Here is a 72,089-nt window from a genome sequence, read left to right as displayed (position 1 = left end):
CACGTGCAGAATTTCTCAGACACGGTTTATGGAAACCGGACGAAAACAGGAGCTTTGCTGGCCTGCAGCACAGATCAGAGCAGCAGCTGAAGAGTCACAGAGAAGTGGAAAACAGGCAGAAGGTGAACTTCATGATCCCTTAACTAACCTGAGATAATGAGGGGATTGGACTATTTCAGACGGATCCAGCTGTTTAGGATTCCCTTTGCTTCTGACACCACAACAGTTTAGGATGGATTTATAATAGAAGTCAATGGAGCAGAATGTTCTGGAGTTAGAATGGTGACATCAGCCAATAGAGAGAAATGTTCCAAACCATCACGTCACTATCCTGCTTTGGATCCACAGAAAACTGTCTGGATCAGCATGACACTCCCACCGCCATGCATGACAGTGTTAGAGTCTCTTTCCACAGAGTCCCTCGTGTCTCATCAGAACATCAGTGGTGGATCAACCAGATGTTCCTCTGTGTTCTTATTCCTTCATCCGTGAACTCTCTCATGGATCCAGGTTTGTCCCGTTCTGACAGTTGGATCATGACCTTTGACCTGAACCCAGTCCAGCGAGGTCTGACCTTCTTTCCATCTTCTTTCGCTTCCTCCAGGGTGAGTCCTCCTCGTGTTCTTGGACTCATTTTGGTCGCTGGTTCCTGTGAAGGTTCTCCTCTGTTCTGCAGGAGCGTCAAAGTCGGAGACTTTGGTTCAGTTCTTGTGATTGTTTGGACGCAGCACGAGTCTGTTTTATCAGAATGGTTTAAGAACAAAGTTTGTTGGTCAGTTTTCAGTCTTTGTGTAACATTTTTCTGTGAGTCAGAATCCAAACAGTTGATAAACGATGTAGAAAGAAAATCAAACGCTGCGGTGAGGCGTGTGGTGGATCTAAAAAGTCTTTTCTTCCTCGCCGCTGCCACTTTGAGTATTCCTTAAGAAGGAAGCTTGTTGTTGTGGGACTCTGAGGACCCGACTCGCTCAGATCACACGCTCCCCCCTCAGTTTCATATCAACTCAGGAATGCCAGTTCTGCAGCCAAACTCCCGTCCAGATGGCTGCTGATCCGGAGCCTCGGAGGACAGCGGCTTTGTTGGTCTCTGCCACGGAGAAGCCTTCCGCGTGTCTGTGAGCTTTAGCAAACCTTCCTTAATTGTTGGACATTAATCAGGAAACCTTCGTCACGCCGCAGGTCTGGAGCTCGCCGAGGCTTTCTGGACACACATCAGCAAAAACATCTAGGGAGCCGCAGAGGAAACCCAAACAAAGTTTGACCCATGAATGGAAAGAAGCATCAGGGACCTCATCCGTCTCAGGGTGTTGCCATGGCAACAGCACAAAGGTCCGATCAGGCTTCAGAGTTGCGACGTGAAGTCAGTCAACTTCTAAACGGTGGACGTGATAATAAAGAGCATGGTCTTGTTTGGGAGACGCAGACGGTCCCTTCACTCAGATTAACCCTCAAAGCTCTGCTCTCCGTCCAGCCTTTTCCATCACAGCGCCCCCTTCAGCCCGATGCTCTGAAGTGTCTCTTGGAACTGGCCTGTTCCTAAATGCACATTCATCTGGTGGGAATGGGCGGGGCTAAAGTAAACGCTGATTGGTCAGAAAACTTACTCTGAAGTAAAAACATAAATGTGGCCTGGTGGTGAACAGCTGATCCGGAACAATTTAAAGGAGAACGGACAGGATTATTTTAGAACTCAGCTGTTTCCCATGAAGGTAGGGGGCGTGTACCAATTTCAATTTCAATTTATTTGTTTAGAGGATAAGCCCCTTGAGATGTGTCATCTCGTTTTCAAGGGGGTCCTCAAAATACAACAAAACAAGCAAATAAATAAATAACCGACAGATACAGCTGAGTTTTACATATATCAAAACAAGACAAAAAGAACTTAAAATTTACAAGACAACAAACAGGCACACACCCACACACACACACACAAACATAGGCATTTAATGCACCTACTAGTAATTAATAATTAATTTAAGGTAAGGAAATAAAATAATAAATAAAAGGCAGAAAAGAAATCAAATTAAATCAAAAACAGTTACATGAGTGTTGAAGATGAACTAAACAGGCATTTTTAAATGCAAAGAATGAGGTTAAAGAGCGAATGGATGGAGGAAGATTGTTCCAGTCGGAGGGAGCCTTATAATTAAATGAATATTTTCCAATTTGTTTTTTAACTCTTGGAACAGCAAAAAAAATTTGATCTGCATGACGTAAATTATAAGAAGACTGAAAAGGAGTTAAATATTGTTTGAGATAGTCTGGATAGCTAAGGTTAATACATTTGAAAATGAACAATAGCCAGTGAAATTGACGTCGAGAGGATAGGGGAAGCCAGGACAGTTGCTGAAACATAAGACAGTGGTGAGTTCTAAATGGACAACGAAGAATAAACCGACACAAACTGTTATAAATAACGTTCAGTGGTCGGAGGTTAGTGAGAGTAGTGTTTTGATAAATGATGTCACCATAATCTAAAGTCGGGATAATCAGTTGTGAGATGATTTTCTTCCTGACTGAGAGAATAAAACAATTGATTGATAGATAAAGTAGTTTTAAACGATACGAAATTTTGTGGACAATGGACTGTATATGAGCACTAAAAGAGAGAGAGGAGTCAAGCCACAAACCAAGATATTTGAATTTTTCTGCTACTGAAATAATTGACATGTCCAGGTAAGTTAAATGTATTTCACTTGCAGCTACAGGACATAGTCTTTTTTGAAACAACATAAAATAGGATTTAGATTTGTTGAGTAGAAGTTTATTGGATTGTAACCACAATTGAACAGAATTAAAATCATGTTGAATTGAATTCTGAATGTCAACAATGTTGGATTTAGAGGACTACCAGCAGTGTGTGTTTCTGTGTTGTGATTGGTGGATGTCTTTCCAGTGAGGTCAGTATCTTGGTTGAAGCCAGTTCTTTCCAGTTTAACCCTTGAACACCGGAGATGTCGCCAGCGACACCTCAGCGTGAATCAGCTTACTGACCCAGAGAGGAGCAGCTGTTCCCATGACCTTTGCACCCATGTGCATCACATTCCGAGCACGGTAAACTCATCAGTGTGTAGGCGGGGTGTGCCCGTCGTCTGCAGCGCTGGTTTCAGTCTGAGGCGCTCAGATCATTTCATTTGGACTGAGTAAAGCTGAGGAACCTCCAGTGGTTGGATGATCATCATCAGTCACCTTTACACCCCTGAAACATTCAGTACGTCTCACTCTTCCTCTGCAGGTTTTATAAACACTAACAGTCATGATTACAGTTGTGAGGCAGTAATCCTGTTAGTAACAGATCACCTTTGACAAAGAAGTACATGTGTAGTGGATTACAGCGTGGCGTCACCCCAGCAGTCGGGTTTCCTGCTGGTGTTTGGAGCGAATGCAGAACCAAAGCTTTTCTGCAGAAGCTGCTCCTGCAGCTGGAATTAGGAGGAAACATCAAGTGTTTTGTTCCTGCTTTGAAGTGAGCGTGCACGAGCATCAGCGACGCTCGTCTCTGTGCAGATCTGTGTCGAGCCCAAGGCAGCACAAACAATCAAAGACGACCAGCAGGCGTGAAGGAGATCCAGGAAGCTCGTCAGCCGTCACCCTTTTGTCAAACACGGAGCCGGAGGAGCTTTCAGTGAGGTCAGACTTCCTGATGCTGTAATTAGCTCTGCTTTCCCGCTCCTTTAGTGAACTTGCCAACATGAGGCGGTTGAGCTTTGAGAACCCTGAGGTCGGCGCCGATCAGCTGATACGGAGACGGGGGGGCGTATCCTTTGATCTTGGAAGCAGTGGAAAGGCAGCTTTGAGATGATCTGACATGGAAATCAGGGAAGTCCTCCCAGCTCAGTTCAACACTTTCACACAGTTACATCATGAGGAAGAGGCGCCATTTAAACCGGTGAGAACGCTGCGTGGACACGCATGAGGAACACCCTTCTTCAAAAGAAAGCCCCCACCTCTTTTTGAGGGGGCTTGTTTTTGAAGTGAGTAAATCTGCAGAAAACATCTTGTTCCTAACTGTGGAGCTTTTATGATTTTAGCTCAGATTTAGGATAAAAGAAAAGGAAAACTGAGAAGCTCATTTCTTTGGTAAATAATTACGCCCTGCTTCAGGACTGACAGGCTGGAGCTGCCTTCAGCTGGTGCGTCTTCCTGAAAGATTCATGACGCTCTGCTGGACCGCCGCTCGATGCAGCGGCCCGTGGTGAGACAAACACGAGACCTCGCTGCAGGTGAAGCTCCGCCCGCTTCAGCTGCTCCTCAAACGACACGTCAGAAACCGACCCTCCACTTGGAGCACAGACGACGCCACGAGGAGATGACGGTGATGAAGATGAAGGAGGTGCAGGCAGCTCCCAGTGTGGGTCAGGAGGAGGAGGTGTGGCCAGAGAGGAGCGGGTCGGAACCGCTAAACGGTCACGTTGGTTTTTACCATCAAAACTCCTAAAATGAGACTTTTCAAAGCAAAATCCCAAAAATGTCTGTTCTCAGTTCACTTAACTGTGGTTTTGATCCAACTTTCCTCAGTTCTGGATTAACAGAAGATAATCTGAAGGATTATTCTTTATTGATGAGGTAGAGAGACTCCAAGAGATCCGGCCACCGAAGGAAAACCCTCCACAGGGAGAGGCGGGCCGGCGAGGACCACGATGGAGGAGGAGCCATAGACTGTATCAGACCTGGACGGAGAGAGAGTGATGTCATCCATTCAAAATGGTTTATCCCGGCTCCAACTGAATGAAGTCAATTCAGTCGCCATTTATTGCCATACAGATAAGATACGCAGCGATTGGTCCGAGCTGGTCTGCGTCATCGTTTCTATAGCAACCACTCTCACCAACCAGGAGCTTGCTGGAAGGCCACACCCCTATCACTTGAAAACAGGCTAAATGAAATCTGTCAATCAAATGCTTTGAATGTTGGATGTGGGGACCAGCAGGCTCCACCTACTTTTATTGAGGCATCTGATTGGTCAGTTTGACTTGAATGTCTACAGAATAAAATATGACAATTAAAATGTATTATCAAGATGTTAAAGAAGGTTTCAGGTCCAGAACGGATCTTCTGACCAATAGAATGACTGAGGAACAGCCTCTTATTTCTCTACAGATGTCACTTCCTGTTTGGAACGCCAGGGGGGAGGGGCCACTCAGTCAATCTCTCTTTTACAGTGAATGGTAGGACTTGTCAGAACATCAAACCTGTTGGACTGAATGACTTGGTGTGAACAGGATCAAGAGCAGAATTACGGCCCTTCTGATTGGTTGAAGCTTTATCTGATGAAGAAAACAGAACCATTCCGGTTAGAGTGGTTCTTCAGCCTGGCTTGAACCCCCTCCTCTTGTTCGTGGGGGTGTTGGGCTGTCAGCATGAATCTGTGGAGTGACAGCTTTCATTTGCTGCCCCCCATCACTGTGGTAAACGTGCTTTTAGGGGACGTTCACGGGAGCTCTGACCAGCCTCCTGGGTGGATTCTGCAGGTAGTCCAGCAGGTTTCCCTCATAAATCCTCCGTCCTGCTGCAGGGAAATAACACCTGTCACGCCAGAGGCGGCGGAGGATCACTAATGGGCTGCTGCTAAAGATTTGCGGCATGGGCGATCTGTCAAATAACCAAAATAATACACGAGGGCTGTGGTGGGGGGAGATGTATGGCTGTGCGAGCGCGACCAACATCTCATAAATAACCCATTTCCATTTTCAACAGAAGTGATGAACTCTGTGTGCTCACCTGTTTGATGACCATCAGCTTCTCATGACGAAGAGTCGCTGCTTCACACACGGCCGGCGTCCCCCGACCGCCAGGCTGCAGCGTGATTTAGGACAGACTTCATGGGGGCGGAGTCTGTTCTAAGAGCACTTTGTAATAAAGTTTTACTCCACAGGACAACGTCGCTGTCACACCGACACGTTTGAGGACAGAAACTCAGGGAGAGAGACGTCACACGCCGTTTGGTTTCTAAGAAGCCAACTCCTTTCTCAGGAAACGCTTCTCCATTTACGTTTCAGCAAACGTCTGCTTCTAAACATATTCATGTTACTTTCCTGTTTGAATCTGTTTTCACTACAGATTCACTCCAAAGTCAGTCAGATTGAGGTTTGAAGGAGGATTGAGAATTTTCCCTTCACGAGTTCCTGTTTCTACCAAACTGGCTGGACTGCTGAGTGGGCTCTTTCTTCAGACTCCGCCCCTCTGCGGCCTGCTGACCCGTTTGGAGCCTCTCTAATTGGACCTGGTTAATTACCTGTGGGGTCCCTGTCGTCCTCGTGGATCTCTGGAACAGACCTGGCGCTTGGAGCAGCTCCTGATTGGACCACGGGCTTCTGTCATCCCACCTCACGATCCATCTGCCCCCACCTGAATGGCAAGGAGGGATTTCTGGGGCGGTCACACCTTCAGGGGCTTTGGTTAGTTTTCAGATTTCTTCCTCAGAGGCTCACGGCGCTGGAACTTCTGTTGGAGCTAATTACATGACAGAAGAGCCTTTTTTCTGAGGAGCAGAAACTCCTCATCAGTGAAATCCTGCTGTTGTCACATGACTGCACCTCCTCCAGTCAGCTCTTCTGACAGAACGAGGGACTCGAACCACAGACCTGACTGGCCTTTTTAGGACGGTCTCCACCATGAGTCCCACAATTCTCCATCAAAAACGGAACCGTAAGCTCCAGCATTGAACCAGATGGTAGAGAAAGTGAACGGCTGCATCTGTGCTGCAGATGTGGAAAGAGTCAAACAATGGTGCTAAATGTAAAGAGTTAGTATTTACTATTTCATCACTACAGCAGGCTGGCCCCAGTGACCTGTTCAGGGAGTCGCAGGATAGGCTCCAGCAGCCCCGTGACCCCAGAAGAGACCGGATGGATGTTGACAGCAGGTTTAGTGACTCAAAGTGTCTTACTTTCGACAACCAAACGACAACCAAAGATTTTACCTTTGGTTGTCGTTTTGTGAAACACAAGTATGTGGAACTGAAACAAAACCGTGACCCAAAAGTCCAGATTTGAACTGAACTTTTCCTGAAGAACTAAAGCAAAAACATCTGACAGTTTGCTTTTGCTGTGCTCATCATGGCAGAAACAGAAGAACTCTTCAGAGGTGACACTGGAACGATGTGTTTGGAAAACTCCCTTCAGGGTTTCTGTGAGCAGAACAGAAGGAGTCCAGACGAACAGAAGGAGTCCAGACCTCACCAGCAGCGATGCAGGCGGATCTTCTCTCACACCGGATGCTGAGGATCCACCTTCAAGAGGGTCAAGTCCATCACAGGGTGGAGCTGAAAACTGAAGTCCTGAATGAGAAGTGGAGGGCTTTCGTGTGAGCTGTTGCTGGTTTGGATCCGCCTGAATCCTCCTGCGGCGCTATGTCTGCAGCTTCTGGAAGATGGAGTTCATTACAGGCAAAGTGGTGGAGGCGTCTGCAAAGCTGAGCTGCTGGGCTGCTTATCTGAGAGGTGTGAACAGGTATTTACTCCAGCTGGGAGAGGCTACCTTTCTAACGCCGGATTAGCGGCGGGGCTCTGTCAGCGCGCCGCCTCCGGGGAGCGCCGTCAGCCTGTCAGCGGTGTTAATGCCGGTGGAGACGGGCTGATCAAACGGAGGCCGGTGGGTCCTGCTGAGCTTCTCCACAATTATCCACAGTCTGAAGATCCTGAAGCGTTTCTGCTTCATCAGGGCTTCAGGTGCAGAAGAAGAAATGTCTGTTTGCAGCAGAACTGACTTACGTAGAAACAAACACCTTTGGAATGATATCTTCTGATTTTCTGTGAATCCTATCCTTCATGGGATTTGGGTGGCGTTTTCATCGTATGTCCGTTACTTCATCCTCTAAAACCGTTTTGGAAGAACAGAGTGATGAAACCAGACTATAGACGAGGTCCAGACCAGCGAGGTCCGGACCCCTGGACCTTAGCTGAACAAGGAAACCAGACGGAGACCTCAGGCACAGGAACCAAGACCTCTGGGGGTGGAGCCTGTCAGCGTCTGGTGGATGCGATCCACACAACCCACTGAAATTTGAGTATTTTTACTGTAATTGCCAAAGCAAATCAGTCCCAAGTATCAACGATCGGCCTGACATGGGTCATGGGTTCCCAGCCTTCCAAATGTGTGGCCATCGCAGAAAAAAAGACCATTGAAAAGCAGAGACGTACGAAAACATGGACAGACCCCACAAACCCCACAGACGCGTTCTTCCTGCAGGTTCTGAGGAAACGTTTGGACCGCGTTCCTCCTGCAGGAACGCGGTCCAAACGTTTCCTCAGAACCTGCAGGAGGAACGCGGTCCAAACGTTTCATCAGAACCTGCAGGAGGAACGCGGTCCAAACGTTTCCTCAGAACCCTACCTGCTGCGAGGATGGACACGTTGGAACTATTTCTGGCATGTCTCGGGTCGACCGGGCCGCTCCGGTCCTGGCTCTGCAGATATGAATTACAGCCATTGAATTATAAAGAAGCCCATGTTTCTTTCAGACAGTCCTCCTCCCCTCCAACACAATTAAAATGACGACTTTGAAATAGTAACCAGACTCTCTTCCTGTTTAATTTGCTCGTTTTTCCTGAGGTCTGGCGTCCGCTGGACGCCGTCCGTCCGTTTACGGCGGAAGACTGCGGTGAAAAACGAGCGGCGTGATCAGTGCGAGGGAAGAATGAGGCCGCAGAGTTCAGCGCTGCTTAATTAGTCTAGTGTATGTGTAATTATTCCTGCATTTTTAAAGCCTCTCAAGGCGCCGCCGCTCCCCTCCCTCCTTCATTTTTAAAGATCTGGCTCAAGGATGTCCTGCAGTTACGAATCAATCCGGCATTAGGCGCAGAGACTTCCATGTAATTACATCTTTGTGTTTTTTCTCCTCCTTCACCGAGGCATACGTGTGGATTTAAAGCCGGGCCATTTTTAGATCCCAACACTCGTCATTGTCCTGGTCTGTGGAAGCAGCAGATCCGCTCCGAGACGCCGCCAAGTTCTTCACATTTAAAAGTTTCTTCTTCTGCAGAGGAAGATCAGCTGAAGAGCGTCAGTTTGGAGGTTCCTCCCCTTTAGCAGCTCCTTTCTAAACGTCCAAACTCAGGAGTTTGATGTTTGACACAATCTCAGGAAAATGGTCAGGGTTTCTATCTTCTTGTTTCCTTCATTTGTCCTCTTTGGTTTCGTTTAACCTTCATCTGGTCTCAAAAACATTTGTTTTTCACCTTTGCTGCTACAAATGTTTCCATATTTCATCCGAGCTTTTTCATACTCTTCAGTAGGGGTGTGCCAAAATATCGATATGGCGATATATCGCGATATTTAGTCCCGCGATTGATTCTCGATGCGTCTTCATCAAGAACCGAGCTTTTATTTACATTTAAAGACCCTGTAAAACGTTATATTAACCATCCTTTGGTAAGACAATTCTTTGGAGGGTCGATAGGGGGCGCTCGTTGTGAGATTGGCTGTTGCGGACAGATGAAGAAGAAAACACATTCAAACAAAGATGGCGGGGGGGAAAAACAAGGAGAAGCCAGAGCTGCAACTTAAAAGACTCGCCGGCAGCATTGAAGCTGCATCAACAGAGTTGTGTGAGAAAGCCGTGGCTGCTGCTGGCCTGAAGTCGACACAGGATACCTTTTTCCAGACGAAGCTACCGCCGTCTTTTGCGAGACAGAGCAGCGGCAATAACAAACGGAAAACGGTGTCCCCGTCCCTGCAGCGGTGGAGAACGAGGGATTTGGGTTTTTATTGAATGCAGTAGAGCCACGCTTCGACATTCCCTCTCAGAAATACTGAAGAAAAAGATCCCTGCACTGAACGCCCAGACCAGAGCTATGGTTGAGATGGAAAGGGAAGAGAGGCATCCCTGACCTCAGACCCCCCTTCTCCTCAACGGTGGACGAGCAGCTTGACGCTAAAAAGCCTGTGGTTCTCCAGAAACACATGAACATTTATACACACATCACATTGTTCACAAAGATGTTTACTTTTGGATGCACTTTAAGTTCTTCATGTATTTTATCCCGGGTCATTTATTTTGAAAGCAGTTTATGTCTTAAATAAAGTTTGTCGCTACTTGATTTTATTTTTCTGGGAGAATTTTATTTTTGTTTCCACCACATTTGTCATTTATTTTAACAAAGACACTAGAATTTGTTCACAGAATTTATATCTGATTCACATCTATTTGTTTAAATCAAGCAATGGCTATGTTTGTTTTTCATAAGTTAATACCAATGTGCCTGCCAGCTAATTGACTTATTCATTTTTGATCCTGTTTACAGCAATTTTGTTCTAAAAAATGGCTGCTGTTCATGTTCACTGTTGTTTAAACCAAATTTTACAGATATTTCCAAATGAAAACTGTCATTGTTTGTCAAAGACAGAGTATTACTGATTTCAGCAATGTTACACAAAAGTCTGTCATTCATTACACCAAACAGGACACAAGTAGTTTATTATTATGGTGTTTAAAAAATAAATGGGTAAATATTTTCCAAGAAACAGTTTTTCAAGTTCTTCTTCTTCGACAGAAGACATTTATTTTTCCTTCTCTCCAACGTTGGAGCTTCTCATAAATATTCCAAACTTTGACCTGGACTTGATCTGAGAATCTCTTCCTCTGGGACTATTTTCACAGGCGTCTGATCAAACAGTCAAAGAGTAGGATTTCTAGAAAGTTTCTCGTTTCGGAGATTCTTTTCTCGTCTTTTTAAAGGTCCACTTTTCAGTGGGATCAGGAAACAGCAACATCTTCCAGCTCTGGATGCTTTCAGGCCTTCAGGCCGTCTACACATGCTGCCTCCACTCCAGAGCGTTCTCTGGAAGCAGACGGTGTCTGGGATGAGCTCAGAAGTCACTTTGCTCTCAGCTTTTCAGCGGTGTGGAGGACGACAGGCGGCTGTTGCTCCTGGAAGCTTCCATGGCTTTAGAGATTTCTGCTGCAGCTCCAGTTTTCCTCAAGACTTTGGTTCAGGTCGTCCCTCGTTTAACTGCAGAAGGTTTTTTCTTCAGCTGCAGGACCCAACAGCTGATTGGAAAGTCCTCGTCTCGCTGGACCCCCAGGAAGTGTCAAACCCATCCAGCGGGATCAGTCTGAAATGTCAGGCTGTGACGTTTCTACGTCCCACTTTGGCCTCAAGATGTTTTGAATCCAATGTTGTGATCTGTAGGAATTTGTGAAAGTCTTCAGGGAGGATGTGAGCCTAAAAAAAAAGAGCCTTAAACCGTCTCTCTAAAGCTCTAAAAAAAAGAGTGATTAAGATAAAACAAATGTTTCTGTAACATATAAAAGTAAAAGAGGAAAGTTCAAGAAGAAAGAGGAAGACACAGAAGTTTCTGGATTCTTCAGAAGAATCATGTCATTCATGGAGTAAAAGTTTCCAAAAATCAATTCCTGATCAAAGATTTCAGATGGAAAAGTATTAACACCGACAAGAAAGAACATAAAATGAATGTTTTTTAATGTTTCAAGAGTCAAAGTTCATAAAAGAATCTGAGAACAAGACGAAAAAGCAGAAGTCGATCCAAAGAAGCTCCGATTTAGTCAGGAACTGGTGGTGTGGGACCCAGAATGCAGGAGAAATTCACCCATTTAATAAAGAAACTGAAAGACAGCTGAGAATCCTGATGACCCTCACACTGGTGACAGAACCCAGAACCACAGAACCCAGAACCACAGAACCCAGAACCACAGAACCCTTACAAAGGTTCAAACTGGAAATCCACCTGATGAACCCGAACTCTGAGCTGATGCTCCAGAAAACCAAAACCAAACATCAAAAATCTTAACTGTAACCCTTGTGCTATCTTATGACCCCCCCTTACATTGAGGTGTTCCCCCTACCATGACAAAGGTGGATAAAGGTGGAAAGATTTCATGTAATCCATGGACACCAGTGAAGATCACAAATCATTGAAGAAAAAAGGTTCAGAGCACTGTCTAGTGGGTCTAGATGACCCCACTCCCAATGTTAACGTGCCTAGGATAGAACAAGGGTTACAATGCAGGAAGTGAAGAAGAGCCTTCAACTTCAAAATAAAAGAAAACCACATTTAACAGACAAAGCCTGGGAGTCTTTTTATGGAGTCCTATACTGTTCATAATTAAATAAATACATATTTAATTCAATAAATATGACCTCATGCAAATACACAATCAACCAATGAATCTCTCATAAATATATAAAAAGATCATGATTTAGTGAAAAACCTGCACACAGATTTTAAATTAGCCATTATATCATTCAATATTTTTCATTTTGCTTTAAAAACCTGTTCATTATTTTAAAACAGCGTTTTAAAATATTCATTTTTAATCATGTTGAATATTATTATAAATCTACGTCTTTTTCAGAAGCTTGGATTTCAAAATCAATATATTCCAAAGTAGCTTTGTTTTTATTTCATGTTGCTGTTTTTCACAATGGCGTATTTATTTCATTAAGAACTTTTTCAGTAGACTGAGTCTGTCTGTCAATCAGTGAAAGTGGGCGGGATCTAAACGCTCATTGGCTCATCCCTGGAAATCGATTCATATTCCTGGATACCCGCTCAGCGGTGTTCCAGTCAGAGAGATGACATATTTCAGCGATATCTGCTTTGCTTACATTAGAGATCAAATAGAGACAAACCATCTGTCTGCTGCAGAAGATGCAAACATCTACGACTCTGTTTTTGTAGTTTGAGGGTTCGTGTGGACCAAACCACAGAGGAGCTCCGGTCGTCCACATCTTGAAGTCCCCCGTTGCAACACTCCTCATTCTTACGCCATTCACTCAGAGCTCACATTGTGCCTTATGTCGGCTGGCAGGAGGCGAGCTGGCGGACCGACAGAGTCAGACCAGGCAGCTGCGCAAAGCGGAACAAGCCTGCTCGTGCCTCCTGAACCTTATGATATTTTTCTATTTTCATTGAGACAATGATTAAAATCAGGTCCTCTGATTTTATTTTTCCCTCTCGGGGAAAATGTTGAACCTTTCCTGCGATGACGTTTCTGACCGTGGTCGGAAAAAGCAGTAGAGATCCGGGGTTTGATTTGGGTTCACTTCCCCGTTCGGACGCTTCCAGAGCGGGTTAAAAGAACCAGGCTCTGTACTTTGGAGGAAACCTTTTTTTACTATTACTTTTTCGGGGGACAGGGCAACAGACCCTTAACTTGCGCTCACACACACACTCTTGCGCTGTGCGCTCTGATTTAAACGTAATTTAAGACGTAGTTTCACTGCAGGAGCTGAAGCAGAGACTCTCTGGGATGATCTCATGAACTCAAACATGGAAACATTGTTATCATGTGAAACTATTCAAAATAAATAAACCTGATCTTTTAACACCCCGTGTGCATTGTGCATCCATGCATTGTTACTGAGATGAGCACAGGCAACCGCTCCATGTGGCTATCAGGCTAAAAACATTAGCTGGTAGCTCCTCCCACACGCGGCATGGTGCGTTCATGGAACTCCAGTTCATAGAAGCTTAGTGGAACTCCAACAGCCACCCAGCCTAACTTAGACCACTACTAGATGTTCATGAGAAGATGAAAACCGCCGAACCGACCACAGAATCACCAGAATTATGCACACTCGCCCAAAGCCACTTTTATCCGCAAATTTAGAACCAAAACTGCCCAATTTCTGGTAACGCTGTGGATGTGTTGAGGTGCAGACTCCCCCTAGTGTTGAGGGGTGGGCATTGTGCCGTCAGGTTTGCTGAAGCATCTTCGATCGATGTAGTCAGGGTGCAGCTGCTCATGTCTGAGTAAACGAGTAGCCAATCACAAAAGTGTCTCCGCCTTGTCTAGTTTGATTGACAGACTCAGTCTGCTGAAATGTTCTTAATTAAATAAATAAGTCATTGTGAAAAACAGCAACATGTAATAAAAACAAAGTTACTTTGGAAAATATTGATTTTGAAATCCAAGCTTCTGAATAAAGACGTAGAATTATAATATTCCACATGATTAAAATGAATATTTTAAAATGCTGTTTTAAAATAATGAACAGGTTTTTAAAGCAAAATGAAATATATTGAATGATATAATGGCTAATTTAAAATCAGTGTGCAGGTTTTTCACAAATTCATGATCTTTTAATATATTTATGAGAGATTTATTGGTTGGTTGTGTATTTGCAGGAGGTCATATTTATTTATTGAATTAAATATTTATTTATTTAATTATGAACAGTATAGGACTCCATATCTTTTACTCCAAATTTGGATTTATTGTGACAGTTGTTCCCACAGACCATAATAATAATCAATTCAATTTAATTTGTATATCTCAACAGTCGTCTCAATGGGCTTTTACCAGAAATTATACAGTAAACATACAATCAAGAGGATCATAAATGCATAGAGAACACTAAACTTTAATAAACAGACTAAACTGGGCATCTCTGCCTTAGACCCTCCTTTCATAGCAGGATATTCAGCAACCAGCTGTCTTAATGTGACCGTGCTGCTGCTAAAACAGCTGTTCTGACGGTGGACTCATGTTTAGATTTAGAAAATAAAAGTTTTAATGAAATATTGTCTGACATTAAACGGCCTACAAAGGTTGGAGACGACATTTTGAGAATGTTTTTCCTGGGAATCCTGCTGGAAGAGTTTTGAGGGGACTGCAGTGATCCAGAGTGGGTTCGGCTTCACCGACGTTCATATCCGTCTGCCTTCACACCTTCCATGGAAATGTGCAGCTCAATATGCAGCAAAGGCGGCGGCGTGCTGACGAGAGGCGAGTCTGATGTTGTGTGGCAGATGAGAAAGTCGGCGGCCGCTGTGAGATGTGCGTTTTATCCAATCCCGCCATCACCTTCAACAACAAATATTACCTGAGCCTCGGCGCAGCAACAGCTTCCAAATCTCATCAAGTCTGAGACGACAGAGGCAGCAATTGTTTTTTATGTTATTGCCCCCCCCCCCCCAACACACACTTCTCATTTTGCCTTATCTGCACTGTCAGGGCTAAAATAAAAGCAGAGGAAGCTCCTCCTCCTGCAGCAGCGCCTTGGGCGCAGCGACAGGACTTTCTCATCAAATCATTGCTTTTATTAACGGTCAGATGGGTTTTTAATAGATTCGCTTTATTATGTCATTTCTCATTTTCACGCTGGCAGTGAAATTTCCTCCTGTTTTGTTGATGTTTTCTCATTTCATATTTTCCTGTGTTCATGGCTGCGGGGCGGCGGCGGCGTGGAGAGGAAAGACGGTTGGTTTGTTCTGATCATTTGTTTTTTCTAGATGTTTCACGGTAAAACAGACCAGGTGGGGTTTTCACCTTCATCCAAGCGCGCTGGTTCAGCTGCAGGCCTCTCAGCTGATGTTTGAGAGGAAGACAGCAGCTTCAGGATGAAGATGGTTCTGATGGGATCCACGAACGAGGAGGTGAAGAGCTACAGACACCTCCGCACAGGGAGCATCACGGATAAAACGGATGGGGGGAGGAGTTAGCAAACCCAATGCCACGGCGCCAGCGGGTAAACCAGGGGTGTCAAACTCATTTTGGTTCAGGGGCCACATTCAACCCGTCTGATCTCAAGTGGGCCGGACCAGTAGCGTAAAGGCAAAATAAAGCTTTATTCTTGTTTTTTTACCCAATTGAAAAACATGCCTCAACCAACATGGTAGACTAATCATTTCTTATTACACATTCATTCACATAGGTTTCATTTTTGGCACATGCAGAGTTATGTTGTTTCACCTGTTTAGCTTTTCCTTTGCTCCCCCTAGTGGCGGAATTGCGCATTTCGGTTATTTCTTTAAAAAATCATAACTCGCCACAGGAATGGACTAGAAACTTGCTTTCTTTTTTGAACATCCTTATGATTTTTACTCTTCATGTGTGGGCCGGACTAAACCACCTGGCAGGAAGCATGCGGCCCGCGGGCCAGAAGTTTGACGCCCCTGGGGTAAAGGTTTCCATGGAAACAAAAGCTGGAATTATCGCAGGTAAAATAGAAACACAGACGGCCAAATTGAATGGAAGACGTTTCATAAACTTTATTTTAACGGGATGGATGCACCTCAGGAGTGCCTCAGGGGTCAGTCTTTGGTCCAAAGCTGTTCAGCCTCGACTTGAAGCGTTTCTAGATGAATAAAATGTACCTATTTCTGCAGACGACACTGTTTTTTTTCTGTACGGGTGATAATGTAAAACAAACGGATGTAAAACTGTCAAACTGTAAAAAATTATATTTTTTGATATTTAACAATAGAGATATAAATTGATGGCATTTGTATCAAAGGAGTAACATTAATATTGACCTTTCATTGAAATCTCATATTGGCTATTAAAACAAAAAGATCAGAAATACTGCTGTATAATGTTAAACTGTCATTAGATACCTTTGAAACATTATATAATCCTCTATTTCTTCCCTGAGCAGCTGCATTAATATTTAGGGAAATGCCAAAAAAAGTCTATAACACTGATTTTCATTTTACATTTATAAAAATGATCACATGAAATAACATTGGAGACCCATATACTCCGTTATTTTAAACAAAAAATATTAAAATGAACTGATTTAGCAAAACAAAGCATTTTAAAATAATGTATAAACCGAATCATTAATGTTTACCTTATAATTTACAAAACACATGAGAACAACGACGATGATTATAATTTAAAAGGACCCTTTTTTTAATTAAACTATCATTACAATTTAGAAATTAAAATAAAGATGTTTTCCAATTCAACATATAAGATTACGGATGATAATCATAAACCAAAGAAGCTAAATCAAAAAACATTTTATAAATGTAATATTCAAAAACATGAGAACGATAAGAAATATTGTCCATTAGGTCAATATTTCTTATCGTTCTGTGTTTATACTAAAGAATCCACATTTGTTGGTGTTTGCTGACTTTTGTATGTTATTGTTTTGAGAAGATGGAAAAGTGTTTGAATTATTTTAGTAAAAGAGCCAGAAAAAAAATAAAGGTTTTCTTTTTTCTCCTCTTTTCTTGACACAAAAACAGGATTTACATGGATTGTTCCTTCGTGCCGATGATACTTTGACTCTCAGTCTAAGAGCAGTTTGTGTCCCACAGTAGCTTTTTATTTGACCTCTGAGACTGTAATACTAGAGCCTTAAAGTGTCTTTCATTCTGTCAGAAAGAAAAACAAACGTTGGAGATACTGTCTGAAAGGTTTTCAAATGTGGAGAACAAATATCAAATCTTTTCACCTTGTTTGTTTCTGAGGCGTCACGTTTACTTGACTAAACCCACACGTGGGGCTCCTTCCAGATTTTAGGAAAACCATATTGAATATTAGTTTCATTTGGGTTTGCTGAACATATAATGATGGTTTTATTCCCGCTTTAACTGCAGCTGATTATCTGTGGCTGGAGAGGAGGACGGAGTGACTGTTAGCTGAACTGGCAGGTGGTAAAACAGCAATTATAAAACCTAAACTGTGTTGCCTCTCAGGAAGCGTGTCGTATTTGTAACAAGTGAAGTGATAAAAGAGGAAAATAATTGGATTTTTTTCTCCCTCTGCCGATATCACCCTCCAAGCTTTAAATGTTTGACGAAACGGGATCTTTGAACAAAGTTTATTTCATTCTAACCTTTGATTAACGCTTTCCCACTTGAGGCCATGCAGCAAAAGAAGCAAATTATTCTCAAGATCAAGCTGTAGTCGTCTCATTATCTATTCGCCGTCTCTTCACAGCTTTCACTGAGTTCTCCTACAGAATAAATGATGAGCCTGTCCAGTCAAAGTTGTCCTTTAGCTGCTCATTTGTCTCTGTTGTGCTTTTGTGCGACTCTGTTTGTTGTTTTGTTCAGGAGGCCAATTAAAAGCTTTGACCAACCCGGCTGACATTTCACCGACCCCCCCCATGTGCTGCTGATGTGGCTTCAGATCCAACCTTCAAAAATACAATCAACTGCACTTTGTAGAGAAAAGATCCTAAATAAAAGTCAAGTCCATGACGACAGAGCCTCTGAAACCTTCTGCCATTGGACGCCTGCATAAGCTCCACCCCTCAACTTCATCAAACCACCAACCGGAACATCAAGGGGAAAAAATACACAAAAACCCTGTTTTAGCTCATGATTGTTACAGCATTAGTCTGGAGCTGAAACCAGTCATAACTTTACAGACTCATTCATTGATAGTCTTCCAAAACAGCAGATGGTGACATTGATGCAGATTCAACCGTCTGTGCTCCTTGAGAGCTCTCTGCTTGTTCATTTGTCCTCATCCTTCATGGCTGTTCTGTCTTGGATTGAAGCCTCAAAGCTTCAGGTGCTTCTTTTCTGACTCTAATAACAGTTTAAATAGATGTTTTCTTGGAACATTTTAGTCTGAGAGGCCGGTCCAGATCAGAAGATACCAGGTTTTTAGACCAAACATCGTGGTCAACGAGCTCCTTTCTGCTGTTCCTACAGAGCTTTAGGCTTCATCCATCATCCATCCTTCATCCCCCATATTATCTGGGGCAGCAGTCAAAGTGAAAATGTCCAGACATTCCTCTCCTTGCAGTAGGAGAATCCAGAGGCGTTCCCAGATCAGGAGAGACACAGAGTCCTGGGTCTTCCAAGTGTCTGAGAGACCCCTCCCCCTGCATGGTGTTCCAAACAGGAAGGACCCGCTGGCTGTGGTCTTTCAACAAGCTCAGTCCTGAGTGTTGGGAGTGGTTGCCATAGAAACAATGACTCAGAATGATTCGGACGATCCCTGTTTACTGAGGACATCAGGCTCCAACAGGCCGGCGTTCGTATCGCACAAAATGTGGACTGAATTGAGTATTTGGTTGGAGCTGGAATCAACCATATCCTGTGGATGACATCACACTCGCTCAGTCCAGTTCTCCATCCAGGACAGCAGATACAAGCAGATGTGGGTTCTGTAAACATTTTGAAAGGTTGCCCATAAAACCCCCCAACCATTCTTCCCCCACCACCGTGCTTAACGGTGCGTGTTTGAGGCGATACCGTTTTAAAAACTTAGGTTTGGGATTGCAGATGGGTTCGTTTCTGAACTTTACTTTCCCAGCATGTTGTCATCATTATGGAATTTGGGTTGGAGTGCTGAGTCATGGTTAGCTCCAGTTAGCTTTGAGGAAGCTTTCTACACCTCATTGTGGATTTTTCTCAGCGTTTCCCCAGCTGTGTTCCAGCTTCAGAACTCCGACACGAAACAGTCTGCTCCTCAATATTTCATCTGCAGCGATGTGTCGTGCTGGATCTGCAGCTCAAACTCTGGAATGGAGACATGAACTTTTATTTTCTTAGTTTTGCTCCTGCAGCTATGGGTGAATTATTAAATTTGACTTCTGCCTGCAGCAGAGAACCCTCTCCTCACATTCAGATTTCACTGCTTCCTTAGAAACATTGATTTTAGTGCTAAATAATGCAGAACAAAGATGGAGACAGCAAATAGCGGATCAATGTACAGAAATGTAAATATGGAAGCAGAGGCTCAGACTAGTTCCATGTAATGAGGTGGAGGCTCAGCAAACATTAGCTTTAAATGGTGGCAGCGTTTAGCCGCAGCGTGACCCGAGCTTTGACCGCGGTAATTATTTTCCTCTCTTTGGGCCCGGCGCAGAGAGCAGAGACCTTGGAAAGAAAAAACAACATCTCACAAATATGGAGACAAACGCAGAGGGAGTTTTTCCTCACTAACAGGTCAGAGTCTTTCATCTCCTCTGCAGCTGTAGCTGAGAAATATCACCAGCTCATTTCCTCTGAGCAGCAGGTTTCACTTCACGACTGATTCTGAAAGGATCCTGCAGTAATGATGAACATCTGCACTTCTGTGAAGAACTTTATCTGCTGAAAGTTTGGTTGTTATTAAACCTGTTTATCCGTCAGCAGCCCTCACAACGGAGTAAAGCGTCTGAGAACAGACGAACATCAAAACCCTTTCAGACTATTGATTCTTTGGGAGGACTCCCTCAGGGAAATGTGGCCTCCAGCCGCTTAAGGAGGAATGATTGAGCAAAGGCAGCACAAAGACAGTAAGCAGACAGAACAAACAAAGGATTGTTCCACAGGAAAAAGGCCGCCCATTCATTTCAGCTCCTCAGTTCCTACTCCTCTAGTGTCAGAGTCCAGCATGCGTCAGGAACAGGTTCAACTTTCTGCAGGCTGCAAGGACCAAAGCTCCAGCAGCAGGTGGTCCTCCGTACGGCGCCCCAGACCCCCTACTTCTCTCTACATCTCTGACCTTAGACCCTCCTTCTTGGAAAGGAAAAAATAAAATAAAAATAAAAACGATTCTGGAAAACAGAAGAAACCTTAGGGGGTGTCCACATGAAGGAGGGATCCTCCCCCAGGACGGACAGCGATGTACCAGAACTCTTAGAGAGACTTCTCTTATCAAACCCTACAACTACATGTTTGAAGTCCAGCATACGAGTCTCATCCAGATGGAGTTGGGGGACGGCTGGGGGCTCCAGACGAGCCAGAGACATGATCCACGGAAGTTATAATGTTTGACTTTAGTGCTGAGGAGGCTAGAGTGACATTACTGCTAAACCACCTCCTTTCCCTGAAATCCTCTAGTCCACTGATCATAATTTGTATGCAACAACTACTAGCCTTCTCAAACAGCATTTTTCCTGATTTACAATGAATCTTCATGGGCGTCCTTCACTTTCAGAAACATGTGCTTTCAGGTTATACCACTCGTGTGGTAAATGGCAAATACTTGCATAGCACTTTTCTACCTTCCTGGAAGGCTCAAGGTGCTTTACAGTCACATTCACACTCTGATGGCAACTCTGCCTTCCACCAGAGGCAGGGTGGGGTTCAGTGCCCAAAGACACTCCAACACATGGGCTGGAATCCAACCTGTAATCTTCAGTTCACCGCTGCACCTATGGCCGCCCCTGCATGAGTCACAGTGAAGGTCCAATCACCAAAAAGTAAATAAAATCCACAGGTACCGTTTTAGCAGTAACTACGTGAAGCTACAGTCTGCATTAAACTCAGTTGTAGCTGATTGGAACACAGCACACACAGAACCGAGCTGTAGGTTCTGTTCTGGATGCACAATAATGCTGCTGCATCCTGACGGAGTTCCAGTTTTAAACCACCTCGATACTTTTAAACCTTAAATGTTGGTAACTTTCCCTGCAGGGTCTGGATTTTGTCATTCTGTGTGTTTTTATCTGTAGTAAAAGACTAATAAAGTCCCATAGAAGGAAATCTCAGAAACTCTTCTAAACAAGCTGAATGGTGCTTTCACTGGATGGAACAGAAACATCAGAATGCCTTTATTTCTCATTGAGGTTTAGAGTTCAGAATGAAACATGAGGAGATAACTACCACAAAAACCCAAATGTTTTGTCTTTAAGTGGTGTCAGGGAATCAGTGTGGGGGTGTCCAGGTCCCTAAAATCCCACCCAACGGCCTCAGGAAGCTTTGGTTTGGATGTAAAATGAAAAGGCAGCAAAAAAGCTTCATTTTCTTTTCATTGACAACGTTTCCTCTGATGGTTTCCTTCGGGCGATCCCTCACAAACCCACCATTCCGGAAGCTCATCCTGGCTGTGCTGCAGCGGCCGACCCGCCAGACTTCAGTCGAACCGGTGTGAGGCAAAAACGGACCGTCAGTGATCAGGCGAGTCCTCCGTCTGCAGAAACCTGACTGCTTCCACAGTGCAGACTCTCCGCCCTGTGGGCGGGTGCCACGCCAACACACCTCCTCCTCCTCCTCATTACTGAAACTGTCCTCTGGGTGAGAACGTAAAGCAATAACAGATGAAAGCTAATTCAGTTAACCAACAAGCACATTGCCCCCCATACAAGAGAGAGGGCAAAATCTAATAGTCAGGTGGCAATATGTGTGCAGAATCAGAGCATTAGTTTTCATCAGTGTCGCCCCAGCAGCGAGGTGCGGCTGCAGAACATGTCTGCTCAAATCTAATTGAGGGGAAAAATGCATCAACTCGGGGACTGTTTGCTGTGTCCCCCCCCCCCAAAAACTTCTGGATGGTGCTGCTGTGGCGGAGCGTGCACGGCGTTTCCACCCGGCCTCTGACAGACGTGACAAAGAGGGAGACAACCGACACAGCTGCACTTCTACTAAAAAAGGAGCGAGTTTTCTCCTCAACTTCTCCTTGTTTGATGTCAGGACCGGCGTCTGCTCCGCCTTTTCTACCGCCGGGAAAAAGATCTTCAGCAGCCGGAAAAGCAGTGATGACAACGGCTCATCTTCGCCACCGTAATTGGCCTTAATGCCAAAGTTGGCAACCGGGTACCAGTTGCCCAGCAACCGTCTCCAAAGCTTTTCATTTAGAAGCTGCCCACCAAATTGATTTTTATTTGGGATGTTTAGAGCAAACAGGGGGAAATGCAAGTGTTTGTTAGATTTGGACCCCCCCTCCTGGGGGTGTGTGTCAGCAGGTGGGGGGCTGTGGCTCTGCTGCTGGAGGGTTGGTGTGTCTCCTGAACATGATGTCCAGGTTCAGGACGTCCCCCTGTAAAGGTGGACAAACCTCAAAGCGGGTCCACTCTGCTGTGCTGCAGCGGAAGCCTCCTCAGGTCCAGGCTTTGATACAAGGGGGGGGACCTTTAGTCAATAACGTGCACAAACACATACGTGCACGCTCACATGTGCTCTGCTTTCTGCCCCGGTTTGGGCCCAGAGGCAGGTCACAGGAAGCTGCTCTGTTCAATAAGTTATTAACACTTGATGCTGGTGGCCGCCGTGCATTATTCAGCAATAATGATAAGGGCTGTTCCATTATAGATTACAGCACCTGCAGACCCCCTCCCTCTTTGAGGCACACCTTTCAAAGCAGAAGTGAAAGAAAGACCTGCTGCTGAAGACAAACCTGAGGACAAGTTTGTGCCAGAGGTTTGGAGCGCTGCAGGAAGAAACGGTGAAGTCTGCCTTGATGAAGCTCAGACACGATCAGGATGTTGATCCAACCAGGGAGAGCAGATCTTCAGCACAAGGTGGTTCTGGACCGTCAGAGGTATTTAACAGTTTCTGCTGAACGGCTTACTATGACATCAAGATTTAAGGAGGTTTTTAACTGATTTGCATAAACATCGACTACAAAAGCCCTCCTATAGGCCTCCATCATCATGTTGTTGGTGTTTTCAACATGTTCCTGTGGCATTTTTCTGATAATGGAGGACATGTATAAAGAAAATTAAGATTAAATTGCATTTCTGAGTATTTTTCTTTATTGAAATCGCTGAGAATCAGGAGCAGATGAAAAAAATGCAGTTTCAAAATGATCTAGATGTGTAAAAGACGCTGGGCGGACCACAAGCTCCCTGCCCCGAGCTCTCCGTCAGCAACAGGGAGGGGAAGAGGGGGCGGGATTGTTCCGCACCAACAGCCCCACCCACAACTCAGGTCAATCTTTAGTGAAATCCTGCCGTTCTGCAGAAACCATGTCCAAAAAGATGACACAGGTTTCTGATTTTAGCTGACAACAGCTTCATCATCATTAAAACCCACCTGGAACACTTTGACTCTGCAGGATCAGAAAAAGAGTCTCAGAAGCCAAAAGATTCTCTCCCCGTTTTTCTTTGAGCCGATTCAAACATTTGCTAAAGAAAAACTGACTGACTAATGCGGCGAGAAGAGCGAGTAGCCATCTTGGGCCTGGGATTGGCTTCCATGTCAGGAACACGTTCCAAACAAAAAAGTATCCAGTGGAAGATGTTATGGACTCCATGATGCTGTGATGTCATTTTAACGTCCACCGTTTAAAAAAAACACCACCGTGGATGAGTGGAGCGGTAATTATGGCGCCTTCGCAAAGAGGATTTTCTCCAAGACTGGCGTCGTAAAAACCGACGTTCCCCGGATACAGTCCCCACATTCACCTATGGGCGGCGCTACAGAGGTAAAGAGGTGTGCTGCTCCTATCCTCCTCGTCTCGGGCAGAAGACGAGCAGGAAATATGAAATGATTCTGATATCTCCTTCAAAGAGGAAGCGTCTCTCCCCTTCCTGAGTGTCACAGATAGCAGAGAGAGCTGGCGGACTGCTAATGCTCTCCTAAGACCAGATAGGCTCATTATACGGCTGCTGTGAGGACAGGAAGGAAAAAAACATGTCAGGTCTGCCAGACATGTCTGCTCCGTCCCTTTGTAAAGGTAAAAGCCAGTTGCTTCCTCTCACCTCTTTCAACCTCACATAAAAACACCAACTGGAAGCCGGGAAGCCTCAGTCTCGACTGCAGCGACAATAATTGGCCTTCATGGGAAGTGGGCGTCCTGCTAGCGCCCGGCTAATGTCAGCTTGGCCCTGATTTGTTTGCCGTTTTATTCTTCCGCCGGCAGAGAATTGGAATTGCTGCCCTCCTCACCGATAAACCTTTTCCTGTGAAGATTAACTGCTGCTGGCCTCATTATGAAGGACTGAGTCCTCACGGCGAGGCTCAGAGCGAGTCAAGTCATTAAACCTGGACCCTGCCTGCGTACGCGGCGCTGCTGGAGCTTCGTGCACAGAAAAACCTGCGCGGCGTGACGAGTCTGTGAAGACCAGCTTCAGGAGACGAGAGCGTCTCCAACTCTGCTCTGAACAACTAAGTTCAAGCAGCTGCTGTGGGTTTGGATGCTGGAACTTCACGTTTGCGGCTAAAGCATAAAGACAGTTTCATTGCTTTTGCTGGAGCGTCAAACACGCATCCTACACATCTGTTCAGTCATGTCACTGTTTTAAAGGCTCCAAGCTCATCTCAAAACATCCATCCTGACTGTGCTCACTATCTGATTCCATCCAGGCTGAGGAGTCTCAGCAGGTTCCAGAGAGGAGGTCCAGCTCCACCGGCTGAACCAGTCAGAACCAGAATCTGAGAGCACAAAAACCCAGAACTCTGGATCATCAGGGGTTCCTGATGATACCCCCACTGTTGGAGAGGGGTCCTGCCGCCCCTCTATAGCGGGGTTCATCCTAACTCAGTCTGCTCAGAGCTGAACTTCAGTTGATCTGAAGATGTCCAGTGGAGACGGCTGAAGGTCTAATGCTGACTCAGCAGAATGACTTTCAATACTGTTATGGGTTTTGAAAAGGTTCAGAGGGAATTTAAACTAAAGTCAGAGCAGCATCTTTTTCTTTTTGTTTATTTCAGGGGGGGGGGGGTATATTACAGGATGGAGTTCTGTGGAGGAAAATGAATTAAAATGAAACAAGGCTCCTGCAGCTCCACTCCCATCCTTCTGTGTCCGTCCTGCATTTATCAGCCCCACAGCATCCACAGCCTCTGTAATGAGGAGGGGGGCGCGGGTGGGGGCCCCTGGGTGGGTGGAGGTTTATTAGTCCAGTTGTGAAAAAGTGCGCGGGCAGCTCCTGCTGCATTATTGATGCGGCGGTCATTTCAGAAATCTTGCAGCCAGTTCGCCGTGCGTTTTGTTTTTTAAAGCCACAATAACACAGCCGGCGCGATCTGAGCGCGCTCAGAACCGGCCAGTAATTACAGAGCAAACTGGCTTTAAATGAAGGGATGAGCTGCACTCTGGCAGAAAGTGAACCCCTGCAGCCGTCTGGTCCAATCCAGGGACAGACACCGTTTTACGCACCAGCCGGACTTTAATGAAGTCCTGGATGAACCGCTGTCACCTCATGACACGGCATGGGGGGGGGGGTTTAGACTGAGCTTCATTTAGGTTTTCTGAAATGATCTGGTTTAGAAATGCTCATCAATTTTTACATAGGATTGTCCTGAAACCTTTCAGACATCTTTGAGCCCACACCATCACTCCTCCACCGCCATGTCTGTTCAGTTTGTTATCCTCAGTGCAGGTCCTTCATCAAGATCAGCTGTGCTGCATCAGTGAGTAGTTCAGGTGCAGTTAAGTGCAATGTTTGCTAAAATACCAACTTTGGACAAAACCACAGAGATCCACTTTAACTGAAACTGATGAAGTTAGTTAGTTAGAGGAGATCAATCGTTTAGGTTCTGCATCTGACGAGGAAAACGCTCAGAGGTTTGTTCCTGCTGCAGATTTCCTGAAAATAAAAACAGTTTCTTCAATGAAGGACGTCTGTAATTTCCCATTTACCTCCATCCCCTCACTGCTGTCATCAACAATTATAGCTGATTAAAGGTGGAAGAGCCCACAATGCGACCCCGCGGGGCACATCACACGTTTCATCTTCAACAATGGAGGATTTCATCCCGTCTGTTTATCTGACAGCTTTTTCCCGCCGTCGCTCACGCCACGCAGGAAAATACAATCAGAGGACAAAAGACTAAAGGCCGAGCCGAGTTTGATTAAATCAGTACAGAACGGGATTGGGAGAGCGGCCATTGTTGCAGGCTGTTCAGAGAAGCTGTGTGGTTTACTGTGTGAGTGTTTCATTCATTAGTGCAGCCATGGCTGATGCACCGGTGAAGCATTCAGGGGCAGAACGCAGCAGAAACATCTTTACAAGGCCTCAGACGTAGCAGTTTTCATGCATTCAAACATTAGCCCTGACGGGGCTGCAAACCCAACAGGAGCTGGATTTCTTTAGAAAATAGGATGGTTCACGAGTGTTTAGTGTGGTATTAAGGAGAACAGCTGACACAGTGGTCACATGACCTTTTCAGAATGATTCAAAGATGATGGACAGGCAGAATTTGGTGCAGTATGTTGAAGTCTTCATCCTCTGGTCTTCTGTGGAGGAACTCAGCGGCTAGTGGACATAAATAAACCTGAACAGAGGAATTCCCTTTAGTTTTTGATCAGTTCTAGTCCACTCTTGTCTCTGCTGATGATGATGCTCCTGCTCATCTCCTCTGGGCTGAAGCTCAGAACCACGCAGGCCAGTCTCTCCTCAGAGACGAGGTGGAGTTTTCATGGAAAAACAAGACTGACAGACTCCACTGAGATGCCCACAGATGCTCCCTCCCCTCCCTCAGCCGTAATCCCCCTCCCGTAATTGCATTTGGTGTTAAAACGGCTGGTGTTTATTTCTGCCTTCATTAACAAGCCTCCAAAGTCATCAACAAACACAGAAGAGGCTCCGCCTGTTTCCTCGGAGGCTGAAGGCTCTCTAACTGCAGGAGAAGAGCCTGTAAAGCAGCAGACAGCGAGCAGCCCAAACAGCTGCCTGTTTCACTCCCATCCATCGGATGGTTCTGATGGCTCCTCTCCACTGAGCCCGCTCTGTGGCCCCCCAGCTCTGATTGGGCTTTCACTGCCTGACTTTGTGAGGATGAGAAAAGGAAGCTGGAGAGGTTCTCCTGCTCCAAAGGCTTTTCACAGTTTCTTTTCACTGCGAGTGTCGCCGTGCTTGGTGAAGCCGCACAAAGCAGACAGCTGCTTCTGTCCTTAAAGCCCTCCTTTAGTTTCAGGCTGCAGAGTCGAGCTGTCGAGCTGAACGCACGGCTCAAAGCCTCAAAAGCTCCACCTGAAAGCAATCAAGTGTTTTCACGCAGCACAAAAACTGCAGCGAGCGGCGACGCTCATTACAAGCAGCAGGAGGCGCTTTAGATGAGTTGATCTAAAACCCATTTTCCAAGTCTTTGTTATCGTTTCCCTTTTTGTAGAATCTTTCAGACTCTTCTGGTCTGTGTGGGGAAGTGGAGCCATGTGAGGATGTAAACAACCTCCACATCAGTTCTTTATGTCAATAGAGAAATAAAAAGAGTAAAAACTTTAATGCTATTGCTATAATAAAACGAGGCAGCAGAATCTCAGAGATACACACGCAGTAAACAGTGCTGCACACTAACACAATGCACTAGATTTCAGTGTCTTTGTCAGACTGTTGCATTTATTCACTGACATTTTAACCAACACAAATCCCAGCAGCAGCCACTCTAAACCATTCAAAGTTTGCTCCCTGTGTTGACAGTTTACACCAGAGGACTGCAACCTGACGCTCTGGGGACACTTGACTCCTTAACCCCTCCCAGGAGACTCCTTAACCCCTCAAATTAGACTCCTTAACCCAGGGGTGTCAAACATAAGGCCTGCGGGCCGTATCTGGCCCGCCAGGTGGTTTTGTCCGGCCCACACATGAAGAGTAAAAATCAAAAGGATGTTTAAAAAAGAAAGCAAGTTTGTAGTCCATTCCTGTGGCAAGTTATGATTTTTAAAGAAATAACCGAAATGTGCAATTCCGCCACTAGGGGGAGCAAAGGAAAAGCTTAACAGGTGAAACAGCAAATATCTGCATGTGACAAAAGCGAAACCTAACAGCTTTGTGTCTGGGTAGGCAGTAGTTTGGTTCCCTGTGAGCCTCACCACTGAAGGATGATCAGTAATGACACCCTAATGATCAAAATGTTGTCATAAAGAAAAAAAGGTTGAAGTGAAGTCCTGAGCTTTCCAGGAAAATGGAAAACGTTTTATTTGTTCACGGAGCTGAATGCAAACCTGCATGCTTGGTATGTCATCAACAGGTTCTCCAAGAATTTAACATTCAGCACCACTATGAGACTCTCCACAAAGAAAAGTTTCACCATTTACAGTTAAGAAAAAAGAAGATTTAGCAACTATTAGCTGGACCGATAAATAACCATCTGGATTTACTGCAGCCGTGACGTCAGTGATGGAGCAGTGAAAGCTAGCTACCTTATTGCAGACAAGTTGGAGCAAACATCCAAACCATTTTCTGATGGTGAACTTATTGAAAAATGCTGAAGGCTGCAGAAGTCTTGTTCCCAAAAAGCAGTCGACCTTAAACACGAGTCTGTCAAGAATTACGATCAGATCCAACATCTCTGAGGAAACATGGGCAGCCATATGAAGGAATCTAGTCATTTATTGTATTTTCAGGCACTATTGATGAAAGCACCAACATCACAGATGTGTACAGCTGTGCATATTTATTAGAGGTGATGAAGAGACCGTCACAGTGGAGTTTCTGGAGTTGATGGACACAACAACAACTGATGACATAGTCAGCTCTCTAGTTACTGTGCTGGACGATGTTGGAGTGAACTGGTCACATGAAGTAATTTTGGTCACTGATGGCGCTCCATCAAAGGTCAGGAAGAAGGCAGGTGTTGCCACAAAATTCAGGCAGAAACCAGGAAACGATTCTTATAATAATGAATGATAATAATGGACATTTCATTGTGTTTTGCACACTTGAATGACAGTAAATGTGTTTCTGCACAGGATTTGAATCCTGATATTGACGGTCTGGTGAAGTTTCAGGAGAGATAGGAGGTTAACTCCAAACTCTGATTCTCACAAATGTTTGCAAGTTTAATTTAGTGTAATTTTGTCATCGTTTGGACGTTTACATTTTAGGAAGATGTTTCATTTTTTTCTGTAGCCCCTCTTGAATTTATTATCAGGATTGCTTCAGTGTCAGTTTTAAAATATTCAGGCTGTATAAAATTGAATGGGGCCGGTTTAGCCCGTGCTGGTTTGCGACGCCTGTGAATGAATGTATAATAAGAAATGATTAGTCTACCATGTTGGTTGAGGCATGTTTTCCAATTGGGTAAAAAAACAAGAATAAAGCTTTATTTTGCCTTTACGCTACTGGTCGGGCCCACTTGAGATCAGACGGGTTGAATGTGGCCCCCGAACCAAAATGAGTTTGACACCCCTGGTTTAAGCCCTCCCACGAGACTCCTTAACCCCTCCCTTTGTGACCCTCTGATTAAATAAAAATAGTTCTTTTTAAAAGCGGCGCATTTTTTAGACCACAAGGCCCATCAAGGGGAACAAATCGGTCCAGTAAGTTCAGCCTCATTCACACTACGTTTCCCTTTCCAATGTCATCCTGCAGGCTGTGGAAGCAGAACAATCCAGTCTTTGGTGGTTTCTAATTACTGGGTGACCCACAGACTCAAACGCATCTGTTCGGTATACTCCTGCCTTCACTAATGTCAAAGTGCTTTACAGCCACGCCCAGCCATGTTCATTCATACTGTTGTGTAAAAACTAAAAGTTTGAAATGATAAATATGGAACTTAAATGACAAATCTGTTGGGTTTTTGCAGAAAACCATGCATTTGATTTAAAAACAGTTTACTGAGAAAGACATAACACAATGCAATTATTTTCATGTCACAAATGAGTTTCTCAGCTGGAATGGATCTTCAGAAAAAGAAATGATCAGATCTTTGGAGCGTGGAGTAAATTTGGTCAAACCGGCGGGAATCTTTAAAGATGTTTATCAGTGTCAGCTAAACGCATACAAATGAGCTGCAACTGTAATTTCATAGTTTAAATATTTGCTCCACAGCCAATTTATCCGGTAAAACGAGTCTGATAATTATGGAGATGATTATAGTCGGCGAGGGCTGCGAGGATTCGGACACTCGGGGTTCAAAGAAGATGAGGTCTCCTCTCAGCTGCAGAGCGCCGCCCCCAGCATGTTTGAAACGGAGCTTCACAGGAACAAATCAACAAACCAGAACCAGCCGTGTCCCTTTTTATTCCACTTTGTGTTTTCATAAAACACCTGCAGTGCAAAATTAAAGTGATATTGTAATAAGAGGCAGAAGCAGCAGAGGAGAGAGGCAGGCGGTGAAGCTGATTTGTGGAGGAAGCCCAGCAGCAGCGGCGCCTCCTCTTCCTCCTCCTCCTCCTCCTCTGCAGCTCGTCAGGGTTTGATGCTGCGGAGCGAGACCAGAGAGCACAGAGACAAGCTCATTTCAGGGCCGACTAATTTCTCCATTATAGGCACACAATTATCCCAGTGTGACCGGCGAGGCAGATATGGAGACATCAGTGAGGTGAGGAGCGAAGGAGGCCGTGTTTGTGGGCAGATGAGGGGACGTCAGAGTTTCACCTCTACTTTCAGGAGAACCAGCAGCACCTGGAAGCTGCTGTTCAGGAACCCACAAACATCCAACAAGCAAAACGACACGTTCTGCAGCCACAAGACAAGTATGCCTGTGTTTGTCCTGCTGAGAGTCACATGGGTAAAAAAACCTGCCGTCATTTCATTACAGATGAAATTTACTTCAAAATAATCCAGAAAATGTTCAGCAGCAGCAGGAGAAAGTTCTGCTGCCGTCTCAGATGAGTAGAGATTTACTGAAACATCCGTTTTATCTGCATTTAAATTCAAGATGAAAACGAGACTAAGGTCATTCTGACACTTTATTTAAATTGATTTGTTTATTTAGTTTGGCCTAAAGCAAACAAAAATTAATTAAGAAGGGAAGCAAAAAATACAGATACGATATTTCTAAACAAAAATGTATTATCTACAAGTTACAGCTGAAAATATTCAACTAAAAATGACTAAACAGTTTTAATAGAAATAATTAAAATTGGGTTTCTACACATTTCCAAGCCTTTTCTTTGATTTTGGTTTGCATTTTCCCTTTTTGTCTCGTTCTTTGAAGCAAAGACTTCTCAGCAGGATTCACACGAGTTCTTCACATGAGTTATTGCAGTGCTGCTCAATTATTTTTTGCCAGGCCCCCCCTAGGAAAAAGTAAATGCCCCCCCCCCCCCCACACACACACACCCGAACGGTGACAATATATTAGGTTAGCATCTATAAAAAGTGAAGTACGTGTAAGTATACCTAAAATAGTATCTTTTGACAATAAAAAAAAGCAAAAAGCAAAATGAATCCACGTATAACAAATATTACATTTATTTATCCACAGAAACTCTGTTCTAGTTTAAAACAGAAAAGAAATTAAAAAAAAATATTAGTCCTTATTTAAACTAGAAACATTTAGACCAACTGAACCATTTGATGCTGAGAAAAATAATTAAATCAATAAATAATATTAAATGTAAATTGATCTGAAACATTAACAGCACCAATATATTTAACGTTTTTAGTCTGAAGAAATAGATAAAAATTGTACTGATTTTTCTTTCTAAATGATGGATTGTTTACTATGTCAAAGTGCAGCAGTTTTCCTGCATTACCTGGTGTCTGTATGTCAAATACTGACACCAGGTAAACCACAGGCAGACAAAGAATATATTGATGGAAAATAAAGACACGTCATCAAAATGTCTACAATAGTTCATAAAGAATGACATTATTAGCATGAGCTGAGTCATCTAAAGGCACGTGATGATCCTGGTGTTGGGCAACAGAGGCCGTGCTTGCAGCGCTCTGCGTGCGCCGTTTCACCTGCAGCCTGAGCCCACTAGCCCTCCCCTTTCGTTCTCAGTTTCAGGCTGTTACAAACTCTGTCATAGACCAGATAATAGGAAACCAATGGAGGTGCAGATTTTTCTCCAAGCACTGAGCCACTGTCACCCCCCCCCCCCCCCCCCGTTAAATTTACGCCCCGGGCAATTGCCCGTATTACCTGTGCCTAAAACCGCTACTACTGCGTGCCCCCCCCCCCCCCCGGCATTGCATCGTCCCACTATTTGAGAAGCACTGAGTTATTGAGTGACGCAGCATTTTTCTGCTGGACTGGTTTCATGTGAATTCCTGCATCCAGTTAATGAAACAGAAAAAGGAGCAGCGTCTGCTGGTTCCTGTCACACAGTAAACTAAACCCCATCTTCATCCGCCAACTCGGCTGTTCTCAGCCCCTCCATGCCTTCCAGTCTTTAACTCAAACAGCAGATTTACAACAAACGTCAACACTTTATCTTTACATTAGAAAACGGTTCACATTTAGTATTTGTTTCAAATCTGTCTGAAAAATGAAATTTTTTAGGAGAAGCGGTTGTTTTATTTATGCATTACTGAGGTATTGATGAGAGTCTGGACTCTGATCCACAACCGATTTTGGTCTCGGAGGTTTGGTTTTACTTGGCATTGTGGGGTGGTGTAATTGGCCGTAAACATTTCTGAGAGTGGAACCGATGGCGTGGTCAAACTGACAGGATGTGGCTCAGAATGAAGTGCAGCAGAGTTCAGATCTGCGTCTGTAAAACGTGTAATAACGGCTGCATAGTTCAGCAGCATCCTTGTCTGACTTTAATATGGCTTCTTATTTAATGCTTCAGTTCCTTAAATGGATTCCGTCAGCTTCCTGCCGTCAGAGCTGGGGGCGTGTGTGTCCATTGTTGGAGTGTTTTCTTGTAGTTTGATGAATCTGCTGCCTGACACATTGCTGCAGGCGTCTCTCTAACCGAATGCAGATTGGGGAGCTTTTCCAGAAGTGACACGAGTCTGACGGGTTATTTTGCTTACTGCTACAGTTCTGGGGGAAGTGCAGCTCAGCGCCTTTGGAGTTTGAAAGGGGGAATTGTCAAAAGTCTTCTCAGGCTTTTTGTCATTAAGATCACTTTTATGATTTTTCTATCAAAGGAGGCTGATTCTGGGATTTGATCAAAAGATGGCGCCGTTTCCCGAGGTCTCACACAAACACAGTTGTCCAGATGATCAGAGCTTCTTCAGCAGCGTCACCGTCTTCCTGCCGGCAGGCTGTGCTTGGCTTCAGAATGCTGGTACAGCTTTGTGAGAACCCTTCTGATGCACTCACGTTAACAGCGCTAACCTGAATCTGCCTCCTCTTCCAGATGGCAGAAACTGCAGCACTGCCTCCGTCTAGGAAGAGATGAGGAAAGTCGAATCGCTGCTGCAGATTTATCTGCTGGAAATCTCACACGCTGCAAGAATCCATGATAAGACTGAGAAGTACTCCAAGGAGTCAAGACTGATGTTCATCCCTCATCTCTGCAGATTCTTTGAAAAGAACTCGTCCAATTATGAAATAATCCAAGGAGATGTCAAAGATGTGTGAGTGGAGCAACCACTGGCAGGAAAATGGAGCAAACTGGAAAAATACTTTCAAAAAGTGAGAAAAACTGAACTTCTAACAGACTTAACAAAAAAAATGATGAGAAGACAGAAGACCAGACAGGAAGCAGCTACAACCAATGAGGAACGATGGAGCAGATGCAGGAAACTAGAACCTGGTGGTTCTGCAGCTGAAGACGGGCAAAAACCTAACGGGCAAACCTCAAACCAAGGATCTGATTCACAACACTCAATCACTGGAGTTCATCAGCAATTTACCTCAAGAGTTGCGGGCGGGAATGTTGGCATGGAGTTAGCCTCAATTCACTTCCCATCATCCCTTTGTTTACACTCTCTCCCACTCACTTACTGCCCCTCACACCACCAACCAAACATGACGCACGAGTACAGGACCCCGTCCCCCGAAGGAGGATGAGACGCCAGTCTCTCTAAAGCAGTTCTGAGGAGCCTGAACTGTACTGAGGAGTCCAACCAAAACCACTGCTGCCATGCTCATGGATAGATCTGACCCGGTGGACCAGTTCAACGAAAATGGCGAGCGATCTGGAGCGTAAAGTTTAGATCCAGATTCCAGCTTAGACGAAAAAACAAAGACGTTCATGGATCCATTTCAATTCATTTTTATTTCTATAGCCCAATATTACAACAACAGTCGTCTCAATGAGCTTCATACGGTAATTGTATAATAATAATAATAAGAACGTGACATCCGTCAGAAACACAGTAGGTAATGGCTAAAGTAAACAAACTACTGTCATTTCCGGATTATAAGCCGCTACTTTTGTCACAGGCTTTCAACCCTGACAACCGCAGTCACACAAAATAAACACAGCAAAAAGGAACAAGCTAAGTTGCTAACACATGTTTTCAGTGCACAGGAGGAAGATGAAGAAAGCTCTCAGTGACTTTTATGTTTGTTTTTTAAAACAGCCCTGTTAGTGCTGTGTGTTACAGTGTGGCACTGTTGTGGAAGAAAACCTCCAGCGCCTTGCTTGCCTCTGCGCATAGGTGTGCCGCGCAGAGCCTATAAGTTACTGCTGCTCTCAGTGACTTTGACCGGTGTGTCTTTTTTAACCAGCCCTGTCAGTGCGGTGTTACTGCCGCGTCTTAGTGACTTCAACCAGCCCTATTTGTGCCGTTACTACCATATTGCTGCCGTGTCTCAGGTACTGTTTAGAAAGAAAAGCTCTGATATATTATTAAAACTTTGAAAACTCTGTGTACAGTCTTTCTTTGTAAATATATTATGTGATGAACCTTTCCTGCAATTACTGTTCTTCTTTCTGATCGGGGTCGGAAGATGCAGGGAAGATCCTCTCTGCCAAAGGCGGATCTTCCTTTGGGGTTCACTTCCCCATTCAGACCCTCAGAGCCTCCAGAGCAGGTTAATAAGGAATCATTCACCGTTCTTCTGGGGGCAACCTATTACAGTTCTCCTTCACTCTGTATATCAAACGTGAACGCGCACCTAGGGGTGTGACGATAACCGCATCCGCATAATGCATTAAGTTCTGCATATGGTGCATGATTTGAACTATAATAAACACAATCATCTTTGCTGATAATTTACTTTTTCTGTGAGTCCTGTGTTCAGACTTCAAGGGCTTCTGGGGGAATTTCCATTACAAGCTGAGTGCATTCTTCAGTGCGCGACGCGGCCGCCCGCTGTTTGGAGTGGGGTAGGGGTGGGGTATTGCAAGAGTCCCAACACCGCCATTCTTGCTGCTTCATCACAGCGGTGATCAAAAATCCCACACCGTCACAGCTCTACGCACACCCCAACACACTTCCGCTGCACACACTCCCTCCTCTTTCTTACACGCGAGTGCGGTTTCAACACATCCTCATTCTACAACACATTTCAATGTGGGCACATGCGGCTTATAGACAGGTGCGGCTTATGTATGTACAAAATGGTTTAGCCTTTAAAAATGTCATGGGTGCGGCTTATGATCGGGTGCGCTCTATAGTCCAGAAATTACGGTGAGTTAAATTGGGCATCCCTGCCCTTAGACCCTCCTTCTCTGCGAGGATTTTTTTCATTTGTCATCTGCAAGTGGATGCATCAGGGTGGGGCGGAGCAGGGGGCTTGTGGCCCGCCCACTGCAGCACCTAAGTCACAATTATAATCTTTTTTAAACCACATTTTTTCCATCTGCTCCTGATTCACAACGGTTTGAAAAAAAAAAAATTCCCAGAAACGCAGTTTTAAGTTGAATTTTCTCTATACGTGTCCTCCAGCAAGAAAGAGAAATGCAGCAAGAACTTGTTAAAGCAGCATTTCCATCAGACTGGGCTTTTGATAATGAAGAAACATCCCTAAGTTCCTTTGTTTTCTCCAAATACAGAGCTTTTCTGCTCTGCCTCAGAGGCGTTCAGGGCGCTCATCCTACATCACCAAACAATATCAACATGAAACTTTTGTTTCAAAGATGTTGCAGGTGATTTTTCAAAGGAAACTATTGGAAGATTTTCCTGCAGCCTCCCTCAGCTTCTGTGTGGAACATGGCTGGGAAAGCAGGAGGTCATGTTTAAAAGGACGTTTCTAGAAAGCCCAGCAGAAGGTTTCCAGGAACCGGGGTTACACTGAGGGCTGCAGCAGCTTCTCAGACCGGCGCTGAGGCTCTGTGTCAGCTGCAGGAGGCTGTCGAGGAACTTCTGAAGAGCTAAACAGCCGTGTTTACTCACCAATTGTGTTCTTTTGTTTTTCTCAGTTGACTTCCTGAACAGAACGCTTTCTTTTGCGCCTTCGTTTCCTCTCCTACTCTTCCAATTAGACAACTCTCCCAGGATCAAATGCAACATTTGTCTCCATTAGTAATGTAGGTTATGAGGAGAGAGCTGTGAATTGTGGGTAAAGCCCAAATGAAAACTTCCTGGAAGCCTCATACAGAGATCCAATTACAAGCTGCGAGTGGCTGGCTGTGAGGGGGAGGCTGCAGCCAGAATCCCCTGATGGCGCGAAGCAGCTTGTTCTGCTGATTTCAGCAAACGTTATAAATCACACCCTCATTGATTAGCTCGGCTCGCCACGATCTGACGGCCCGTCAGCCGGGGTTGGCGTTAGACGCTCAGCTCAGAGGAACTGCTTCTGTGAAATGTAACGTCTTCAAAACGACAGACATGGAAAGTGGAATGAGGCTGGGTTAGACCGGCTACTTCTCCTGGTAAACAACATCCAACCGTTACACTCAACATGCCTCATCCATCCATTTCCCATCCTTCCACTGCAATCGCTCCAACCTTAAAATCCAGGAGTCCACATCAACACTGATTCAAACCCTCATCCATGAAGTCTGTCCGTCTCTCTAGAACCCCCCCCCCCTGTCAAAGGAGAGACAAACCAAACTGACAGGACCGTACCAGGCCCAGACTGGGACCGTACCAGGTGTTTTTTTTTTTTTAACTCAATCTTGTCATCTGACTTCATTTTTCTGGTTTGGGGTTTTTGTACCAGACAAACACTAACTTCACATGCAGATCGTTGTCTCATAATTTAATGCTGAGGGCAAGGAGACAGGAAATCTTAATGTTTATTTTCCTTTTTCTTGTGATCATTTTAAACATGTTCTAGAGGTTCAGTCTATGATGTAACAAACATGCATGTTTTCAGTTATCCTTTCAAAATAAAGCCCCCCCTGAAAGTTTGTTGTAACTTTAATGTCTTTGCTAGTAGCAGCAGTAAGATAGAAAACTGACAGAAAATGTCTTGTTTGGTTCTGACCCAAAGTTCTGCTATCAGAAGACTGGGAGAGATGGGATCCAATTGTTTAGCCTTTTCCACTTTATCTTGCAGCTTCAGCGAAGTTTTGTGCTCACTATCACAGAATTGAGAAATTAATTTTGTTTAGAAAATGATAAAAATCAGAGAACATGAAGATGTTTGAGACAAATCCGTTTTTTTCTCTTTACTGTGGTGAAGCTGCCCAAGGGGGCGTGGTCTCTCTGCTATCAACTCAACATGGAAAAAAAATGAAGATTTGATGTCTTTTTACTTGGGGGAGGGAGGGAGGGCAGCAGTTCTTTGTAAGAGAAAAAGCTGGTACACTATTACCGAGGGGGGGTATCAATCTGCAGGAACAGGAGCGCGGCTGCAGAGTGATGGGACTGCTGGTGTGAACCCGTTGACAGGTCAATTATTCCTGCGGCTGAATTACAGCGTCTAATATCTAAGCAAGCAGAGGGAGCGCAGATGAAAACACCCCGCGGATAAAATCTGCCACTTCCTGTGTATTGACCCCACACCCCCCCAAATGGCAAAAATCAAAGTTCAGTCGTGGATCCAGCAGCAGACGCCGTGTTCTTCTCTGTGAGGAATAATTGTCAAACTCCCATAAATCAGCCTTGTTCCTGTTTCACCATTCTTTGTGTTTTTGTGTGTGTGTTGGGGGGGGCAGAGATGCTGAGCGACACGCCGAGCTGCCGCAGCTGATGATGGCTTCAGGCAAAGGTGGTCAAAGGTTGGAAAAAAAAGTCATTCTGCGAGGAAAAAACTAAACATTTACACGCAGGCGGAGATGTAAGAAATCCACGACTGTTGGGACGGAGGCAGGAACAACCGCGGGACTGGAGACAAACGCAAGAATGATGGATTCTGGGAAAAATGAGTCCTGTACGCTCAGCAGCATTCTGCAGGGTTTCCCTCAACGCCAGTCTCTGTAAAGCAGCTCTGAGGAGCCTGAACTGCACTGAAGAGTCCAACAAAAAGCACTGCTGCCAGCCCATGATGACGATGACCATCATCATCATCATCATCGTCGTCCTGTGGGGGACGGCGTCTTGTACTCGTGCGTAAATCTGACCAGGTGTGCTCTGGAGGACCAGTCAGATCTTATTCAGTTGCTTAAATGGAAAACAGAGCAGCTCAGAGTAGCATCGACCACCAGGTGATCATTTTCACCTGAAACAATAATAATAATGGATTGGATTTATCTGTGCTTTTCCAGACGCTCAAAGCGCTTACAGTGTGTCCATTATTCATTCATACTTGGTGATGTAACTCTATCTAGCCACAGGGGTTGCAAGCCAGTTGCCTCTGTGCCGGTCCCAAGCCCGGATAAATAGAGAGGGTTGCGTCAGGAAGGGCATCCGGCGTAAAAATTGCCAAAATAACCATGCGAATCATCCACAACACTTTAGACATACCGGATCGGTCGAGGCCCGGGTTAACAACGACCGCCACCGATGCTGTTAACCTACAGGGTGTCGGTGGAAATTTGACTACTGTTGGTCGAAGAAAGAGGGGAGGCAGAAGGGTCCGTGGCCAAAGAGAGAAGGGAAAAGGCAGGAACATAGGTTTGAAAATAGGGACTCTTAACGTTGGCACAATGACAGGGAAAGGCAGAGAGCTGGCAGACATGATGGAGAGAAGGAAGGTAGATGTACTGTGTGTGCAGGAGACAAGGTGGAAGGGCAGCAAGGCACGTAGTATTGGAGGAGGATACAAACTGTTCTATCATGGTGTTGATAGGAAGAGAAACGGGGTAGGAGTGATTCTGAAGGGGGAGTTTGTAAACAGTGTTCTAGAGGTGAAAAGAGTCTCAGACAGGATGATGAGCTTAAAGTTAGAAATCGAAGGGGTGATGGTGAATGTAGTCAGTGGGTATGCGCCACAGGTTGGCTGTGAGTTAGAAGTGAAGGAGAGATTCTGGAGTGAGTTGGATGAGGTCATACAGAGTTTCCCCAGAGGAGAGAGAGTTGTTATTGGAGCAGACTTTAATGGGCATGTTGGTGAGGGCAATAGAGGTGATGAGGAGGTGATGGGCAGGTTTGGTGTGAAGGAAAGGAATCTGGAGGGACAGATGGTGGTGGACTTTGCGAAGAGGATGGAAATGGCTGTAGTCAACACTTACTTCCAGAAGAGAGAGGAACATAGAGTGACATACAGAAGTGGAGGTAGGAGTACTCAGGTGGACTACATCCTGTGTAGACGAGGTCATTTGAGAGAGGTTATTGACTGCAAAGTGGTGGTAGGAGAGAGTGTAGCCAGACAGCACCGCATGGTGGTGTGTAAGATGACTCTGGAGGTCAGGAAGAAGAAGAGAGGGAAAACAGAAAAGAAGACCAAGTGGTGGAAGCTACAGAATGAAGAAACTTGTGAGGAATTTAGGCAGAAGTTGAGGCAGGTCCTGGGTGGTCAGGATGAGCTTCCAGAGGACTGGGAAACTACAGCAGAAATTATCAGGGAAACAGGTAGGAAGGTGCTAGGTGTGTCATCTGGAAAGAGGAAAGACGGTAAAGAGACTTGGTGGTGGAATGAGGAAGTACAGGAATGCGTCCAGAGGAAGAGGTTGGCTAAAAAGAAGTGGGATGTAGAAAGGACTGAGGAAGGTAGACAGAAGTACAAGGAAGCGCAGCGTAGAGTGAAGAGAGAGGTGGCAAAGGCCAAACAGAAAGCTTACGATGAGCTTTATGACAGGTTAGACACAAAGGAAGGAGAGAAAGACTTGTACAGGCTAGCCAGACAGAGAGACAGAGATGGGAAGGACGTGCAACAGATAAGGGTGATTAAGGACAGAGATGGAAAGGTGCTAACAACCCAGGAGAGTGTACAGAAAAGATGGAAGGAGTATTTTGAGGAGCTGATGAACGAGGAAAATGACAGGGAAAGAAGGGAGGAAGATGTGGTTGTTGTGGAGCAGGAAGTAGCAGAGATTGGAAAGGATGAGGTTAGGAAGGCTCTGAAAAGGATGAAGAGCGGAAAGGCCGTTGGTCCTGATGACGTTCCTGTGGAGGTATGGAAGTGCTTAGGAGAGGCAACAGTGGAATTTCTAACAAGGTTGTTCAATAGGATTTTAGAGAGTGAGAAGATGCCTGAGGAATGGAGGAGAAGCGTTCTGGTTCCGATCTTTAAGAACAAGGGTGACACGCAGAACTGCAGCAACTATAGAGGAATAAAGTTGATGAGCCACACAATGAAGCTGTGGGAAAGAGTAGTGGAAGCCAGGCTTAGGAAGAAGGTGGAGATCTGTGAGCAGCAGTATGGTTTCATGCCCCGTAAGAGCACCACTGATGCCATTTTTGCTTTGAGAATGTTGATGGAAAAGTACAGAGAAGGTCAGAAGGAGCTGCATTGTGTGTTCGTAGATTTAGAGAAGGCGTATGACAGGGTGCCGAGGGAGGAGCTGTGGTACTGTATGAGGTCGTCTGGAGTGGCAGAGAAGTATGTCAGAGTAGTTCAGGACATGTATGAGAGAAGTATGACGGTGGTGAGATGTGCTGTAGGTCAGACAGAGGAGTTCAAGGTGGAGGTGGGACTACACCAAGGATCAGCTTTGAGTCCTTTTTTGTTTGCTATGCTGATGGACAGGCTGACAGACGAGGTAAGACAGGAATCTCCCTGGACAATGATGTTTGCGGATGACATTGTAATTTGCAGTGAGAGTAGAGAGCAGGTGGAGGAACAGCTAGAGAGGTGTAGGTTTGCTTTGGAAAGAAGAGGCATGAAGGTCAGTCGTAGTAAGACAGAATACATGTGTCTGAACGAGAGGGATCAAGGTAGAAGCGTTAGGTTACAGGGGGCTGAGGTGAAGAAGGTGCAGGAGTTTAAGTACTTGGGGTCAACAGTTCAGTGTGATGGGGAGTGTGGAAAAGAGGTGAAGAGGCGAGTGCAGGCAGGTTGGAGCGGTTGGAGGAAAGTGTCAGGAGTGTTGTGTGACAGAAGAGTGTCAGCAAGACTCAAAGGAAAGGTGTACAAGACAGTGGTGAGACCAGCTCTGCTCTATGGGTTAGAGACGGTAGCAGTGAGACAGAGACAAGAGGCTGAGATGGAGGTAGCGGAGATGAAGATGTTGAGGCTCTCCTTAGGAGTGACCAGGTTAGACAGGATAAGGAACGAGTACATCAGAGGGACGGCTCATGTTGCCTGTGTTAGCGACAAAGTCAGAGAAGCCAGACTGAGATGGTTTGGACATGTTCAGAGGAGGGATAGTGGATATATTGGTAGAAGGATGTTGGAGATGGAGCTGCCTGGCAGGAGGGCAAGAGGACGGCCAAAGAGGAGATACATGGATGTCTTAACAGAGGACATGAAGTTGGCTAATGTTAGGGTAGAAGATGTCCATGATAGAGTGAGGTGGAAAAGGATGATTCGCTGTGGCGACCCCTGATGGGAAAAGCTGAAAGAGAAAGAAGAGACTTGGTGATGTAACTACTGATGTAGCCTCAGCTGCCCTGGGGCAGACTGACAGAGGCATCGCGCCTACGGCCCCTCTGACCATCACCGGGACATTCACACACAATCACACACCAGCGGAGCCACACTGGAGGCAGGGAGGGTGAAGTGTCTTGCCCAAGGACACAACAACAGTTGACTGGGGGGGATCGAATCGCAGACCCTTCGATCATTGGACAACCTGCTTAACCGCCTGAGCCGCTGCCGCACAGATCACACCAGAATGGGGGGACCAGACAGACCAACTGAAACAGAACTTTAAATCCAAAGAAGAAGCGTGGCAGAAACGGGACAAAACCAGAACCACAAAGGACAAAAGAGCTACCATGAGATCTGACCTCATCACCAAGGACTACGTAGACAGAAAAGACCACCAGACCAGACACCTCGACTTTTTTCACATAAATTCATCTTTACGCTACAACTTCACTAATTCTTGGTTGTGCAGATTTAAAAATGAAACCCAAATTATTCCCCAGTCTGCCCTTTGTTTCATTCTTTTGTTGAGCGAGTAGAAGAAGACTCCTATAGACACCCAATTAGATTCTGCTGATTTTCACCCTGATGCCCCTCCCACATTAGAGCGCCGCTCCGCTCCTGCAACATTCAGGAGTAGAACTGCCTTTAAGAGAACTTTCTGCAGGAACCAGTCGACGTTCCTCTGGATAAAGCATATACAGACGTGCAGCTGCAGCCTGAAGGCAGAAAAACGTAGTTTATTATTATTCTGTGGATTTCACATGAAACAGAATTGATTTGATTAAAAAAAAAGAGCCAATTAATATTTTGTTAGCCATCTGAGCATGTTTTTAGTGGAGGGTTTTCTGGCAGCACAGAGCAGCTGCTCAGTGACTGGAGCTGACAGATGGACCCCTGAAATCTGTAATTGTTCGTCTCTTCCAGCAGCAGCTGTATTTGTTCTGTTTTAGAACTCCACAGTTAAGTTAGTCTCAAGCAAAGCGAAAAAAATAAAAAAATAACATCACTGTCACAGGAGCCGTAATGAAGACTGAATGTCTCCGGCGTGTGCATGTGTCGCGTACGTGGCTCTTCCTCTGCGAGGCTTAAACGACGTTTGGTGGGTCCGATAATTTGTTTGAAAACCAACATGGCTGAAGACGACTCATTCCAGACAATCGTTCATCGTCCATCCATCAGGTGCAGACATGAGAGTTCATGAGGCTCCAACAAACCTCCGTCATAAACTGATCGCCTCTTTGGAAAACATTTGTTTTTACTCACTTCCGGTGCTTGTGATGGTTAGATATGGAAGGTTGGATGTATGGAGGCACGGATGAACTGGTGGATAGATGAAGAAAAAGGATGGACAGATGTATGGAGGCATGCATTAAAGGACGGACAGAGGGTTGAATGGATAAATGGATGGATTTAGTGGTGGAGGACATTATTGCATAGATAAAGGGATGGTCGAATGGATAGGTAGACACATTATGGGGGGGGGGGTGGATGGCAGGTGGGATGAAGGGACAAATGGAGACTAGGAAGAAAGGATAGATGGACAGTGGGATGGATGAATGGATGAAAAGATGAATGGATGTGTAACATTCAATCCATGTAATCTTCATTAACTGATGATTAAATGGTGATAGAAGTTATTGTTTGAAGTTTTAATTATTATTGATTTTGGACTGATTTCAATTCAGGAATAATGTTGACGGTGCCTCCGTTTAGCAGATAAAAACAAAAGGTTAAGTTAATTTTTAAATCCTACTAATAATTTTGTAGATGATCAAACTAACTGTCCAAAAGATTTCTTTGTTTTGCTAAATACAACACAGTTTACAATAAAAAAAGGTCAACTTTCGTGTGAATAATATTCAAAATAAAACATTTCAGCAGAATGTCACATTTACATTTCCAAATTCCATTTTTCTTTCCATGTTGCTGAATCGCTGCTGGAGGTCGTCATGGCGTCAAAGAAGATGTCCCCTCCCCTTTAGAGTGGATGACACGTGCACGTACTCACGCGACCTTCAGTGGACGGCAGATGCTAAGGCGGGCTTCACACGAGGCGAGGCGGCGCCGGATGAGCACGCGCCCTCCTGTCATTCGTGGAGCTTCGAGGTCCGCCGACAGGGTCCAGAAAGGATGGACTTCTCTGGTCCACTGCACAAAAGTGTCCTTTAGTGTCCAAAACTGCATTCAAAGTCTTCATACTTTACATATGAGAGCTAATCCGAAAGCTAGCTTCGCGGCTAGCGCGCTAACGCTACACACGATTGTCTACATTTTCTGATCCAATCGCTTGACCTCACAAATATAGAACTTACAAGTATGACGTTGTCACAAACAGAAAGTAGAGTCTGCTTCCACTTATTCTACTTTGAGTCAAACTGGTCGCTCAGCCTCTCTCTTCCTCGGACTAGTCCTCCTCTTCTCTGGAGCCTCGGGACATTTTCACCAGACACGTCAGCGCCTCTGATTGGACATGGCAATCTCTTCATCCAATAGGAACACAGAAGACTAAGATTGACGTTAACACGCTAGGTTGGGAAAAAAAAATATAAAATTGCAAATCAAAAAAACTTGATTACGAACCAAAAATCCACATAAAAAAGAAAAACTGCTTTTCTATTAATAATTTCCCCCTTTTTTTCTTTTTAACTAAACTTTTACCTATTTACAAATTTTGTGAAATAATTTAAAATTTTGTCAAACTATAACCTATTTCTTTTAAATTGTTTTTATTAACAATACCTATTTACAAATTTCCTATTTATTCTAATGAGTGTTTAATTTATGGCTTTAATATGCTCAGTCTGAAATGTAGTTTTTAGACTGGACTACAGATGGATGAATGCTGGGATGGCTGGAAGTTAGGTTAGATCAGGGATGTATTTATCTGTCATTTTATAATTACATAACAGATAAGGTGCTTTATTCTGAAAACAGACAGCAGCGACACGTTTCATGCAGTAAACCGTGTTATTGGGGCATGATGTTTCTAAAGCACGGCTGGTCTCACTACAGCTGAGTGAACGGCGGCCCCCGCTCCTTGGACCGGGCTCCAGCAGCGCGTCCTTGTGGGCACTGCGGCCTGAGTGGCCTTGAATCCCGGCGGGAACCGCAGGCGCCGTGGCAGGAAGGCTGGGTCAGGTGGGGCGTTCCGGACCCACTTCTGATCGAGGATCCGGCGTGGGCCTCAATAAAGGCTTCTGCGGGCCGCAGTGGTCGCAGCGGGGCTTCTGTCAGCCCCATTGCATGCTGGGAGAAGAAGAAAGAATGCATTTTTCAGAGAATATTTGATTAGCTTCTCTGCACGTCATTTAAGTGTATCATGCCGAGGATGCTGATTCGCTGACGGATTTATTTATTAAATATATTTGTATTTGTTGTTAATTTTTGGCGATCGGCCGGTTGATCAACGTGACGAGTACCTCTGGATGGATGGATGACTAAAAATCCATCCCTATCCCTTTTGGCATCCTGGAGGTGAGGTCAAAGCGCCAAAGCGCTGCGCCACCGTTGATAGAGTAAATCAATTTAATATGAGCAAACTGAAGTGAGTGATGCTGTTGTGAATTTATGCCTATGGAGTAAAACAACAGCCGACCTTTGACCTCTGCCGGTGAGACCCACAGGAGGGAACCCCCCCCCCCCCCCCTCCTGTGGGACCCCCCACATCTGAGCTGGGAGCTGAGAAGTTGGGGAAGAAATGTTGTTGGGAAGAGTGAGTGTTGGTGGCCGGCCGCCGGCGGCGAGGTCGGAGGGAGAGACTCTGGGGAAGGAGCCAGACGAAGACGCAGCTTTTCAGGGGTTCAGAGGAGCCGGCCTTCCTCCGCCTGTGTCTATGGGAGGATGTAAATGAGCCCGTCCTCCTGGGATGGGGAGCTGTGCCAATTAATTCCCCTTTGGAAAACGTGGAAAGTTGGAGAGACGGAGAGGCAGACTCATGAAAGCAGAGCAATTTGGTCTTTTTGTAGCCAGCCAGTCATCAAAGAGCCGCACTCTTTGTTGGAGCGGTTTGTTAGGAAACAGCTGAGGGAGGGGGTGCAGACCCTTCAGCCTCCCTCTGAAGTGCTCTTGGGCAGCAGCCCCCGGTTCCCACCTCCCAGCTCCAAAGTGGGAGGGGCAAACCCACACAAAGTGGCAAGGCTGTGAAAGCCTGAGGATGTGCATGAAGAAGATGGTGACCACAGAGGGTCCACATCCTGCAGGCATGAAGGCATCAAACCCTCTGGGGTTAACTTGAAAACCTTCTTCTTTCAAAAACCTACAGCTTCACAAGGTTCCTCCTGACGGGGGACACACCTGAGGCAGGTACTCAGGCTGGACTGCTGGAGCGTCTGCTCCTCCTTCAGGTTCTCTAAATGAAGCTTCTTCTGCAGCAGAACCGGCTCACCTCCAGAACCAAAAGGTTCTGAGCCTTCTAATAGGGATTTAGAATCAAGGATTTCACTGCGGCAGCCTTTTGTTGACCATCTTTGGGTGGGACTCACAAAGTTAAATGTTGATTAGTTTTTACTGAAAGTGAGACAGAGTTCTGGAGAACACACATGACCTTTAGTAGTGGGTTCTGTCTGAGCTATGATGACGTCACTGATGATGGTTTATTTTCCGTCAGCATCAGAAGATGCAGAGATACTCCGGCCTGCACAGCTGCAGGACCCAGATGTTTCCTTCATGAGGGTTTAGATATCATCGTGTAACCACAGCTTTTCTGTTTCAGAAACAAACTGATGGGATTTGGTGAGACCCGGGTGTGATCCAGAACCTGCCTGAAGCTGTTTGGGGTTGAAACAGCGTGGGGGTTACTCTGAAGTGGTGCTGCAGACTCCTGTTATCGTCCAGACAGCTGGGTAATGACAACACGCCTCTTCATTTGCGGTGACCCCGCCTCTTTCCCGCCGCTCGCCCTCACAAACATTCGCTCCGGGCTCTGACAGCCGTTTAAAAGCCTCTTCGCAGCTCCTGCTCGGCGCCTCTGACATTTGGATTGAGATTACTTCTATTATGGTGGCCAACTTGATGCATTCTGGGTAAATATTGCAGGTGAAGGTCTCAGAGGGAGCAGTTTGTTTTACAAAGTGAAGCCTGAGGCTGCTGCTGCTACGCTCACAGAGGCATTTTCCGTCAGAGGAGAAGCTTTTTTAAGCGGCTAAAAGCAGCAGCTCTCCGTCTGATGAATCACCGAAAAGATGTTCAGCTGGGGGGTGGGGGGTGTCTGTTTACCACCGAGGCAGAGGAGTCCAAGTCCTCCATCAGTGCAGCTGATTGATCTCAAACGTCTGATGAAAAATGATCAAAACGATCAAATCCACTTTTTCTCCTGAAGACAGAACGAAGGTCAAACAAGTTTAATCTCTGGATAACTAGCTGAAGTTAGCATCACATGTCATGTTTGTTTGGTCATTGAGGAGCACATGCCCCCCCATGCAGCAAACACTGCTGCAGCTTTATCCCTCGCACCCCCCACAGAGCAGTGAGGAAGAGGAGGGTAAATGTCAGAGGGAGCGCTGGGATTCAGCAGGAAACTGAACAGGCGCTGGAACCTGGAACACTTTGTTGAACAGTTTAGTTCAAGTAAACTGTTCAAATTTCAGGGAAATGAGTCCGGATACTTTCACCGGAGAACCTGCACCTCCTGAGAACGTGTGAATGCGGCAAATGCCTCAGTGGGATTCACCAATAAAGACTAACGGCAGAAACAATAATTCATTTTCACGTTACGTCCTCAACGCTGAACTAACAGGAAACAGAAAAAACAAATGCTGAATGTCTCAGGCTAATTCAACCAAAAATAGTCTAAAACTATTGCAATAATTCAAACAAACTTCTCCACATTTACCTTAAAAAAACAAAATCCTGTTGGACAAAAGAAGGAATGAAGGTCCACTGGAATGATATCATGGATGAATCTGAGGCCTTTGGGGGAACAGTCGATGATGCGTTGGAGGGAAATCAGCTCGAGTCCGCCGGAAGATCAGGAGACGGGATCAAACCGCCTGCAGGTGCAACAGCTGCTCTTTTGGGGGCGCTGCTGTCAGGGCTGAGTTCTGAGCAGGACGGAGGGAAGAAGAGGAAGAAAAGATTCCTGCAAGCAGCAGAAAAATCCCAAATGTACCACCAGCGTTCCGTGCACTGACACACCTCTGACTAAAAGGTGGTTCATGTTCACAACCAGGCTGCACGGAGCTCTCAGCGCCGTCTGTCAGGCGGGAAAGGGTCCATACAGCAGCCGGTGCCGGTTCCTGTCAGCTCTCAGTGACGACGTGGACGCTGACTGTGCTGCAAATATCAGCTGCCAATCGCCCCGCTCCTGACCTTTCCGTCTGCTGCCAGGCGGCGCAGAAACAAAGGAAGGGCTCACCTGGAGTCCTGCTCCAGGTGAGCGCCGAACCCACAGCACGGTCTAACAATAGCATCTGCTCCATCACACGATCAGAACCGGGGCAGAATATTTACAGCTGATGTGAAAGACGGAAGGTCTGGTCACGGACAGCCGTCCTCATGTTTGTCTGCAGACAGACTTTCAAAGGTTCTCCATCCTTATTGTTCCCTCAGGCAGAAACGTTTCAGGCTCAGAAGCGGATCCGTTTCTGTGTTTTTACGCTCCATCCTTCTGGGTTCAGACTCAGATGAAGAACAGTTTGGAGCAGAAACTCCACCTTAAACTAACAGGACCACACCCACCTTCACCTGTGACATCATCACGCCAAACTCCAGCAGAGAAGCTCTATGACTGCAAGGTAAACACGCTGACATCATCATCATCCTCCCCCCACCGTGCCTGCAGTTCCTGAAGGTTTGTGGTTTCGGTCGTTTTTACCTCGTTTGTTCCTGAGGTCAGCTTCATAACATCTGACTCCAAACTCCTCCCAGGAGGAGCAGAAACTGGGAAGCTCAGGGGGCATCTTCACCTTTTAGAGTCCTCCATCACCCCCGCCGTTTGAAAGAAAGGGAACCGTGACTAACGAAGGAAACGTTTCACCTGAACGCATCATCTGTCCAGGCCGGGCGTCACCGCGACAAACAAGACAGGGAGCGATGCTCCAGCGGCGGCGTGACAGGCGTGACCGCGGGCGGACCGTCTTTACGTCCGACAAACATGGCTGCCTGTGTTTCCTGCAGCCGTGAGCGGCTGGGATTTGTTGGACTAGACCGCAGAAAGCAGGAAGAGGAGTCGTCAGAGTGTGAAGCACCGCGGGAATTCCTCCTCTCCCTGTTTGCTTTGCTCAGTTCCTCCTTGAAGCTGTCAGTCAAAGCAGAGCTGGAGGTCTTGGTGTTTGATTTGTATCCAAGACAAACAACAGCTCCTCTGCTAACAGCACTCCGAGTCTCGGGGGGGCCGTAGCTGCTGCTGCTGCCCTCCTGCCCCCGAACCAGCACAGCCTGGATCAACAATCTCAGGACACCTGAACAGGTTTCAGGCTGGAGTCGCCCTGCAGGTGTTTACATCCCAGCATCGAACGCTGCTCTCACCTGTAGACAGTTCCTGCTTTGATTTTCTGCTGCTGCAGCTTTTTAGTTTTTCCACACCGAAAAAGTCAGGAAAACAATCTCTCTGCGTGCTTGTTCTGCTCGTGTCAAATGTGAGGCTGCTGCGGGTCTCGGAACATGGTTACCATGGTTACCGGGCTGCAACATCCCCTGTTCTTTTCAAACAGTCTGGAGATGTCTGAGTGTGGAGGTCACGAGTTTCCGTCCCACTTTCTTAACAGCTGAAGTTCGCCTTTGCTCCTGGGAGACTCCGCCCCCTCCGAGACATCCGTGTTGCAGGCGTGACATCAGTTCCCAGCTTCCAGCCAGCCTCCCAACTTCTCTAAAAGTCAGCATCGCTTTTGGAAGCAGATCATTTTGTAAAGAAAAGATTTGTCGTCTTTTTTCTTCAGTTGCTGCTGGATCAGGTTTGTGGATCGGACTTTTTGAAAACCTCCTCCTCCCCAAACGCATCCTGAAGACCAAAGCTGCTGAGGCTCTGGCCTGCGGGTCGGGGGAACGAAAAGCATCACAAGTTTGAGGAGAAAAACAACAACTACTCCAGAATTTGAAGTTTGGACCTTGAAACTTCTTTCCTGACACTTCTGTGAAGCATCTGCTGTGTGTGAAGACGCGAGGACAAAGCATCTGCAGAAGAAAACGCAGACAGCAGAGCCAGCTCAGGTGAGCATCCTGGCTGCCATTGTTCCTCCTCCAGCTTGTCAGAGTCTCATCACGAAACCACGGCGCTCGTTTATCAGGAAATGGGATTTGTGCGGGGCGCCGCCGCCGCGCGGCCATTGTTTGTTGGGACAATGTGAATGATGGGCTGTGTCGCTGAAGAACAGCGTTCTGCATGACAATGGCCCTGCAGCCGCAGCACGCCGAGCCCAACGCAACAACCCCACAACTTTCAAATTAGACGTCGCAGAACAAAAGTCTAATTGACTGCAAACTCAGAAAAGGAAAAAATCCACTTCAGCTTCTGACAAAATAATTGCTGGATTATTTTCTGCTTTAATTAAGAGGCTAAGGCTTCTTACAAGTGTAAAAAATTTAATCCTTTTTTAAATCCTGGATAATTTAATGTGAGAGAAATCAAATAAATAGGAGGCTGGGGCTCTTCTGTCAGAGCGTTTGATACGGGTGATTAGGTGAGCGGGGCGTGAAGAAGCCCATTAGGATTGTGCGGTGTCACCGCCACCGCGGCGGGCGCCGGCCCTAATCCGCTCCTCAGCCGCCGCCATTTTCTTCTAAATTGCTGTGGCGTCGCAAAGGCGAGCGGCCATTGATTGATTTTTATCCCGTTAAAGAGGCGGGCGGCAGATAAATGCTGAAGTAATGAGAAGCAATTATGAGCTGTGAAAAGCTTCATTACAGGCTGAGGGCCCCCATGAGCCCCACCGAAAAACCCAGGATTCAGGAAAACGCAGATGATTCCACCAAGCTGTGATGATCCGAACGACGTCCTGAACATTCCTCTGGTTCTCATCGCAGGGAGACAAACTCCTGCAGACGGAACCGGACTGCAGATGTGCTGAGGTTCTGGATGAAAAACAAGAACCCGGAAGAGGGACGGACACACCAAGAGGAGTTTCACCTCAACAGCAGCCCAAAAAGGAGAAGGACAAAGCGCTGGGTCCACCCACCTGTCAATCTCCTGTCAATCATCTGTCGCAGTCAGGCAGGCATGTGAGAACCAGGAACACAGACGTAACGGAGGCCCAAACATTCATGAGAGGGAAAGCCTGACAGTCCAAGATCCACATGTGATCAGCTGATGGGAGAACGATCCAGAACTGGAGGACTGACAGTGAGGAGCACAAACATGCTCCTCCCCCATAAGGAGGACAGTGAGGAGCACAAACATGCTCCCCTATAAGGAGGACAGTAAGGAGCACAAACATGCTCCTCCCCTATAAGGAGGACAGTGAGGAGCACAAACATGCTCCTCCCCCATAAGGAGGACAGTGAGGAGCACAAACATGCTCCTCCCCCATAAGGAGGACAGTGAGGAGCACAAACATGCTCCTCCCCCATAAGGACAGTGAGGAGCACAAACATGCTCCCCCATAAGGAGGACAGTGAGGAGCACAAACATGCTCCTCCCCTATAAGGAGGACAGTGAGGAGCACAAACATGCTCCTCCCCCATAAGGAGGACAGTGAGGAGCACAAACATGCTCCTCCCCCATAAGGAGGACAGTGAGGAGCACAAACATGCTCCTCCCCCATAAGGAGGACAGTGGAGGAGCACAAACATGCTCCTCCCCTATAAGGAGGACAGTGAGGAGCACAAACATGCTCCCCTATAAGAAGGACAGTGAGGAGCACAAACATGCTCCTCCCCCATAAGGAGGACAGTGAGGAGCACAAACATGCTCCTCCCCCATAAGGAGGACAGTGAGGAGCACAAACATGCTCCTCCACTGTAAAGGAGGAGATCCAGCTCCTTCTGATGACTGACCAACTGTTCCAGAACAAAACGACTGAACAGAAACTGAAGGCAAACCAAGAGGATTTGAATCGTTTCAGGACGGCTAACCTGAGCTGCACTGGGATGAAGATGAGGAAGGTGAGGAAGGTGAGGAGAACCTTTCGTTCATTCTGGAGTGACATGAGAATCCCTCTGAAGGTCATTCTGGCTCTTTTTAAAACAACAACCTTCTCATTTTACTCCTGGAAGTTTCATGCATTAATAGCAGAGCTGCTCCTTTGGGGGGAAGACAGGAGGAGTGTTACCCGCCTGTTGGGGGTTGTGGGGGGGTGTAAGCCTCCTCCGGCTGCCTGCAGCCCCCCTGCTGGGATGCTCTAACTGCTGTTACGGTTCCCTCAGGAGATAAAGCTGCTGAGAGCTTTGGGGGAAAATAAGAAAAACCATGAAAAGACTTCTTAACATTCGTTCATCAAAACCATGTGAGACGGCCCAAAAGCCCGTTTGATCAGACGGTAGAAGTTTGATCAGATGTCGGCTTCGTCAGAAGAGACGGGAATAACAGAAGATTTTCATCTGGCAAATGGAATAAAGTGAAACATAAAGACTGTTTCTGCACCAACAATCAAAGAGGAATCAGAATGTTTCTGTGTGTCTCTGAAGTTCAGAGTTTCTGATTCCATCTGCAGGTTTGAAGCTGCAGATGTGAGTAAACGTCTCTGACTGCACAGAAAGAGCAGCACTGCAGCTTTCATCCGCACAACCTTCTGGACCCTCTGCCTGGGATTGGCAGTCTGGCCTCAGACAAACAGTCTGATCTGAAGGTTGATCAAAGGCTGCAGCCACAATCCTGCAGCCAGGGTCCTGCAGCCAGGGTCCTGCAAACCGGGTCCTGCAGCCACAATCCTGCAGCCGGGGTCCTGCAGCCACGGTCCTGCAGCCGGGGTCCTGCAGTCGGGGTCATGCAGCCACGGTCCTGCAGTCAGGGTCATGCAGCCGGGGTCCTACAGCCACAGTCCTGCAGTCAGGGTCCTGCAGTCGGGGTCCTGCAGTCGGGGTTCTGCAGCCACGGTCCTGCAGTCGGGGTCCTGCAGTCGGGGTTCTGCAGCCGGGGTCCTGCAGCCGGGGTCCTGCAGCCGGGGTCCTGCAGTCGGGGTCCTGCAGCCGGGGTTTTGCAGCCACGGTCCTGCAGTCGGGGTCCTGCAGCCAGGGTCCTGCAGCCGGGGTCCTGCAGTCGGGGTTTTGCAGCCACGGTCCTGCAGCCACGGTCCTGCAGCCGGGGTCCTGCAGTCGGGGTCATGCAGCCAGGGTCCTGCAGTCGGGGTTCTGCAGCCACGGTCCTGCAGTCGGGGTCCTGCAGCCGGGGTCCTGCAGTCGGGGTCATGCAGCCGGGGTCCTGCAGTCGGGGTCATGCAGCCAGGGTCCTGCAGTCGGGGTCCTGCAGCCGGGGTCCTGCAGCCACGGTCCTGCAGTCGGGGTCCTGCAGCCGGGGTCCTGCAGTCGGGGTCCTGCAGCTGGGGTCCTGCAGCCACGGTCCTGCAGCCACGGTCCTGCAGTCAGGGTCATGCAGCCGGGGTCCTGCAGCCACGGTCCTGCAGTCGGGGTCCTGCAGTCGGGGTCATGCAGCCGGGGTCCTGCAGCCACAGTCCTGCAGCCACAGTTCTGCAGGCTTTTCACAACGTCATTTAGAGACAATCTACAACAAAAGAGGAAAATCAGGGAAGAGCAGAACCTCAATCCTGATCTTTAAACCCTAAAGTTTCTGGTTTGGACTCCTGGTGTCAGAAACTGGTAGGAGGTGTAGATGTGAGAAGTTAGCATCATCCTTCATCTACTTCAAGCGGCTTTGAAGTTTTGTTTTTTTCATTGGACCTCAAACAGATTTCTTTGACTCCACTTTTCATCACTAAAGAAAGGTCTCCTTCTAAAACGTGACAGATGTTTGTTTGAAAATGAATGTTTGGCTTCTGTCAATTCTGTGGAGATCTGAACTTTGAGGCTTTTCTTTTCCAGGAGAATCTGACGGAGGACCTTTGGTGTCTTCAGAAAGACCTCTCCTTCCGTCTGAGCTGCAGACGCTGTGATGGGATCTTTCTGTCCAGGACAGATCAGAGTGACGCCTGGATCCCAGCAGCATCTGAGCCTCTCTGCCTCTGATGACAGTAGGAACACGGCGGACGTTTGTGTTTTAGAAATGATGCAGCAGAAACTGTCAGAAATGTGATTCCAAAGAGAAAAACAACAATCAGGCGTTTTGGTGAACAAAAGGAGGAGAGCGGAGAGCCGCTGCTCTCAGCGCCTCTCCGCTCTCCTGTTTTTATGCTTCACATGCTTTCATCTGCCGCCGATCCAGACTCAAGGTGATAAACATGGAAATAAAAAGCTCCTTTTCACATTTTCATATCCTGCTCAGAAGCAGCCTGCGCTCTGTTCGCTCGGCTGAAAGACAAGGGCACATCACACAATCATCCGTGCCACTAATGGCTAAAAAGCATCCCTCATCCTCTGCTAGAATTTTAATGAGCTCTAATAGGTGCAGTTTGAAATTACAATGCGATTCATAACATGGTGAGAACTTTTCAAGGTTTTTCCAATTTCAGACGGCTGCTTCAATCATCAGGCTGCAAATTAAAACGGTAATTAAAAGCAGCAGATAAAAGCTTTGCAGCCCTGAGGATGTGTTTGTGGAGAGCACACAGAAATGTTCAGAGACGCAGCATCCTGAGGGCGCCACCGCCGCTCCCGCGCCGCAAAGCTGACATGCGACTTCCTGTTTCTCCCAGAACAGAGCCTGGCACATTTCAGGCCAAAAGCAGTTTCACACACGCTGTTATGGTTTATTTTTACATGTAAATCCTGAAAGTGAGAAGCAAACATTTAGAAAACTTTGGAGCAAATTCTCCAGAAACACCAGAGAAGCTGTGAAACTCAGAGAGGAGACGGTGCTGTGACAGCACGGACGGAGGCGAAATGCTGCAGTGTGTTCACACAGACGGACAGGGGGACCTCCACTGACGTGGCTCCAAACATCCGGGAGGTTCTGACCGAACCCTTCTTCTTTATTCATTTTTCTTTTTTTTTAGTTTGTTCAGATTTTATGAAACTGGAACAACATTTGTAGGAATCGTCCTCCAAACCAAACCCAGAGGAGGGGATTTGGTTTCTCAGCTTCAGCTTTTCCTCCATCGCACCAGATGATTCACCTGCAGCCCACAGCGGCAGCAACAGCTCATCGCCCGTCTCAGATTGGACGATTTGGGGTCACGACACCGGCAGTTTGCCGCCAACATTCATCTCAGATCTCCTCAGAGGTCAGGAACAGACTCCTCCATCTCTGCAGATCTTCCCGAACAGAAAATATTTGACATTTCCTCCTCGGTAACACTTTTCCTCTAAAGGTTTTCGTTATCGCGGCGCAGCGGAAAGCTGATAGGATTCAGCAGCTTCCAGAGCCAAGTCTGAGGAGGACTTCCTGTTTGCTCTGACACCGAGGCAGGAACCCCGCGTTCCTGCCGTGAATATGACGAGGACGAGAGGTGCTGCGTGATGAAACGAATATTTTAATGCCAGATTTTCTCTATAAGACTAAATCATGTCCTGAACACCAGAAACCATCTTCTCTGTTATTTTACAGGCCGTGCAGATGTTTGAACATCCCAGATGTTCAGAGAAAAGCTGCTGCTGGTTTGGAAGGAGCTCAGACGCCGACTTCAAACCTGCCATGAAACATCAAAACAGAGAAGAGCTTCAACCTGGAAGTTCTCTGGGATGTAGAGCAGGCAGAGGTCAGGTGAGAGGTCATGAGACATTCATGAGGCTTCCCGCTCAGCGGGGCGCCATGGCGAGCAGGGTAACATGAATACTTGAACGCGTCAGGACAGTGGGTCTACATCACCACACTTCTTTAGTTTCAGCCTTTAATGCAAAGTTTTCCTCTACCACAAAACTAAATGCAATATTTATAGAAAAAAACATTCATTCTCATCTCCAAGTTTTGTTTGTTTTGTCTCCTGCACAGCTGAGGAGTTCCTACTTTAGATTCACTATAAACTGCATGATTTGGAAATGATGGATGGATGATGGATAGATGGATGGATGGATGGATGGATGGATGATAGATGAATAAATGATGAATAAACGATGGATGGATGATGGTTGGATGATGAATAAATGATGGATGGATGATGGATGATGAATAAATGATGGATGGATGGATGATGGATGAATAAATGATGGATGGATGATGAATAAACGATGGATGGATGATGGTTGGATGATGAATAAATGATGGATGGATGGATGATGGATGAATAAATGATGGATGGATGGATGATGGATGAATAAATGATGGATGGATGATGAATAAACGATGGATGGATGATGGTTGGATGATGAATAAATGATGGATGGATGATGGATGGATGGATGGATGGATGATGAATAAATGTTGGATGGATGGATGATGAATAAATGATGGTTGGATGATGAATAAATGATGGATGGATGGATGGATGATGAATAAATGATGGTTGGATGATGACTAAATGATGGGTGGATGATGGTTGGATGATGAATAAATGATGGATGGATGGATGGATGATGAATAAATGATGGTTGGATGATGAATAAATGATGGATGGATGGATGGATGGATGATGAATAAATGATGGATGGATGGATGATGGATGGATGGATGGATGGATGATGAATAAATGATGGATGGATGATGGTTGGATGATGAATAAATGATGGATGGATGGATGATGAATAAATGATGGATGGATGATGGTTGGATGATGAATAAATGATGGATGGATGAATGGATGATGAATAAATGATGGATGGATGGATGGATGGATGGATGATGAATAAATGATGAATAAATGATGGATGGATGATGAATAAACGATGGATGGATGATGGTTGGATGATGAATAAATGATGGATGGATGATGAATAAATGATGGATGGATGGATGGATGATGAATAAATGATGGTTGGATGATGAATAAATGATGGGTGGATGATGGTTGGATGATGAATAAATGATGGATGGATGGATGGATGATGAATAAATGATGGTTGGATGATGAATAAATGATGGATGGATGGATGGATGGATGATGAATAAATGATGGATGGATGGATGATGGATGGATGGATGATGAATAAATGATGGATGGATGATGGTTGGATGATGAATAAATGATGGATGGATGGATGATGAATAAATGATGGATGGATGATGGTTGGATGATGAATAAATGATGGATGGATGAATGGATGATGAATAAATGATGGATGGATGGATGGATGGATGATGAATAAATGATGAATAAATGATGGATGGATGATGAATAAACGATGGATGGATGATGGATGGATGGATGGATGATGGATGAATGGATGATGGATGGATGGATGGATGGATGGATGATGGATGGATGATGAATAAATGATGGATGGATGGATGATGGATGAATAAATGATGGATGGATGATGAATAAACGATGGATGGATGATGGTTGGATGATGAATAAATGATGGATGGATGATGGATGGATGGATGGATGGATGATGAATAAATGTTGGATGGATGGATGATGAATAAATGATGGTTGGATGATGAATAAATGATGGATGGATGGATGGATGATGAATAAATGATGGTTGGATGATGAATAAATGATGGGTGGATGATGGTTGGATGATGAATAAATGATGGATGGATGGATGGATGATGAATAAATGATGGTTGGATGATGAATAAATGATGGATGGATGGATGGATGGATGATGAATAAATGATGGATGGATGGATGATGGATGGATGGATTATGAATAAATGATGGATGGATGATGGTTGGATGATGAATAAATGATGGATGGATGGATGATGAATAAATGATGGATGGATGATGGTTGGATGATGAATAAATGATGGATGGATGAATGGATGATGAATAAATGATGGATGGATGGATGGATGGATGATGAATAAATGATGAATAAATGATGGATGGATGATGAATAAACGATGGATGGATGATGGATGGATGGATGGATGATGGATGAATGGATGATGGATGGATGGATGGATGGATGGATGATGGATGGATGATGGTTGGATGATGAATAAATGATGGATGGATGAATGGATAATGAATAAATGATGGATGGATGGATGGATGGATGGATGATGAATAAATGATGGATGGATGGATGGATGGATGATGAATAAATGATGGATGGATGGATGATGGATGAATGATGGATGGATGGATGGATGAATGATGGATGGATGGATGGATGATGGATGGATGATGAATAAATGATGGATGGATGGATGCATGATGGATGGATGGATGGATGGCTGATGGATGGATGGATGATGGATGGATGATGGATGGATGGATGATGGATGGAGGGATGGATGATGAATGGATGATGAATAAATGAAGGATGGATGGATGAATGATGGATGGATGGATGATGGATGATGGATGGATGATGAATAAATGAAGGATGTATGGATGAATGATGGATGGATGGATGATGGATGATGGATGGATGGATGGATGATGGATGATGGATGGATGATGGATGGATGATGAATAAATGAAGGATGGATGGATGAATGATGGATGGATGATGGATGGATGATGGATGATGGATGGATGATGAATAAATGAAGGATGGATGGATGAATGATGGATGGATGGATGATGGATGGATGATGAATAAATGAAGGATGGATGGATGAATGATGGATGGATGGATGATGGATGGATGATGGATGGATGGATGATGGATGATGGATGGAGGGATGGATGATGAATGGATGATGAATAACTGAAGGATGGATGGATGAATGATGGATGGATGGATGATGGATGATGGATGGATGATGGATGGATGGATGATGGATGATGGATAGATGATGGATGGATGATGAATAAATGAAGGATGGATGGATGAATGATGGATGGATGGATGATGGATGGATGATGGATGGATGATGGATGGATGATGAATAAATGATGGATGGATGAATGGATGATGAATAAATGATGGATGGATGGATGGATGGATGATGAATAAATGATGGATGGATGGATGGATGGATGAATGATGGATGGATGGATGAATGATGGATGGATGGATGATGGATGATGGATGGATGATGGATGGATGATGGATGGATGATGGATGATGGCTGGAAGATGGATGGATGATGGATGGATGATGGATGGATGATGGATGGATGATGGATGGATGATGAATAAATGATGGATGGATGGATGAATGATGGATGGATGATGAATAAATGAAGGATGGATGGATGAATGATGGATGGATGGATGATGGATGGATGATGGATAGATGATGGATGGATGATGAATAAATGAAGGATGGATGGATGAATGATGGATGGATGGATGATGGATGGATGATGGATGATGGATGGATGATGGATGGATGATGAATAAATGAAGGATGGATGGATGAATGATGGATGGATGGATGATGGATGGATGGATGATGGATGATGGATGGATGATGAATAAATGAAGGATGGATGGATGAATGATGGATGGATGGATGATGGATGGATGATGGATGGATGGATGATGGATGGATGATGAATAAATGAAGGAGGGATGGATGAATGATGGATGGATGGATGATGGATGGATGATGGATGGATGGATGATGGATGGATGATGAATAAATGAAGGATGGATGGATGAATGATGGATGGATGGATGATGGATGATGGATGGATGGATGGATGATGGATGATGGATGGATGATGAATAAATGAAGGATGGATGGATGAATGATGGATGGATGGATGATGGATGGATGATGGATGATGGATGATGGATGGATGATGAATAAATGAAGGATGGATGGATGAATGATGGATGGATGGATGATGGATGATGGATGGATGGATGGATGATGGATGATGGATGGATGATGGATGGATGATGAGTAAATGAAGGAGGGATGGATGAATGATGGATGGATGGATGATGGATGATGGATGGATGATGAATAAATGAAGGATGGATGGATGAATGATGGATGGATGGATGATGGATGATGGATGGATGATGAATAAATGAAGGACGGATGGATGAATGATGGATGGATGGATGATGGATGATGGATGGATGATGGATGGATGATGAATAAATGATGGATGGATGGATGAATGATGGATGGATGGATGAATGATGGATGGATGGATGATGGATGATGGATGGATGATGGATGGATGATGGATGATGGCTGGAAGATGGATGGATGGATCGATGGATGATGGATGGATGATGGATGGATGATGGATGGATGATGAATAAATGATGGATGGATGGATGAATGATGGATGGATGATGGATGGATGATGAATAAATGAAGGATGGATGGATGAATGATGGATGGATGGATGATGGATGGATGATGGATAGATGATGGATGGATGATGAATAAATGAAGGATGGATGGATGAATGATGGATGGATGGATGATGAATGGATGATGGATGATGGATGGATGATGGATGGATGATGAATAAATGAAGGATGGATGGATGAATGATGGATGGATGGATGATGGATGGATGATGGATGGATGGATGATGGATGATGGATGGATGATGAATAAATGAAGGATGGATGGATGAATGATGGATGGATGGATGATGGATGGATGATGGATGGATGGATGATGGATGGATGATGAATAAATGAAGGAGGGATGGATGAATGATGGATGGATGGATGATGGATGGATGATGGATGGATGGATGATGGATGGATGATGAATAAATGAAGGATGGATGGATGAATGATGGATGGATGGATGATGGATGATGGATGGATGGATGGATGGATGATGGATGATGGATGGATGATGGATGGATGATGAATAAATGAAGGATGGATGGATGAATGATGGATGGATGATGGATGGATGATGAATAAATGAAGGATGGATGGATGAATGATGGATGGATGGATGATGGATGGATGGATGGATGATGGATGATGGATGGATGATGGATGGATGATGAATAAATGAAGGAGGGATGGATGAATGATGGATGGATGGATGATGGATGATGGATGGATGATGGATGGATGATGAATAAATGAAGGATGGATGGATGAATGATGGATGGATGGATGATGGATGATGGATGGATGATGAATAAATGAAGGATGGATGGATGAATGATGGATGGATGGATGATGGATGATGGATGGATGGATGGATGATGGATGATGGATGGATGATGGATGGATGATGAATAAATGAAGGATGGATGGATGAATGATGGATGGATGGATGATGGATGGATGATGGATGATGGATGGATGATGAATAAATGAAGGATGGATGGATGAATGATAGATGGATGGATGATGGATGATGGATGGATGGATGGATGATGGATGATGGATGGATGATGGATGGATGATGAATAAATGAAGGATGGATCGATGAATGATGGATGGATGGATGGATGATGGATGATGGATGGATGATGGATGGATGATGAATAAATGAAGGATGGATGAATGATGGATGGATGGATGATGGATGGATGATGAATAAATGAAGGATGGATGGATGAATGATGGATGGATGGATGATGGATGGATGATGGATGGATGGATGATGAATAAATGAAGGATGGATGGATGAATGATGGATGGATGGATGGATGATGGATGGATGATGGATGGATGGATGATGGATGGATGATGAATAAATGAAGGAGGGATGGATGAATGATGGATGGATGGATGATGGATGGATGATGGATGGATGGATGATGGATGGATGATGAATAAATGAAGGATGGATGGATGAATGATGGATGGATGGATGATGGATGATGGATGGATGGATGGATGGATGATGGATGATGGATGGATGATGGATGGATGATGAATAAATGAAGGATGGATGGATGAATGATGGATGGATGATGGATGGATGATGAATAAATGAAGGATGGATGGATGAATGATGGATGGATGGATGATGGATGGATGGATGGATGATGGATGATGGATGGATGATGGATGGATGATGAATAAATGAAGGAGGGATGGATGAATGATGGATGGATGGATGATGGATGATGGATGGATGATGGATGGATGATGAATAAATGAAGGATGGATGGATGAATGATGGATGGATGGATGATGGATGATGGATGGATGATGAATAAATGAAGGATGGATGGATGAATGATGGATGGATGGATGATGGATGATGGATGGATGGATGGATGATGGATGATGGATGGATGATGGATGGATGATGAATAAATGAAGGATGGATGGATGAATGATGGATGGATGGATGATGGATGGATGATGGATGATGGATGGATGATGAATAAATGAAGGATGGATGGATGAATGATAGATGGATGGATGATGGATGATGGATGGATGGATGGATGATGGATGATGGATGGATGATGAATAAATGAAGGATGGATCGATGAATGATGGATGGATGGATGGATGATGGATGATGGATGGATGATGGATGGATGATGAATAAATGAAGGATGGATGAATGATGGATGGATGGATGATGGATGGATGATGGATGGATGGATGATGGATGGATGATGAATAAATGAAGGAGGGATGGATGAATGATGGATGGATGGATGATGGATGGATGATGGATAGATGATGGATGGATGATGGATGGATGGATGATGGATGGATGATGAATAAATGAAGGATGGATGGATGAATGATGGATGGATGGATGATGGATGATGGATGGATGGATGGATGATGGATGATGGATGGATGATGGATGGATGATGAATAAATGAAGGATGGATTGATGAATGATGGATGGATGGATGATGGATGGATGATGGATGATGGATGGATGATGAATAAATGAAGGATGGATGGATGAATGATGGATGGATGGATGATAGAAGATGGATGGATGGATGGATGATGGATGATTGATGGATGGATGATGGATGGATGATGAATAAATGAAGGATGGATGGATGAATGATGGATGGATGGATGATGGATGGATGATGGATGGATGATGAATAAATGAAGGATGGATGGATGAATGATGGATGGATGGATGATGGATGATGGATGGATGGATGGATGATGGATGATGGATGGATGATGGATGGATGATGAATAAATGAAGGATGGATCGATGAATGATGGATGGATGGATGGATGGATGATGGATGATGGATGGATGATGGATGGATGATGAATAAATGAAGGATGGATGGATGAATGATGGATGGATGGATGATGGATGGATGATGGATGGATGATGAATAAATGAAGGATGGATGGATGAATGATGGATGGATGGATGATGGATGATGGATGGATGGATGGATGATGGATGGATGATGAATAAATGAAGGATGGATGGATGAATGATGGATGGATGGATGATGGATGGATGATGGATGATGGATGGATGATGAATAAATGAAGGATGGATGGATGAATGATGGATGGATGGATGATGGATGATGGATGGATGGATGGATGATGGATGATGGATGGATGATGGATGGATGATGAATAAATGAAGGATGGATCGATGAATGATGGATGGATGGATGGATGGATGATGGATGATGGATGGATGGATGATGGATGGATGATGAATAAATGAAGGATGGATGGATGAATGATGGATGGATGGATGATGGATGGATGATGGATGATGGATGGATGATGAATAAATGAAGGATGGATGGATGAATGATGGATGGATGGATGATGGATGATGGATGGATGGATGGATGATGGATGATGGATGGATGATGGATGGATGATGAATAAATGAAGGATGGATCGATGAATGATGGATGGATGGATGGATGGATGATGGATGATGGATGGATGGATGATGGATGGATGATGAATAAATGAAGGATGGATGGATGAATGATGGATGATGGATGGATGGATGATGGATGGATGATGGATGGATGATGAATAAATGAAGGAGGGATGGATGAATGATGGATGGATGGATGATGGATGGATGGATGATGGATGGATGATGGATAGATGATGGATGGATGATGGATGTAAGTTTGTGTGTCTTTGTGGGATTTCTGGACTGAAGCACTGTCCAGACTGGAACCACATTTATTCTGGAGTAGCTGGGATAGGCTCCAGCATCCTCAATGGCTCTGCACAGGAACTAGTGGAAACCGGAGAAGATGAACATGTGTTTAGAAAGAGCTTCAGTTAAAGAAGGTCAAGAGTTGACAGAGTTGGGATTTTAGTTTGGAAAGGCACAGGAAGTGCTTCACATGACCAACGTGTGACAGTAAGAACGATGAAACTTTTTCAAAGCGCTGAAGAAAAAAATTATCTTTAAAATAGGAGAAAAATGACGAGGATCTGCACATTTCAGTGTGTTTCAGCTTAAAGTCTGAACTGAACGTATCCCTTAAAAAAAAGGCTTGACAGTTATTAAAGCAGCTTATTCCAAATATCATTTCCGATGTCTGGCAGTCTCACTGTCTAAATCCAAAGGGAAGTTCAGGATGTTGGATGTTTGGCATGTGGTTCAGGTCTGACCTGCAAGTGAGGAACCGGCAAAGCTATGAGGGGAAAGGATGCTGTTTATCTGAATCTGTGCAAAAACTCTTTAGCAGGTTTGGAATCATAATCATACCAAAACGCAGCCAGAAAAGAGGATGTCTGACATCAGAGCAAATCCTCAAGAAACAACAGGAAAACTGAAGCAAAGAGAAAAAAATCCAGAGACAAGCAGGAATTCCGGAGGAGAACCTGCAACCTCCACTGACTGTGCAGATGAGCATCAGGAGGACATGCTGGTTTGGATGGACTTACAGTTATTATCTACAGCTGCAGGTGAGTCACAGAAGCTGCAGGTGAGTCACAGCAGGTGAGTCCCAGCAGCTGCAGGTGAGTCACAGAAGCTGCAGGTGAGTCACAGCAGGTGAGTCACAGCAGGTGAGTCACAGCAGGTGAGTCACAGCAGGTGCAGGTGAATCACAGCAGGCGCAGGTGAGTCACAGCAGGTGAGTCCCAGCAGCTGCAGGTGAGTCACAGAAGCTGCAGGTGAGTCACAGAAGCTGCAGGTGAGTCACAGCAGGTGAGTCACAGCAGGTGAGTCCCAGCAGCTGCAGGTGAGTCCCAGCAGCTGCAGGTGAGTCACAGCAGGTGAGTCACAGCAGGTGCAGGTGAATCACAGCAGCTGCAGGTGAGTCCCAGCAGCTGCAGGTGAGTCACATGTGTGAAAAAGAACCGTTTAGGAAGTAATTTAAAAACGTAAGTGGATGTCTTTGCATGTGTTGGACTGTACCTCGTTAAATCAGTTGGTATCTCCCAGTGTTTGTCCTGAAGGAGACCAGAACAGGTGAAATGCTTCTCTCATCCACCTTAATGCAAATCGGCTTCCGCTACACCACAGCCCAAATGCAAGATGGCTGAAAGGTTCCTTTATAGCAGATGTTTCCAGTAAATAGTGAAGCCATTGGCTCAGAGAGAACGTCAGCTCTCATCCGGAACCTGAACTCTGATAGTGGGGGCTTCCTGTGTGAACACCAGAGGAGAAGTGGGTTCTGTGTGGATTGACGGGTTGGGTGGGGGTCTTCTGGAAGAAGGCTGTTTGGGTTTATATGAAGGGACTTTCTGAGGAAACACAGAACTGCTGCATACAGTTGAACTCCTGCTAACCGCTAAAGGACTTTCCTGAACCCGTGCTCATTGAGCAGACGTGAGGGTTTGGGCCCCCGGAGTCCGGCCCCCTGCAACATCAAGCAGGAAATCCCCCTGAGGTGCGGCGGCATCAACCATTCTGTTCCGGCTTTGTCTCCGTCCAAAACGTAATGTTGGAAGCGATGCGGTAATAACGGTCGCCCACTTTGAGCTCCATTGTGCCTCCATCCTCCAGCTCTGTTCACAGCCTTATCTGCTCGCCACCAGGTTATTAGTTCCTTTGCCGTTGTCATGGCAACAAAGCAGTGCCTCTGCCTGGCTGCCATCCATTATGTTTCAGAGCGGAAGGAAAAGGTGTGTGTGTGTGTGTGGGGGGGGGGGGGGTAGATGTCGTGGAGGGATGGATCACAGCCAGCTGGTCACTTCTGTGACGGATGAGGAGGACCCCCCCCCCAAAGAAAAAGATAGAAAAGAGAAGAAAACTGAGTTCTGTCTGGTTTCTGCTGCTGATGAGACTCAAACAGACACGCCCCATTTCTGATGACCCCCTCCATCCGGCTCCGGAAGAGCGGCTCACAGTGTGAGCTGATCCGCCCAATCAGGCGTAGGACCGGCAGGTAAAAGGTGAACATTTCATCAGTTTTTTTTTTGTTTTTTTTTTAACTTGTCCTGTCCAACAGCTGTCCACAGACAGATGAGAGCTGAGGGCCTCTTGTGTTGGACATATTTTACTTTAACAAGAGGGGTTATGAATCTTCAGACAAACCAAAGGTGTGACTGAATAAACCCCTTTTGGAATTGAGACCAAACTTTATTCATTTCAATCATGTTTGAAAATCTTTGGTGTTGGACCGGACGGAAAAGGAAAGAAGGGAAGAAGAGGGAGGGACGTTAGAGAGGGGGGGGGGGGGGGGTAGGAGGGTGATAATAGGAGAGGGGGAGATAAGACCATGAAGCAGCATAGAGCAGCAAGTTTACTGGTCGTTAACTGGAGTTTCAGTCAGACAACTCTTGCAGTAAGAAATATTTATTTGACATTTTTCCACATTCTTTAAGTTGGCATTCACATATTTTCGTTTGGCATAAGGCTCCGTTCAATTCCATAAAACTTCCATAAAATGCCATAAAATTTCCATAAAACTTTCGGGTAACAAAACCCCCCTTTACGGAGCCCACAGGTGGAAGCCGGGGAGGAGGGTGGGGCGAAGAATGAGCGCTGAAGGTAAGAAAGAATGAACAACTGCGCACCTGGCTTAAATAGGACGCTGAGCAGGTGAGTTAATTAACTGAACCGCCCTGGGGTATTTACCTGAAAACACTGCTTCGAGTATCTGCCCGAAATACGATAAATCGTCATTTCAGTCAGACAACTCTTGCAGTAAGAAATATTTATTTGACATTTTTCCACATTCTTTAAGTTGGCATTCACATATTTTCGTTTGGCATAAGGCTCCGTTCAATTCCATAAAACTTCCATAAAATGCCATAAAATTTCCATAAAACTTTCGGGTAACAAAACCCCCAACACTAAAATCATCCAGAAGAAGAGAAAATGTGAATGTATAATCAGTGTGTAATAAAATGGGGTGTGTTTTCGGCAGCATTCCATTTTCATTTCATTTCCCATTATGACTGCTATGTGTGACCCGGCACCATTGACCGTTTGGGCCGCCCCCGTTCGAGTACAGCGCCACGAAGGGAACATGCTATCTAGTGGATCTGCTATGTGTGACCCGGCACCATTGACCGTTTGGGCCGCCCCCGTTCGAGTACAGCGCCACGAAGGGAACATGCTATCTAGTGGATCTGCTATGTGTGACCCGGCACCATTGACCGTTTGGGCCGCCCCCGTTCGAGTACAGCGCCACGAAGGGAACATGCTATCTAGTGGATTTGCTATGTGTGACCCGGCACCACTGACCGTTGGGCCGCCCCCGTTCGAGTACAGCGCCACGAAGAGAACATGCTATCTAGTGGATTTGCTATGTGTGACCCGGCACCATTGACCGTTGGGCCGCCCCCGTTCGAGTACAGCGCCACGAAGGGGACATGCTATCTAGTGGATCTGCTATGTGTGACCCGGCACCATTGACCGTTGGGCCGCCCCGTTCGAGTACAGCGCCACGAAGGGGACATGCTATCTAGTGGATCTGCTATGTGTGACCCGGCACCATTGACCGTAGGGTCGCTCCCGTTCGTGGAAACCACTAGAGGAACATACTATCTGAAAGAGAGAGGGAAAGAAATAAAAGGGGAGCCAACATAAAATTACTTATACGTGATCTTAGAACGTAAGCTCACTTCCGCAAAACGCTGTGCAGAACTATAATTTAAACCGCCAAACAACCCGTATGATACACTAACTTAACATCCAATCCAAAGCTTCCGATGGCGTATGACATGCTTAACAGCCATTAGTGGAACTTCTATTAAACCAAGAACAAGTTTGATGGCCATAAACTCTTCCATTTTGGCAACTATATATACACGCGCTTAAGTAACATCCATTATTTCGAAGCTCCCAACGACAGTACCACGAACGAGCTTAATAGCCATGATTTTTCTCCATTTGGCATACCAATTATAAGCGCTCAAGGAACATCCATATAATTGAGGTTCCATCTCAATATTAAGAACGAGTTCAACGCCCATATTTACTATGCTTCATTGGCATACTACAAACAAATGAGCTTAAGAACCAGATTCGAGCTCCGCGCATACTATGATACAACTTAGAGTAACCTAAATTTTGAGGCTTCCACCTGGCTATAATTTTCTTTTAACATCTATAATTGAAGAATTCACATTCATTCTGCGGTTGACATTGATTAATTAATTCAGTCAGAAGTGTCATTGGAATGCAGAGGAGGTCCAACGCCCCGTCCCTTTCAGTGCAGCAATAGGTACGTCGAGCAGTCATCGTTGCAGCACCAGATCAAGGAATGCATGGGTGACATCATTTCCTGGAAACGGAGAAGCTGATCGGGGCGTAGGGGTTCGCAGGCTCAGGATGCGATGCATAGATAAAAACAAAGCAGTATTAGTCTTGACAAGAATATATAAATAACCCAGAAACTGATCAGTTTCAAAATGATTGAGATAAATTAAATAACAGTGCTTTTCAAAAAAAAAAAAACAAATCTGAGAAAGTGAAATTTAATAGATAGTTAAGGTAAAGACCCATTGTGGATTTATCGCACCCTAGAAACCACCATAATTACAAATTCCAACAGTGAAATGATAGTGAAATATATGACCTGCACGAAATCTTAACACCAATTTTTTATATACTCCAATGATGAGAAAAGTAACCTTTGACAGTTTCAGAGGGACGCACCTTCAGGAGGCCATCGAGGAGTAGGAGTAGTAGATGGGAAGAGTAGCCAAGGAGATTTGTAGATGAGGAAGGTCAACATCCCACGTAGCAAAGGATTACAGCTCGGCTGGATTTGATGCCTTGTATTTGATATTAGTGGTTCTCAAATTTTTCAATTAGCCAAGGGCGACTGGATACTGCAAAAGAGAACTTGAGAGCCATGAGGGATCATAGGTTTTGATAGTATTTGTGCTAGACTGAACCTTAAGCATTTAGAGGCGGAGTATAACAAGCCTCTAAATGGGGATGCATCTAGCAGAGTGTCATCTGCTTAAACAAGGCAGATGGAAGACTGACTTGTGGACACAAGATTTAACTCTTGAACTAAGCTTGAGAGCGCAAGTGATATATTTCCTACGGTCAGGGTAGAAGTTGCTCAAGGTGTTATTTAAACATTAACCAAGTCAACCGATGACACAATACTATCATTCAATATTGAATCAGCCTTAATATAATCTCCAAGGATGAAATAACCGGACGACCCCTTAAAAACCATCAGAGCTGTAGATTCCGGCGGCCGGACAAACACAAACCACTCTTCTTAAATCCTTTTCCCCCAAACCAGAAGGCGCAGACTCAGGAGAACAAGTGGAGGGAGCCTGAAGACACAACAGGTATCACAAAACCACTCCAGGCATAGAGAGGGAAAGATCAAACGCAAAACACGAAAATCCAGAACAGGAACACGTGGCCCAGGATCGAACTACCCAGAACAAGAACACAAGATGAACGGATGACCATAGGACCAAAGCTACAGCAAATGTCAGGTGGCCCAATCATTGACGAATCATATCCAGCCAAAAGTCGAAGAAATAACATGCTGCACAAAAGCTAGAGATGACATAATGGGGAGAGACAAGCATCAATGAACCACCCAAATCTATAGAAGAAAAACAATCCGGACGGGTGGAGGACCATACATTATAGATAACGTGGAAACCCAATTTTTGAAAATAAAGTTTTTCCACAGAGATTCAAAAGACCAGGGATACAGAGTAAAGTTGGCCACCAAGAAATAATCAATAACATGCAAAATGAAGGGCACCCATCGCCTACAAATATCCAGTACAGGGCGATAAAGTCGATTTTATGAGGACTGCCACGACAACGGAAGGTAAACCGACAAACACCTCGAGCGCCAACTGAAGGCCAAGAGACGCCACTGAGAGGCATAGAGGCAGAACAGTGAGACCATCAGTGACAGTCATCCTCAGCCTTATATCGCGTTCGGAGGAAATTCGTGGAGACAGCATGGGGAGCTGAAGAAAATATATACCAATCCTGAAGGCGCATGGGGAACCAGGCCACTGATGCCCAGAAGATTAACTGCGAGGTGCTAGCAGGTCCAAACAAGTCACGTCAACCTGAACACTTCCTAGGGGCCACCCTCAGTGGCAGCTTTGAAAACGATGCCCCGGAAGAATCCATCACATAGCCCCCACAAACCTCCAACCAACCAGAGAGAGAATAACAAATTAACTGTCCAGCCGAGAAAACAAGGCCGCGACGAGACCGACACACTCACTAATGCGGCCGACGCAAGTCCCTGAAGCCAGGGAATGACCCACTGGGGTACACAGAGCGGGGAAAAACAGGCGGAGCAGAACCAGATGCAGAACATGCGGGGGCAATGAACGAGGATCGCAGAGTGAATAAAATGAGCCATAGACGCATAAGAGAGACCAACCATAGGGAAAAATGTCCACAGAGCAGAGACGGGTCCAAGAGACACTGATTCACATTCTAACTAACCAGCAGCTACAACAACGAAGAAAACAAACAGAAGAAACGCCATAATAATAAAGCCAGCATCAAAGTAAAGACAATCAAGATTTACACACAGTTCCCAAAGAACAAAACAGCAATAGAAAACAAACGCCAAAAGCCACGATAAATTCAGCCAGCACGAGAAACCTGTCCAAACGAGGTCTGCCAGCCTTCACAACCACAGAAAGGACCCCACAACCCCTGAAAAAAAAAATAAGACAACCGGACGACGCAGAACTACGCAGCAGAAAAAGAATCAGAAGAGCATCATGAAGGACCCGGAGAAAAACTACAATTCCCAGGGTCCTTAGGGGCGTGACGTCACCGAAGTAAACAGGAAGTGAGACGCAGCCATAGAAAACTACACGGGAAAAGTACCGCAAGACGCTCACCGTGGATAATTGGGGTGACCACGGCAGACGAGAAGACCCGGACCACTCCTGATCGGGGGGCACGGACATCCCGAACATTGCGGAAAGCACACCCCCTGCAGATGCACGCGACCGCGGCGAAACGAACGCGCTGTGCGCCGTCAGCCGCCCGCGGATCGTCAGCCGCCCGCGGATCGGAGGAGAAAGTAAGGAGAGCAGACGCGGCGAAACCAAAACCCCACATCAGAAAGATGGGGATCATCCTTCCCAAGGACGGGGGAACACGGCAAGACGCCGAAAGAGAAGGAGACCCGCGGGCTCGGAGACCGGCGAAGAATGAGCGCTGAAGGTAAGAAAGAATGAACAACTGCGCACCTGGCTTAAATAGGACGCTGAGCAGGTGAGTTAATTAACTGAACCGCCCTGGGGTATTTACCTGAAAACACTGCTTCGAGTATCTGCCCGAAATACGATAAATCGTCATTTACTGGAGCGCCGCCCCAGCCCAACCAGGAGAGCAGCCCCCCCCGCCACGCCGGAAGAGCCCAACGCAGGGCCCCACCCGAGAAGGGTGCACACAGCCCCAGACGAGTACCCCATCACCACCCAGGAGTTCTGGGCATCCCCCGCCACAATCCCAGGTACGAGCCAGGACCCCCCAAGGGAGACCCGCTCCACCCTCCAGGCAGCCACCCACCCGGCCCACGGTTGGTCCAGGGAGGAGCAAGGCAGGGGCCAGCCGTCCCCGCCCAAGAGGGGGGCATCCCAGGGAAAAGGGGGGCCCACAAAGGGTGTTGTAAACTTGGCCCGACCAGGCTCGGCCACAGTTGGAAATTTGGCAGGGCCCAGCTCCCAGGGGCAAGGACCAGGACCCACCCCCCAGGGACACGGACACACCCGGCTCAGGTGTAATGTGACATCCCCCCCCCCCCCCCCGCTCGCAGAGAGCACGGCCGGGCCCAGGGAACCGGCACCTAGGGGATACGGCAGCCATTGCCAAAGGCCCCGTACCCCCCACCAGGGAAGGGGTAAGGGACAGATGGTCCTAGGTCCCACCTTGCTTGCAAAATGTGTGTGCGTGTGTTAGTGAGGGTGTGTGTGTGTTTTATGTTGGAATGGATATTTTGAGGGTGGAGGGGTGTGTGTACTAAGGGGGGTGCAGTTAAAATTGGCGGGTAGGGCCCTGAGGGGACATCTCCTGATTACTCACAGTGATATCCCCTCACCCTCCCCACCTAGGGACCCTAAATGTCTAAGGT

General features: G+C 45.8%; 2 long non-coding RNA genes across 2 annotated transcripts; both read right to left on the bottom strand.

Annotated features, from left to right (window-relative positions):
• Positions 1-14,304: 14,304 nt before the first annotated feature.
• LOC110015806 lies at positions 14,305-44,191 on the bottom strand. Its single transcript, XR_002291081.2, has 3 exons — positions 43,993-44,191; positions 43,685-43,828; positions 14,305-14,768 (listed from the first exon to the last, which is right to left on the bottom strand). It is a non-coding gene; the product is annotated as an uncharacterized LOC110015806 (long non-coding RNA).
• A 347-nt stretch (positions 44,192-44,538) lies between these two features.
• LOC110015713 lies at positions 44,539-47,957 on the bottom strand. Its single transcript, XR_002290958.2, has 2 exons — positions 47,511-47,957; positions 44,539-44,926 (listed from the first exon to the last, which is right to left on the bottom strand). It is a non-coding gene; the product is annotated as an uncharacterized LOC110015713 (long non-coding RNA).
• Between the last annotated feature and the right edge of the window lie 24,132 nt (positions 47,958-72,089).

Source organism: Oryzias latipes, chromosome 10 (genome assembly GCF_002234675.1).
Source record: "Oryzias latipes chromosome 10, ASM223467v1".
NCBI classification, from domain to species: Eukaryota; Metazoa; Chordata; class Actinopteri; order Beloniformes; family Adrianichthyidae; genus Oryzias; species Oryzias latipes.
The sequence above is the reverse complement of the archived record's forward strand: the minus strand, read 5'-3'. Positions and strand labels throughout refer to the sequence as shown.